The sequence below is a fragment of the Elephas maximus genome, chromosome 16 (assembly GCF_024166365.1).
Source record: "Elephas maximus indicus isolate mEleMax1 chromosome 16, mEleMax1 primary haplotype, whole genome shotgun sequence".
Taxonomy (NCBI): Eukaryota; Metazoa; Chordata; class Mammalia; order Proboscidea; family Elephantidae; genus Elephas; species Elephas maximus.
The window spans coordinates 78,205,363-78,277,451 of NC_064834.1; the positions used below are offsets into that span (position 1 = coordinate 78,205,363).

General features: G+C 44.2%; 1 long non-coding RNA gene across 1 annotated transcript; it reads left to right on the forward strand.

Annotated features, from left to right (window-relative positions):
• Positions 1-30,971: 30,971 nt before the first annotated feature.
• On the forward strand, positions 30,972-59,200 carry LOC126059572 (uncharacterized). The gene is made up of 3 exons (XR_007513453.1): positions 30,972-31,276; positions 45,057-45,241; positions 59,156-59,200. It is a non-coding gene; the product is annotated as an uncharacterized LOC126059572 (long non-coding RNA).
• The last annotated feature ends 12,889 nt before the right edge of the window (positions 59,201-72,089 follow it).

A 72,089-nucleotide genomic window follows, 5' to 3' on the forward strand; every position in this document is an offset into this window, starting at 1 on the left:
TCAAATTTTAACAGAACTGAAAAGCGAGATAGATACCTCCACAATTATAGTAGGAGACTTCAACACACCCCTTTCGGAGAAGGACAGGACATCCAGTAAGAAGCTCAACAGAGACACGGAAGATCTAATTACAACAATCAACCAACTTGACCTCATTGACTTATACAGAACTCTCCACCCAACTGCTGCAAAATATACTTTTTTTTCTAGCGCACATGGAACATTCTCTAGAATAGACCACATATTAGGTCATAAAACAAACCTTTGCAGAGTCCAAAACATCGAAATATTACAAAGCATCTTCTCAGACCACAAGGCAATAAAACTAGAGATCAATAACAGAAGAACGAGGGAAAAGAAATCAAATACTTGGAAAATGAACAATACCCTCCTGAAAAAAGACTGGGTTATAGAAGACATCAAGGAGGGAATAAGGAAATTCATAGAAAGCAACGAGAATGAAAATACTTCCTATCAAAACCTCTGGGACACAGCAAAAGCAGTGCTCAGAGGCCAATTTATATCAATAAATGCACACATACAAAAAGAAGAAAGAGCCAAAATCAGAGAACTGTCCCTACAACTTGAACAAATAGAAAGTGAGCAACAAAAGAATCCATCAGGCACCAGAAGAAAACAAATAATCAAAATTAGAGCTGAACTAAATGAATTAGAGAACAGAAAAACAATTGAAAGAATTAACAAAGCCAAAAGCTGGTTCTTTGAAAAAATTAACAAAATTGATAAACCATTGGCTAGACTGACTAAAGAAATACAGGAAAGGAAACAAATAACCCGAATAAGAAATGAGAAGGACCACATCACAACAGAACCAAATGAAATTAAAAGAATCATTTCAGATTATTATGAAAAATTGTACTCTAACAAATTTGAAAACCTAGAAGAAATGGATGAATTCCTTGAAAAACACTACCTACCTAAACTAACACATTCAGAAGCAGAACAACTAAATAGACCCATAACAAAAAAAGAGATTGAAACGGTAATCAAAAAACTCCCAACAAAAAAAAGTCCTGGCCCGGACGGCTTCACTGCAGAGTTCTACCAAATTTTCAGAGAAGAGTTAACACCACTACTACTAAAGGTATTCCAAAGCATAGAAAATGACGGAATACTACCCAACTCATTCTATGAAGCCACCATCTCCCTGATACCAAAACCAGGTAAAGACATTACAAAAAAAGAAAATTATAGACCTATATCCCTCATGAACATTGATGCAAAAATCCTCAACAAAATTCTAGCCAATAGAATCCAACAACACATCAAAAAAATAATTCACCCTGATCAAGTGGGATTTATACCAGGTATGCAAGGCTGGTTTAATATCAGAAAAACCATTAATGTAATCCATCACATAAATAAAATAAAAGACAAAAACCACATGATCTTATCAATTGATGCAGAAAAGGCATTTGACAAAGTCCAACACCCATTTATGATAAAAACTCTTACCAAAATAGGAATTGAAGGAAAATTCCTCAACATAATAAAGGGCATCTATGCAAAGCCAACGGCCAATATCACTCTAAATGGAGAGAACCTGAAAGCATTTCCCTTGAGAACGGGAACCAGACAAGGATGCCCTTTATCACCGCTCTTATTCAACATCGTGTTGGAAGTCTTAGCCAGGGCAATCAGGCTAGACAAAGAAATAAAAGGTATCCGGATTGGCAAGGAAGAAGTAAAGTTATCACTATTTGCAGATGACATGATTATATACACAGAAAACCCTAAGGAATCCTCCAGAAAACTACTGAAACTAATAGAAGAGTTTGGCAGAGTCTCAGGTTATAAAATAAACATACAAAAATCACTTGGATTCCTCTACATCAACAAAAAGAACACCGAAGAGGAAATAACCAAATCAATACCATTCACAGTAGCCCCCAAGAAGATAAGATACTTAGGAATAAATCTTACCAAGGATGTAAAAGACCTATACAAAGAAAACTACAAAGCTCTACTACAAGAAATTCAAAAGGACATACTTAAGTGGAAAAACATACCTTGCTCATGGATAGGAAGACTTAACATAGTAAAAATGTCTATTCTACCAAAAGCCATCTATACATTTAACGCACTTCCGATCCAAATTCCAATGTCATATTTTAAGGGGATAGAGAAACAAATCACCAATTTCATATGGAAGGGAAAGAAGCCCCGGATAAGCAAAGCACTACTGAAAAAGAAGAAGAAAGTGGGAGGCCTCACCTTACCTGACTTCAGAACCTATTATACAGCCACAGTAGTCAAAACAGCCTGGTATTGGTACAACAACAGACACATAGACCAATGGAACAGAATTGAGAACCCAGACATAGATCCATCCACGTATGAGCAGCTGATATTTGACAAAGGACCAGTGTCAATTAACTGGGGAAAAGACAGCCTTTTTAACAAATGGTGCTGGCATAACTGGATATCCATTTGCAAAAAACTGAAACAGGACCCATACCTCACACCATGCACAAAAACTAACTCCAAGTGGATCAAAGACCTAAACATAAAGACTAAAACGATAAAGATCATGGAAGAAAAAATTGGGACAACCCTAGGAGCCCTAATACAAGGTATAAACAGAATACAAAACATTACCAAAAATGATGAAGAGAAACCCGATAACTGGGAGCTCCTAAAAATCAAACACCTATGCTCATCTAAAGACTTCACCAAAAGAGTAAAAAGACCACCTACAGATTGGGAAAGAATTTTCAGCTATGACATCTCCGACCAGCGCCTGATCTCTAAAATCTACATGATTCTGTCAAAACTCAACCACAAAAAGACAAACAACCCAATCAAGAAGTGGGCAAAGGATATGAACACACATTTCTCTAAAGAAGATATTCAGGCAGCCAACAGATACATGAGAAAATGCTCTCGATCATTAGCCATTAGAGAAATGCAAATTAAAACTACGATGAGATTCCATCTCACACCAGCAAGGCTGGCATTAATCCAAAAAACACAAAATAATAAATGTTGGAGAGGCTGCGGAGAGATTGGAACTCTCATACACTGCTGGTGGGAATGTAAAATGGTACAACCGCTTTGGAAATCTATCTGGCGTTATCTTAAACAGTTAGAAATAGAACTACCATACAACCCAGAAATCCCACTCCTCGGAATATACCCTAGAGATACAAGAGCCTTCATACAAACAGATATATGCACACCCATGTTTATTGCAGCTCTGTTTACAATAGCAAAAAGTTGGAAGCAACCAAGGTGTCCATCAACGGATGAATGGATAAATAAATTGTGGTATATTCACACAATGGAATACTACGCATCGATAAAGAACAGTGACGAATCTCTGAAACATTTCATAACATGGAGGAACCTGGAAGGCATTATGCTGAGCGAAATGAGTCAGAGGCAAAAGGACAAATATTGTATAAGACCACTATTATAAGATCTTGAGAAATAGTAAACCTGAGAAGAACACATACTTTTGTGGTTACGAGGGGGGGAGGGAGGGAGGGTGGGAGAGGGTTTTTTTATTGATTAATCAGTAGATAAGAACTGCTTTAGGTGAAGGGAAAGACAACACTCAATACATGGAAGGTCAGCTCAATTGGACTGGACCAAAAGCAAAGAAGTTTCCGGGATAAAATGAATGCTTCAAAGCTCAGCGGAGCAAGCGCGGGGGTCTGGGGAACATGGTTTGCGGGGACTTCTAAGTCAATTGGCAAAATAATTCTATTATGAAATCATTCTGCATCCCACTTTGAAATGTGGCATCTGGGGTCTTAAATGCTAACAAGCAGCCATCTAAGATGCAGCAATTGGTCTCAACCCACCTGGAGCAAAGGAAAATGAAGAACACCAAGCCCACATGACAACTAAGAGCCCAAGAGACAGAAAGGGCCACATGAACCAGAGACCTACATCATCCTGAGACCAGAAGAACTAGTTGGTGCCCGGCCACAATCGATGACTGCCCTGACAGGGAGCTCAGCAGAGGACCCCTGAGGGAGCAGGAGAGCAGTGGGATGCAGACCCCAAATTCTCATAAGAAGACCAAACTTAATGGTCTGACTGAGACTGGAGGAATCCCGGCGGTCATGCTCTCCAGACCTTCTGTTGACACAGGACAGGAACCATCCCTGAAGACAACTCATCAGACATGAAAGGGACTGGTCAGCGGGTGGGAGAGAGACGCTGATGAAGAGTGAGCTAATTATATCAGGTGGACACTTGAGATTGTGTTGGCAACTCTTGTCTGGAGGGGGGATGGGAGGATAGAGAGAGAGGGAAGCCGGCAAAATTGTCAAGAAAGGAGAGACTGAAAGGGCTGACTCAAGACGGGGAGAGTAAGTGGGAGTAGGGAGTGAGATGTATGTAAACTTATATGTGACAGACTGATTGGATTTGTAAACGTTCACTTGAAGCTTAATAAAAGTTATTATAAAAAAAAAAAAAAAAAGGAGATTCACTGAGTTTCTGATGGACAATGATACTGATAAAAAGTTAAGAAAGGTGGGATATTAAGCTATGTGCACTGTGACCTCCAGACATGTATGTGTAGTCTGTCTTAGTCTGGAAGCTCCACTGAAACCTGTCCTCCGTGGGTGACCCTGCTGGTATTTGAAATACCAATGGCATAGCTTCCCGCATCATAGCAATAAGCAAGCCACATGTGAGCTGGCAGAGGAGTGGAGGGAAACGGTAAATTGTGTTCTAACTGCTATTGTAATCTAATATCAGCCTTTGGAATATAAACAGCACTGGCCCAAACACACCTCCATTCCATTCCACGCCCATGGAAGCCTAAACCCTAAACTCTACAATCCCAGCTGGGGCTCGGAGCTTCAGCTCTGTGGCTACCTCAACCCAGTTCCGGCTTCCGCCTTCTCTGAATGATTTCAGTTTTGATCCTGTGGCTGCCCTGCTCCTAGCTGTCTCCATTCTGCACCCTCTTTCTCATCTCCATCTCTCTCCCCTTATTCTCCTCAGAGCCCCCTGACCCATTCCCTTGGAGTCTCCCCTTCCCCCGCCGCGGGACTTAGTTTGTTTTCCCAAGCAAAGGCAGTGCCCTCACTAACCTGTTGCTAATTGTTAAGACAATACAGTTTCACCTGGCAGATTACTGTTAGCAAGCAATCACTTGTGACACATCACCCCGACAGTGACACTGAGTGGACTGGGGACTTGCTACTCCACGGGCTTGGCCCTCTGACCTGTGGCTGTCCGCTGACCAGGGCAGGAGTGTGGGGGCTGGGACCTGTGCGCTGTGGAACTCGCCTGTCGGCTGTGCACCAAAGCACGCAGCTGCCCACCTCTCCATCTGGCCTGGAGCTGACCAGGTTGTGCCTGTGGCCAAGTCTGAGCCAGAACGTTACTAGGCTTTCATGTGGGTGAACAAATGGATCTGCGATCAAGCCGGCTGTGTGTTGTATTTTGCCAGATCTGGGGAAGCCAGATCCTGCGTGGATGTGACTTCGGCATCTCGACCTCTGTTTTCCGAGGACAAAGCCTGCGGTTTCTTCGGCATCCTAGGCTGATAATTGAAGCTGCCCGTAACCTTTCCCACACACTCAGGCTCCTGTGTGGGAGACACACCTCCTCCCTCCGTGTCTCTGTCACAGAGAATAATGTCACACGCATGCAGCACACTGCCCAGGGCTGAGACAGGCCTAGGAGCCCGCCTGCAGGTGCAGCTGCAGCTGGCTCGCAGAGGACATGTGATTGCCCAAGCTCATCACCCAGCATTCCAGAGCAACCTTCTCACTGTTTCCATCCCTTCACTCTGGGCACTCAGCCCTTTCCCTGGTGCTCAGGGCAACACAGGGCACTGACAACCTGTGACTTGAGCCCTGCACTCCCTGACACTGAATTCTAGGAGTCAAATGTCCTGAGGCTTCTGCCATGGAGCATACAACCCATCTCGAACGTGTGTTAACAGGTGGTCTTGCCAAGGGCCCACCTTGTTTGGGAATTCAGACTGATTCAGCAAGTGGCTGTTGCATCCCCAGCCTCGTGCAAGGTCCCAGGGATAAAATGAGAGAGACATACAAACAAACACCTAGTGCACAATTCATAAATCTATATACCAGACATTCTGGAAAGAGAAAAACAAAAAAATCCATTGCCCTTGAGTCGATTCCTGCTCCTAGTGACCCCATAGAACAGAGTAGAACTGCCCCATAGGGTTTCCAAGGCTGTAATCTTGAAGGAAGCAAACTGTCACATCTTTCTCTTGAGGAGCGGCTGGTGGGTTCGAACCACCGACATTTTATTTAGCAGCCGAGTATTTAACCACTTTGTAACCTGTGCTCCCTTCTGGGGAGAAATGAGGGAGAGAATCAAGTCTACTTGGCTGGGTCAGAGTTGGGGAGCTGAGTAAGCAAGTACTGAAGGTAGGAATTGAGGCTGGATGGGCTACACTGTGCAGCAGTGACAAAAATTCCCCAGAGCAAACCAGTCGTCATCAAGTGGACTCTAGCACATGGTGACTGCACGTGTGTCTTGAGTAGAACTGTGCTCTAAAGGGGTTTCAATGGCTGATTTTTCAGAAGTACATCTCCAGGCCTTTCTTCCAAGGTGCTTCTGGGTGGACTCAAACCTTCAACCTTTCGGTTAGCAGCCGAGTGCCTTCATCATTTGCACCGCCCAGGAGGCTGTAGTAATAGCTTGCCCCCAAGTCTCAGTCGCTTGAAATGCAAAGGTTATTTCTCCCTCTCAGGATGAGGTCTGGTGAGGGTTGGGGGGAACTCTGCTGCACACAGGGACCTGGGCTGATGGCACCCCTCCTACTGGTCCTGGGCTGGGAAAGGTAAGGAGCCGAATACTACTCTGACTCTTGTCGGCTGCCTCCTGGAGGCACACACATACCACTCCCACCCACGTGTCATTGGCCAAAGCAAGTCAGGCGGCCAAGGCCACGTCCAGAGTGTAGGTGAGTGCCATCTCCCCAGGTGTCCAGAATGCAGGCAGCATTCCACCAGCACTCACAGCTCATGCCAGTCCCGGGGTGGGGGCTCAGCTCCTAGCCTCGTGAGAAGCATCACTATCTGGGCTCAGGGAGGAGGCTTGCCCTGCTAGGTATGTTGGGTTCCAGGGAATCTCTTGAGGAAGGATTGATGTATCATTTCACAGGATGTCTTTGACTGCAGCAGCATTGGTGAGTGCCTTTGGGGTGCTGTAAGCTGAGAAGATGCATAAAAAAATTAAAGACAGAGCTTACATTGGGCAGGAAAAAATGACGTCCCAAACCACAATGCACGGTGAACTGAATCTCCTCCAGGGTTAGGACTGGCCCTTGTAAGTCCTTTTGTCCTCAGCCCTGTGGGGCTCTAATGGGTTCTCGGGGCTTGACCCAACAGTCAGTGTGACTTCTGAGATCGGGTGCTGAGGGCAGGCAGCAGGGATGGAGGCCTTTGAACTGCCCCTGCCCAGTGATGCATTTAATCAGCAATTTGAGCTTGTTAATCTCGTCCTTGATTGAAAGAAGCTGTGCTAGTTACAGTGGCCTGGTCTGGAGTAACGAAGAGCCAACTTTTCAGTAGCTCATGGTGACAGAAGTTTATTTCTTGTTCATGTAACAGTTGATGTATGGCTGTAGCCATTTTTGAATTATCTAAGAAGTACAGCCAGAATGTTCCTTAGAAGCAAGGATGGCGAGACTTTGTCTCACGTACTTTGGACATGTTATCAGGAGGGTCCAGTCCCTGGAGAAGGACATCATGCTTGGTAGAGTAGACGGTTAGCGAAAAAGAGGAAGACCCTCAATGAGATGGATTGATGCAGCAGCTGCAACAATGGGCTCAAATGGGCAAACTATCCAATAGGCAAGGTAAGCACCTTGCTTACCAGATCGTCTGTAGTGAACAAGTTCACATTTTTTCACCACTTCAAAGATTCTGCTGCTGGTATGGCTGGCATCTGTCTCTCTCCCAACCCTATAACACCTTCCTACAGAATCAAAGCCTCTTTTCAAATTTATAATCCTTGACAGGGACGCATTACCAGTTACCAAAGTAAGCACGGGCTTATCTGTGCTTACTTACTAATCTGTAGTGAACAACTTCACATGTTTTTAACCACATGATGTTCACTACAGATTAGTAAGTGAGCACAAGAAATCCCATGTTTACTTTGCTAACTGGGTAATCGCCCTGGCTCAAACATACCTACTATTGTGAGGATGGCACAGGACTGGGCAGTGTTTCGTTCTGTTATACATGGGGTTGCTGTGAGTAGGAACCCATTTGATGGCACCTAACAACAACAACATATGTAACAGTCTTTAGAGAATGTCCTGGTTAGAGTGTGACTTCCTGTGTGTGGCTGCTCCAAGGTTGGGCACTGGTGTCCCAGTTAACGGGAAGATCCTGGCACAGAGGAGCACATACTTATGAGCCAAACCCAGATGATGCTCACAACACATCTACCCACGTTCCATGGGAGAGAATGTGGTCACATTGTCATGTGGCCATACCTTAGTGAAAGGGAAGCTGGGAATGTAGTTGGGGAGTGACCAGTGGAAGGGCAGAGTGCTTTGAGCCTTTGAAAGTGCTTTAGAATCTGGAAACACTTGGATTGTGAGGGCTTAATTACACAGGCTCTTTTGGACCTGGCTGCTTCCTTCCCTGCTTGTCTAGGGAATAGGGAACTGGACCCTCACTCCTGAGGACATCTATTGATATCGAGTCGATTCTGACTCACAGCTACTCTACAGGACTGAGTAGAACTGCCCTGTAGGGTTTCCAAGGTGGTAATCTTTATGGAAGCAGGCTGTTACATCTTTCTCCTACAGAGTGTCGAGTGGGTTTGAATCACTGATCTTCCATTTAGCAACCAAGCACTTAACCAGTGTGCCACCCGCATTCCTGGGAATGGGACATAGGACCATGGGGGAATGTTGCCAAGATTAAGATGAGCGCTGTTCCCTGGAAGCCAAACCGTGTCCTCGCTCCTGAATGTCATGCTCCACAGGAAGGACTTATCGGTTCTCAAGGGCAAACTCATCCACTGAGAATGGAAGCCCTCCTCGCCACCTGGAGTGACTCACCATGGTCTGAGCAAGTCCCAGAGCAGCACTTCTTTGCCTGTGTTGACCATCCCTGCCAATTCCGGGGTTCAGGGCTGGGGCAGTTTTCCCAGAAGCCACGGTGTCACACCCCACTTCATCAATGGTGACTTTGGCCATTTCCCATGGTCCACACCAGAGTCAGTCTAGCTTCTGAAAAAATCCACACTAGCATTCACCCACTCCCATCAAGTACAAATCCATTGCCATCCTAGCTGGGAATCCAAACTTGGCCTTCTGTCCAGTGCTTCAGAGCATAGGTGTCTTCCTAGAGCAACAGGGCTTACTGTATTTGTTGAGTCTACTTGGGTTTGTTTTCACTTATTTGTTGTAGGTGTTGGGGAGCAACCAAGCTTGGGAACTTGCTGCTCGTGGCTTGCCCCTGGAGTCATGACATGGACCGTCTATCTGGCTACAGTAGAGACTGTAAGAGTGATAACACTTCCTGATTTTATGTATGTTCTCACTTGTCTGACATCTTCAGAATTTCACTGAATATAATCACATTCAGTTAAAATGTGTTTAAACTGCTAATGGACTGGGTCATTGACTTTAACGATGTTCTCAATACCATGTTTAATTATTGCACAAGCTCTTCTTTAAGATCACCTTTCCTGGGATCTGCTGGAGTTAATGTTAGTATGCCTTGGCAGATCATAATGAGTGAAACAACTCTTTAATAATCTGGGAGATGTAAACAGTGCTCTTTATGGTGAATGGGAGGAGGCAGAGGGCTGACGGCCACATGTAGGGCACACGGCCGTGCTGGCAGTCGCCCCGTGCTGATGGAAGTGCCCTGTAACTCTTCTCGAGGAGATGGAGAAGCCCCAGCAGCAGCAGCCATGCTGGGTGGTGCCTGGGGAGAGAGCATCGCAGCAGGCAGAGCTCCCAGCAGCAACCGGATTCCTCCGGGAAGTGTCTGCCCTTTCTGGAGCAGCACTGAGGAACCCAAGCTATCTCCCAGAAGCACATCCTGAGCCCAGGCCAGCATGGTCCCTGTGTCAGTCAGGGGCTGGTGGGAAGCAAAGGCACAATCGGTCTGGGCGGTGTGAGAATAGTTTAACAAAGGGACCGTTCACCAGGGTGGGCAGGATGTGGAGACCCTCAGGCAGAGTGCAGTGTTCCTGGCTGGTCACACTGGGGTATCGGCACGCCCAGGGCTGCAATGGCAGGGACACCAGGAGGTGGGGTCATGGGCCATCTTGGAGTCCAGCCACCACAGATCCTAAGACATGCATGCCAAGTTATGTCATTTTTTTAAAAAAACTAAATACCCACTGTAAGCTTTTTTACTTCTGGAAATGTTCTCTCTTTTTTCTTAAGAAAAAACAAACCAAACAAACAGGTACATAAGTATTTCACTTGAGTGAGGGGCCTGTTGATTAAAAGTGCGTAAGTTTAAGTTGTGGCTTCGGAATCCAATAGTGTTTCCACAGAAAAAAAGGGCCATGGAGAAATCCCCAAAGTGTGTTTGAAACCCTCTGGGGACTCCACAGGCCCATAAGAGAAACAGAAGTCTTGTTCCATGGAAATGGTTTTTGATGGGAAGTTATTACGATAAGAGAGAGGTTTGGTCTTTATAACAAAAATAATTTTGTAGATTTTTAACCAAGGGACAATAGAATAAAAAAATTCTCAAGTAACTTAAAAATCTCCCCAGAATATGCTAAACCCTGCAAATCCCTGGCCTTGGAAGCTATCATGAGAAATATTATTTCAAACCATAAATTTCATTGTACCCAATTCTAATGATGTCAGATTTATAGAGATGACAGCATTTGTGATTCAGCCTATGTGAAAAGAACCGTGTGAGTTGATTGTTGGTTCAACATCCTTCAGATCAGATAGACTATATAATAAATGCTGCTGAGATTGCCCCAGGAAGACGGGGAGAGAGAAGTTTGATAGTGACTAGATATTTTGCCAGATATTTAAAAACTAAATTTGAAGCATCTGTCTACCTGCTTTTATGTAACCAGATACCGTAGTGATTAAGTAACCCTCTGATGTTGTCAGCTTCATCTGAACTTTTTAATAAAACATACTCATTATTTTCTCAGCTATTTGTTTCCTGCATCTGCATGTTGCATGAGTTAAACATATTAATTATGATAAATAAAAGATAAGAGAAGCACCAGGTATTCCCTCCTGTGCTCCACACATTATTTCATTCTTTACATTTTACCAGTTTGTGTGGTTCACGCAGGGCTTGGCTAAGGGCTCTGCACTGGGGCATTTCCTAGGCTGGTCCCTGGTGGCGTGGCCCCTGGATGTTCTCCCAGGCATGGCAGAAGCTGGGGAGATGGGCTGTCCCTGGTAGCCCACCCATACTATGGCCCGATGGGACCTACACAGATTTCCACGTAACTTTGAGGTCTAGGGAACTGGTCCTGTTTGCAAAGAGAGTATGCTTTCTGGAAGGGAGACGGAACCCTGACTGTCCAGCCCCTTGGAAGACGGAGAGGCGGGCGAAGGCAAGGAGTTGGGCTGGTCTCTGGCCTCGGTGCTCACTTGATGCCCTGGCAGCCTCCTTGGGACCCTCACTGTTCTGTTCCATCAGGAGCCCCAGGTGGAGAGCGTTTCATGTTCCTGTCCCCCATGTTCCCTGGTGTCGGGACAAGCCTGGTATCTTTCCTTCTACAAACTCTGCATTTCGTATTGAAGAAACAAAGATAATGAAGGGAGAATGTCTAACTGAAAGCATTTAAATTATGTGTTTGCCTTTAGGAGAGCCCATCATGAGAGGCCACTGGAGGGAAGGCCAAAACCACATACATACAGCTTGATGTGTTGAAGACCCTGCTGAGAAAATCACTCTGGGAAAGTTGACGGTATGACGGCTTAAATTATTGTGCCCGGATATTTTTAAGAATGGGGACGCTCTCGTGATTGACTGCTTCAAGTCACTCAGGTCATTGTGCACAGCAGTGCAGTCTGTGTCCTGTGATGTGAGGGGCACCTCCTGGAGGTGAGCAATAGGGTGAACTTCAAGGTCTGAGGTAGGAAAAGTAGGAACACCCTGCTTGGACTTTGGTAATGGGTGGAAGGGAAGGAGAAGTACAGGGGCCAGGGAGGCTGGAGAGGCGCTGTAGCTTGCTCAGAGCTGGAGAGCAGAATGAATTTGTCTGGAAGTGGCTGGGGTCCCCTTGACTTCCTTCTTCAGCTCCTCTAGGTGCTGGACTTGTAAATACGGCAGTGTGGCTCCTGCCTGCATGGAGCTCCTATTACGGTAAGAAGAAACACATAACAATGACTAACTGTTGTTGTTAGGTGCCGTCTGGTCGGTTCTGACTCATAGTGACCCTATGTACAACAGAACGAAACACTGCCTGGTCCTGCGCCATCCTCACAATTGTTGTTATGCTTAAACTCATTGTTATAGTCACTATGCCAATCCTTCTCCTTGAGGGTTTCCTCTTTTTTTACTGACCCTCTACTTTACCAAGCATGATGTCCTTCTCCAGGTACTGGTCCCTCCTGGTAACATGTCCAAAGTACATGAGATGAAGTCTCACCATCCTCACTTCTATGGAGCATTCTGGCTGTACTTCTTTCAAGACAGATTTGTTCTTTCTTCTGGCAGTCCATGGTATATTCACTGACAGATGAGTGGTCCCTTATGCATCTGTCAGTTCGTCATACTGTAAAGGCTTGCAAGTTGCTGTGATGGTGGAAGCTATGCCACCGGTACTCAAGTACCAGCAGGGTCACCCGTGGTGGACAGGTTTCAGCTGAGCTTCCAGACTAAGGCAGACTAGGAAGAAGGACTTGACAGTCTGTTTCTGAAAACACTTAGCTAGTGAAAACCTTATGAATAGCAGTGGAACATTGTCTAGTATAGTGCCAGAAGATGAGACACTCAAAATACAACTGGGGAAGAGCTGCCTCCTCAAAGTAGTGTCAACCTTAATGATGCGGATGGGGTCAAACTTTTGGGACCTTCATTTGCTGATGTGGCTCGACTCAAAATGAGAAGAAACAGCTGCAAGCATCCATTAATAATCAGAACATGGAATGTACAAAATATGAATCTAGGAAAATTGGAAATCTTAAAAATTAAATGGAACACATAAACATTCATATCCTAGACATTAGTGAGCTGAAATGGACTGGCATTGGCCATTTTGAATCGGACAATCATATGGTCATCTATGCCATGAATGACAAATTGAAGAGAAATGACGTTGCAATCATTGTCAGAAAGAACATTTCAAGATCTATCTTGAAGTACGATGCTGTCAGTGATAGGATAATATCCATACTCCTACAAGGAAGATGAGTTAATATGACTGCTATTCAAATTAACATACCCACCACTAAGGCCAAAGATGAAGAAACTGAAGATTTCTACCAACTTCTGCAGTCTGAAATTGATTGAACATACAATCAGGATGCATTGATAATTACTGGTGATTGGAATGTGAAAGTTGGAAACACAGAAGAAGGGTCAGTAGTTGGAGAATATGACCTTGGTGATAGAAATGATGCTGGATAAGGCATGGTGGAATTTTGCAAGACCAATGACTTCTTCATTGCAAATACCTTTTTTCAACACCATAAATGGCAGCTATGCACATGGACCTTGCCAGATGGAATACACAGGGCTTAAATTGACTACATCTGTGGAAAAAGACGATGGAAAAACTCAATATCATCAGTCAGAACAAGGCTAGGGGCCGACTGTGGGACAGACTATCAATTACTCATATGCAAGTTCAAGTGGAGACTGAAGAAACTCAGAGCAAGTCCATGAGAGCCAAAGTACGACCTTGAGTATCCTACCTGAATTTAGAGAGACTGTCTCAAGAATAGATATGGCACATTGAACACTAATGACTGAAGACCAGACGAGTTGTGGAATGGCATCAAGGGCATCATACATGAAGAAAGTAAGAGGTCATTACAAAGACAGGAAAAAAGAAAAGACCAAAATGGATGTCAGAAGTGACTCTGAAATTTGCTCTTGAACATAGAAGAAGACCCTCAATGAGATGGATTGACACAGTGGCCCAACTATGGGCCCAAGCATAACAAGGATCATGAGGATGGCGCAGGACCGGGCAGTGTTTCCTTCTGTTGTACACAAGGTCGCTCTGAGTTGGAACTGATTTAATAGCACCTAACAACAACAACAGATGAGTGGTGGAATGACTAATTACACCATTTGATTCTTTAGTCAGGTCAGCAGCTGCCATCCCACAGCCTTTGCTACCCAGCTCTGCTCTGCTGTCCCCCCTGCTCCTGGAACAAGGTTCCCTGGTGTAAACACAATCCTTCAGTTGTAACTTTGAGCGACTTAGGTTCTTCCTGTAGCTTCAGGTAGGAGCACTGTCCGATGGTGGACTTTTGTCTAGTGAAGCTGTTGAATGAACCTCAGGTACTTTGAGTGGAGAGTGTTTTCAAAATGTTGATCCCAGGGATGGGGAATGGATCATGGAATGTTCCCTGTGCGTGCTCCATGTCACCCAGCTTTAGCCTACACCAGGCCAGTGCAGGGGCATTGGAGGGTTACGCACACACATTTTCTTCACTAGGTTTAGTTTCCTTTTGTCCTTTCTGTGGGCCTGGTGCACTGAGCCCATTCAGCACCCAGGCCAATCTCTGCCTTCCCCTCCCGCAACTAACAACAATGAGAAACACAAACCCACCAGCTCCCTTCCCTGCCTGAAATCTTCTCAAGTCAAGTGAGGAAGAGAGGGTTAGAGGAGATGGCAGGTAGGGGTAAGGGGAGGGGCAGAGATTAGCCAGGGTTCCCTGGGTGGCGCAAGCAGTTTGTTCTCAGCTGCTAACCAGAAAGTTGGTAGCTTGAACTCATCCAGGGACACCGTGAAATAAAGCCTTGGTGATCTGCTTCCTTAAGGATTACCAAACCCAAATCCACTGCCATTGAGTCAATTCTGACTCATAGCGACCCTATAGGACAGAGTAGAACTGCCCCATAGAGTTTCCAAGGAGCGCCTGGTGGATTCGAACTGCTGACCCTTTGGTTAGCAGCTGTAGCACTTAACCACTCGCCCACCAGGGTTTCCTCCTTAAGGATTACAGCCATGAAAACCTTATAGAGCTCAGTTCTAGTGTTTAACAGAAGGGGTCACCAAGGGTTGGGGCCGACTCGATGGCAACGTGCTTTTTTTTTTTTTGGCTTCGTGAGATAAGCAGGTAGACGCCTGTGCTGAAGTCATCGTTTTCCTGAAAAGCTTTGCTTTTTTTTTTTTTTTAAAGCTTAGGGGCATGTACCCTCCTTCTGCATTGTCCCCAAAAGACAGTAATCCACTGCTTGAAAGAGTCCTAACTAGAACTAATTATGGCAGAACTAACTCTGGCTGGAGGTTGGGAGACCAGTTCCACAGCCAGCTTTATAATCTTGGCTGGGTCTCTTCTCCCTGGGTCTCAATTTGCTCATTTGTTAAAGGAGGGCAGCGATACAGGTATCAGCACCAGAAAGGGTCTTAAATATTCTGTGATTTATATGAGAAAGATCCTCTAGCAGAGTGAGGGTCTCATGCTGGGAGGGCCAAGAAAAGAGGCAGGATAACCAGAAGAGGCAGAAGAGTGAGGGGGGACCAGGGGAGAGATGAGAAGTTGAACGGTGCCACCTGGAAGGGTAAGGAGGGGTGGAACAGCGGTGGTGGGCACCACGTGGAGGGATCCCGGTGGAAACTGCATTCACGTCAACCAACACATCGTGCTAGTTCTGCAAGGAGCTTTATCAAACGAGGACCCCTGTTCTACTGTCCTAAAGGTAGGGTTTCTCGCACCATCAGCTCTTGTTTCTGGCATGAATGTCACATGCACGACACTAACAATACCAATGCAAGTGGTGGTTTTTTTTTCCTCCCTTGCTGTCTTTTGGCAACGTGTTGCTCTGGGACAAGGAGGATATATTTTTCACTTAGAAGCTTTACATTTGGCAGTCCAGTGAGGCTTCCCCTGGCCCTTGCAGATGTTCATGTTCATGCTTTGCAAATTACACATTTTGAATCAACATTCCTTTTCACCAACGATCACCGCTTGCAGGATGTGGGTATTCATAGCAGTTCTTTTTGTTTGCTAAGAATGTTTGGAAAATTGTAGTCCTAATGTTTATCCACTGAACCACGCTGTTCCTGGTACTCCTTGTGCCCGTGATTGCAGGCTTTATACCCAGAGCTCCAGGATAAACCTGGGGAAGGGGATGATGCATTTGATTGAAACCACATTAGGGGTGTCTCTCTTCAAGGCAGACATCATTTGACACAATGGGGTCAGGGAGGGTTGTTTTGGGTTTTGGTCTTTGAAGACTTCTAAAGTCTCAGTGCTCCCCAAACATGTCCCTCATAATCACTTTGATTTGTGAGAAATACGTAGGACCTGTGGGTGGCACAGTTAAGTGCTCGACTACTAGCCAAAAGGACGGTGGTTCAAGTCTACCCAGAGGTACCTCAGAAGCAACACCTGTCAATCTGCTTCCAAAAGGTCACAGCCTTGAAAACCCTATGGAGGAGTTCTATTCTGCGCACGCGGGGTCTCCGTGAGTTGGAATTGACTCAATGGCAACTGACAGAAACAACGAGAAACACATACCTACCAGCTCCCTCCCCTGCCTGGAGTTGTCTTAAATCAAGTGAGGAAGGGGACGTCAGCGGAGATGGCAAGTAGGGACAGGAGGGGAGGGCAGAGATTGCCCAGGGCATAAGCTGCTCAGGGTAGAACGGACAAGACTTCAAGTCCGAGTGGCCATGGTGGCCAGCTGTGTTTTTAAACATTGCCATTAGCTGTGTTTTGCAATGATTATGTGGATGGACGGGGTGGGGATAGTGCAGGTTAATATTGTCAGGGGCCAGGTAGCCTGGGCGGCCTCTCCAGTTATGCCATGTTGCTCAGATGGCCTCATGATGTAGTTTGGGGAGCAATGAGCTGATGTGTAATGTTCATGGCACCACGGTGGCAGAGGTCTGTACCCCAGTGGTCAGTTAGGTTTGTTCTCTTCCATGCAGCAGCACTTTCTTCCTTGGCTGAGTGCTTTCTCCAAGGTGCATGGATAAATGAAGCCCACCCTTCCTCAGCCTTTTACCCAATGGCTCTAGATTGCAAGTCAGCAGGTGTAGGGATGAGTCCAAGCTCTGACACTCCACAGCGCTTGGTCTCATTTTCTTCACTTATAACAACGAGGCAGGTGGTAGAGTAATTTTTAAAGTTTTTACCTTTAAAAATGTCTGGGATATGCCTTCTCTCTACTTTTTGCCTAGAAGGGCATCATTTACTCTGTTAAATTTCTATCACTATTTCTTCATGAAGAAGGAGGCTGAGATATATTTTTGGCAAGTTCAGGATTTTGGCAAGGCTGACTGGAGGGCCAACCTGCTGACAAAGTCCACACAAATCTACATCTGTGCGGCCCAGGTGGGGAGAGCTAGTGCATAATGTTGAGGCATCCCATAATGTTAAGGCATCTTAGAGAGATTTGATTCCTAACAAAAGCACAAGAGAGCCGAGAATTAAAAATGTGGGAAATAGAAAGGGCTGTTTAGAGAGAAAAATCAATGAAAGTCCAACCAGAGTGATATACAACTTACCTGATCCCTAGGTGATGGACTTTCTCAGTTTTAGGGAAATTTGTATGCAACCAGCTCACATCAGAAGCTTTAAAAAGCCATTAATTTTGGCATTATTTTTCTGATTCAAAACCAAAGTGAGGATTATAAACAGTTTAAAGAGCTTTAAAATGCTTGTGCCGTTCATCAGAGACCCTTGTGAATCCCCAGAAGAGTATGGAAATGGACAAGGTTCTGTTTCACTTCTGAAAGCTCCCTGAACCTACTCCTCTCTTCACGCCTTGATGTGCGGTGCCTGTGAGAGCCGACAGTCTCCGGGGGCTTCCGTGAGGGGCTTCCTGGGAAGTAAAGCAGTTTGGGTGAAGGAACAACTCTGTCTGTGTTTCTGAAGGTAGGAAACTGACTTCTAGATTATCTCACAAACACGTAGAAAACATAAAAAGAGCCAAAATTATGCAGAAGCACATAAATTATGTAGATGATGGAAAGCCTATGCAAAACATGATATGTGCACATAATAGCATATTTCCCCAGGGGCTAATTGCATCCGTTGGGTACCTTTTGAAGCATCTGAATATTCAGAAGAAAGAAAATTTATTGTAATTTGAAAAATACCACAACAAATAAGGCTGAAAGAATAATGCATATTGTTTTGGAAACTGGAAATTCACAATCTGGCCATTTCCCCCAGTTTGACCAAAGCCCAGAGATACCAAATGCAATCAGACTTTAATAACATGATTCATGGCAGAGCTTTCATTTTCTTCAATAGTTTCCTCTCCGAGTTATGCAAGTTGTGCAAAGCGCATTCATTTATTCAAGAAATAGTTACGTGTTGTCATGACAGCTTTCATTCTTTTTTCAACATCCAAAAGATATTTGCTGAGACCTATAATGTGCCTGGCACTGAGCTCTGCCCTCATGGACAGACTAATCACCAATGGTTTCTGTGTAGAAGTTCAGGCCATGAGAGCACAGGAGAGGGGCCCCCACACAAGCACAGAGGGCAGAGTAAACATTGTGTGCCAAGCCGTAGCCATGACAAGGGGTAGCTTGTTCAAAGACTGGAAGGAAGTTCCCTCTACATGGAGCCAATGTTCAAAGGGAAGATGGGCCTGAGGGGCAGGCAGGCTGGGCCTTGGGGCTCCCCTCTCCTCCGTATGTGGCTTAGGGCCAGCAGACCCACATTACCTGAGAGGTGGTAGGACACACCAGATCTCTGGCTACCCCAGACCTACTGTCTCAGTTTCTTGGGGCTTCTGTAACAAAATGCCACCAAGTGGGAGGTTTTAAAGAACAGAGAACTATTCAATCACAGTTCTGAAAGCAAGAAGTCCAAATCAGGGTGTTAGCCATGTTGATTCCTCCTGAGGGGTCTGAGTGAGGAACTGCTTCATGCCTCTCTCCTAGTTTCCGGTGGCTTCTGGCAATCCTTGGTGTTCGATGGCTTGCATCTCCCCCTGTAGTCACAGGCCATTCTTCTTCCATCTGACTCAGTGTCTGTTCTCTCCATGTATAAGACACCAGTCAGGTGGGATTAGGAGCCACCCTACTTGGTAGTGACCTCATGTTAATGGATAACATCATCAAAGACCCTATTTCCAAAGAAGATCATGTTCACCAGCACCAGGGGTTAGGAATTCAACATATCTTTTTGGGTGATTCAGTTCAGTCCTTAAAGCCTAGTCAACCAGAATCCTAGTGATTTGTCTACATACACTATTCACTAAGCGTTGATGGAGATTGGTGAAGGAATTTGGGAAAACCATAAAAACATTTTAAGCAGGGCCTGGGTTTGCATTTGAAAAAAAAAAAAAAAACCAGTTCTTGGACCTAGCATTATAAAATACAGTTTGTGTCTCGCTTCTTCACGGGACCTACAGAGAGCAAGCAAACACAGCAAGTGGGGATTTTCAATCTTGCTTCCCATTTCAGGAAACCAGGCTTTGTAACTGAACGAGAGGCAATCCTAGCTTTAAAACTACCCCATGAATTTTACCCAAGGAATGGGAGGAACTTGCCTTGCCAGTTGGATTTTAGAGGAGATTTTAAAAGAAGCCGAGAGCTGAGGAGGAAGCCACCTTCTGTCAGAACTGCCCATGCTCTCATCCTGGAAAGGCTAGATAATTCCAGTCAGAGGGAGTCCAGGCAAAGACCACCAGGCCAGTTAGAGCTGCCATCAACCAGCACACATGCCCACGCACACATACACACATACCTGGGCACACAGTGTCTGCTGATTTAAACTTGAATCAGGAGTTTAAGAGAAATAATCAGAAATTCTGGGCAACACACAGTTTACCAGTATTTCCAGAATCTTAGGTCTGTGGGCAATGTTTTCTCTGCACAGGTGAGTGATGTCTCCTCTTCTCACCTGGTGGGATGGCTGGGAGCAGGGACATTCCTGGTATTCTCCGTGGACAATAGGGATGATTGCCCTTGTGACTGCTGGCCACACACACTGGCCATGGGTTTACCTAACCATTTGAACATGATGCTATTTTATTCTGAGCAACGAGCCCTCAAAACCAAACCAAATCCATTGCCATCAAGTTGATTCTGACTCATAGTAACCCTATAGGACAGAGTAGAACTGCCCCATAGAGTTTCCAAGGAGCGCCTGGTGGATTCAAACTGCCTACCTTTTGGTTAGCAGGCGTAGGTCTTAACCACTACACCACCAGGGTTTCAGCTGCAACTGAAGAAAATTAGAACAAGTCCACAATTGTCAAAGTACGACTTTGGTATATCCCACCTGAATTTAGAGACCATCTCAAGAATAGACTTGACGTATTGAACGCTAATGACCAAAGATCAGACCAGTTGTGGAATGACATCAAGGACATCATACATGAAGAAAGCAAGAGATCATTAAAAAGACAGGAGAGAAAGAAGAGACTTAATGTCAGTAGAGACGCTGAAACTTGCTCTTGAACGTCGAATAGCTAAAGCAGAAGGAAAAAATGATGAAGAAAAGAGCTGAACAGAAGATTTGAAAGGGCAGCTAGAGAAGACAAAGTATTATGATGACATGTGCAAAGACCCGGATAGAGATAACCAAGAGAGAGAAACATACTCAGCATTTCTCAAGCTGAAAGAACTGAAGAAAAAATTCAAGGCTCGAGTTGCAATATTGAAGGACTCTATGGGGGAAAATATTAAATGACACAGGAAGCATCAAAAGAAGATGGAAGGAATACACAGAGTCACTATACCAAAAAGAATTGGTCGATGTTCAACCATTTCAGGAGGTAACATATGATCAGGAACCGATGGTACTGAAGGAGTCCAAGCTGCACTGAAAAGGCATTGGAAAAACAAGGCTCCAGGAACTGGTGGAATACCAATTGAGATGTTTCAGCAAACGTATGCAGCACTGGACATGCTCACTCATCTATGCCAAGAAATTTAGAAGACAGCTACCTGGCTAACTGACTAGAAGAAATCCATATTTATGCCTATTCCCAAGAAAGGCGATCCAACCGAATGTGGAAATTATCGAACAATATCATTAATATCACATGCAAGCAAAATTTTGCTAAAGATCTTTCAAAAGCAGTTGAAGCAGTATATTGACAGGGAACTGCCAGAAATTCAAGCCAGATTCAGAAGAGGACATGGAACCAGGGATATCATTGCTGATGTCCGATGGATCCTGGCTGAAAGCAGAGAACACCAGAAAGTGTTTATTGACTATGCTAAGGCATTCAACTGTGTGGATCATAACAAATTATGGATAACATTGTAGAGAATGGGAATTCTGGAACACCTAATTGTGCTCATGAGGGATCTGTACATGGACCCAGAGACACTCGTTCGAAAAGAACAAGGGGCTACTGTATGGTTTAAAGTCAGGAAAGGTGTGCGTCAGGGTTGTATCCTTTCACCGTACCTATTCAGTCTGTATGTTGAGCAAATAATCTGAGAAGCTGGACTATATGAAGAAGAAAAGGGCATCAGGATTAGAGGAAGACTCATTAACAACCTGCAATATGCTGACATCACTTTACTTGCTGAAAGTAAAGAGGACTTGAAGCACCTAATAGTGAATATCAAAGACCACAGCCTTTGGTAAGGATTACACCTGAACATAAAGAAAACAAAAATCCTCACAACTGGACCAATAAACAACATCATGATAAATGGAGAAAAGATTGAAGTTATCAAGAATTTCACTTTGCTTGGATCCGTAATCACCACCTGTGGAAGCAGCAGTCAAGAAATCAAAAGATGCATTGCATTGGGCAAATTGGCTGCAAGAGATCTCTTTAAAGTGTTAAAAAGCGAAGATGTCACCCTGAGGACTAAGGTGTGCCTGACCCAAGCCATGGTATTTTCTATTGCCTCATATGCACGTGAATGCTGAACAATGAATAAAGAACACTGAAGAAGAATTGACGCCTTTGAATTGTGGTGTTGACGAAGAATATTGAATATACCATGGACTGCCAAAAGAACGAACAAATCTGTCTTGGAAGAAGTACAACCAGGATGCTCCTTGGAAGCAATGACGGTGATACTGTATCTCACATGCTTTGGACATGCCAAGAGGGATCAGTCCCTGGAGAAGGACATCATGCTTGTTAAAGTAGATAGTCAGCAAAAAGGAGGAAGACCCTCAATGAGATGTATTGACACAGTGGCTGCAACAGTGGGCTCAAGCATAACAACAATTGTGAGGCTGGCACAGGAAGGGGCAGTGTTTCTTTCTGTTGTGTGTAGTAGGGTCGCTATGAGTCGGAACCGACTCGATGGCACCTAACAACAACAATGACAACGTTAGCCCTCAGCTGAAGTATCTCAGGTTTTCCACACCTTGGAGAAAATGTCTGCCTGCTGAAGCCGAGACGGTAACTTCTGGCGTCTTGAGGTTAATGCCTTTGGTCACTGGTTCACGTGGGCTTTTACACTTGGGGAGCAGGGATGGTGTGCCCGGGAATGCAGGCAGCCTTAACTCCACTCCTTCCCTGATGGGAACCGGGAGCCGGTGTCAGTCTGAAATTATTGATGACACACTTTACAAAAAGGCTGAAGCCATTGCTTTCCTCCCCTCTGAGAAACTCCTATGTCCCCAAAGTAAAGAGCTTGGCTCCTTCTTTCTTCCCAGTTGTGATGAAAGTAGGGATTAGTGGGATGTTAGAAGCAAAACCTCATCTAGGACGTTATGAATGAGTAATTCTAATTTCTTTCCGAGTGGTGAGAAATCAGTTTGTTTTACATAGAAATGCAATATGTTCTTGATCTCTGTGTATGTGATTAGAATTTCTCCCTCTGCTTGTTGTTTGTTTCATTACAGAATGAAGTTTTGAGCTTATATTTTCGGATGTATTTCACCTCATGCATTTCAATGTCTACCGCCCCCAAATCTCTGCTTCTATGGAACGCGCCCTCCCAATCTGGTTTTCGTATTAGCTTTAGAATGTGAGGAAGTAGGTGGGGATGCTTTCTTAAAAATTCTGACTCTCATTTAAGTAGACACCCAACCATCTCATGAATGTATTTGGAGGAATGTGCCAATTTTTAAGATAAATGATGATTGCTTGATGCTGCTAAGAAAAATGGGATTGCCATGCCAGCCTGGGCCTTGCCTTGTTGATCACTGTGTAGGTGAGGATCACAGAGTGAGGATGCAACCGTGCTGAAAATATCCACTCCAAGAAGGGCGATCAAGGTTACAAGTTCAAAACTAATAAGGGCTTCAGAAGGGAGTAGGTTGTCTGGTTTGGGAGGGTACTCAGATGCCCCAGGGTTGGAGGGATGAGGCAGAGGGGCAATGGGAACAGAGGGGAGGGCTGCAGGATGGTCAGCTGGGTCTGCTGTGGCAGGAGCTGGGGTGAGCTGTGCAGACTTTCGCAGGCTCAGGGCACTGGCAGAGCTGGGGCCCACGAATAAAGTCTAGCTGGAATGAGCTTGTCCATTACTTTACAGTGAGGAAATCTGGAAGCAAAGCAATTTTAATTTCAGCATGTTGTTGCTGTTAGCTGCCCTCGAGTTGCCCCTGACTCGTGGCGACCCCATGCGCGATGGAACAAAATGCTGCCTGGTCCTGTGCCATCCCCATGATCAGTTGTAGATTGGACCGTTGTGATCCACTGGGTTTTCATTGGCTGATTTTAGGAAGTAGATGGCTAGGCCTTTCTTCCTAGTCCCTCTTAGTCTGAAAGCTCTGCTGAAACCTGTTCAGCATCACAGCAACAGGCACACCTCCACTGAGGGATGGGTGTGGCTGTGCATGAGGTGCCCTGGCTGGGAATGGAACCTGGGTCTCTCCTGCATGGAAGGTGAGAATTCTCTCACTCAACCACCAGTGGCCTCTAATTTCAGCATACCTGTACTTTATTTTTGTCTTTTTTAAATCAACAAGGGTGTCAGGGCTTGGTGGGGCGCCATCTTTATTTCAGTTCTTGGGGCCTGTAAGGAGGGTGACTGTGGGTTGTATGGTAGGGGTGGGAGTGATGGAGAGACTGAGAGCCTGGACACGCAGACAGAGTGGACACGCAGACAGGTGGACATGCAGACAGCATGGGTCAGAGGGGCCGATAGTGGGCGTGTGTTGCATGGTATGAGCCATGACCCCCCTCGCCATTGTCCAGAGGTAGATTATCCAGTTTGTCGCTTCCCCAAATCTATTGCTTCTTTCCCCACACTCTTTGGCCACTGCCCTGTTCATTAGCTCCTCGGCCAGAGGAATGGGGAATTGGGAGACGCAGGTGATTTATATTTCAGCAGCCTCGTTGGCTCAGGGTGCAAAAGCACTGTGCTAATGAAGCCGAGGTCAAAGATAGGAGCCCCAGATGGGCCTGTTAGCCGGGCTGCCTGGTCCAGCCGCAAACTGGAGCGCCGGCCTGGCCCACTGGCCTGTGCGTGCATTTCTGCTGGTTGAGAGTGGTGGGGTGGCATCGCATAAATCCATTACCAACATGAGAAAAAATAGCCAGAGTGCCATCCTGGTGGCTGGTGGTCCTCAGTTGCCACTCTTGGTCCCCAGGGTACTGCCCTTGGCAGCTTCTGGTGAGCAGTTTGGGTGTGGTTGAGCGTGATTTGTAGAACTGATGTACCCCCAATCATCTGATTGAGCACTCTGTGGTAAGTCGACGTTCCTAAAGAGTTTCAATATTTAATAAGCTGTGTGCCTTGTGTATCAACCAGAACAGCAGCATTTGTCTCTCTCTCTGCCATTAACTTATTTCTCAGTGACCCTGCCCTTTGTGCTGGGGTGGCAGAGATTTCATTTTGGGGAAGAAGTCCCTATTTTTATATTTATATGTCTTTTTGCAGAAGAGATGTACTTGTTAAGCACTTATTATGCGCCAGGCATTCCCCATATGTTAAAGCCTTACGTATTGAGAACTGATCAATTCTGAGAAATAGCAACCTTGGGAACCTTTCCAGTGTTTAAATGTGCTGGCTGTAGTCAGGAAAATATAGAGATTTGGATGACAGTCACAGGCTGGTGATGAACACGTGGAAGGCCCATTATTTCTGAGTGTGAGTGAGCATCACTGTAGAAATCTTTGGCAGTTTCAGGCTAGATACATACAAGTTTTCCCACAGCTCAGTTGCCAGGCCTCAGGTGCGCAGGCTGCGTTTGCACACGCGGGGAGATTTGGCAGGAACACAATGAGGGACAGGTTGTATGTGGTCCTATAGCTGAATGTTTAAAACATGATCAGTGAGTCTTTCACTCCAACCTGCTATGTCTGGAGAGACACTTAAAAGGTGAGCTGCTTTGTGAAAACACCTTTTTCTTTCCAGTTGGATGATGCAACAATTACTTCTTGATTTCTCCAACTGCAAATCAACCAGACATGTTTCTTTTTTTTTTCTGCTTTTGTATGTGTGTGTGTGTGCTTTAGGTGAAAGTTTACAGCTCAAGTTAATTTCTTCTACAAAAGTTTATACACATATTGTTAGGCGACATAAGTTGCTATCCCTATAATGTGACAGCACACTCCCCATTTCTACCCCAGGTTTGCTATGTCCTTCCAACCAGTGCCTATCCCTTTCTGCCTTCTCATCCCACCTCCAGACAGGAGCCACCCAATTTAGCCTCGTGTATGTGGATCTGCTTGAACTAAGAAGCACACTCTTCACGAATATCGTTTTATAGTCAGTCTAATTTTTGCCTGAAGAGTTGGCTTCAGGAATGGTTTTAGTTCTGGGCTAACAGAGTCCTGGGGCCATGTCTTCTGGGGTTCCTCCAGCCTCAGTCAGACCTTCAAGTCTGGTCTTTTTACTAGAATTTGAGTTCTGCCCCCGACTTTTCTCCTGCTCTATTAGGGGCTCTCTGTTTTGTTCTCCGTCAGGACAGTCATTGGTGGTAGCTGCGCACGGGTTTCAGGATGATGGAGTCTCTGGTTTATGTGGCCCTTTCTGTCTCTTGGGCTCATATTTCCTTTATGTCTTTGGTGTTCTTCATTCTCCTTTGCTCCAGGTGGGTTGGGACCAATTGATGCATCTTAGATGGGTGAACGCTAGTTTTTAAGACACCAGATGCCATTCACCAAAGTGGGATGCAGAACTTTTTTTTAATAAACTTATGCCAATTGACCTGGATGTCCCCAGAAACCACAGTCCCCAGGCCCCTGGCCCTGCTACTCTGACCCTCAAAGTGTTTGATTGTATTCAGGAAACTTCTTAGCTTTTGGTTTAGTCCAGTTGTACTGACTTCCTCTGTACTCTGTGTTGTCTTTCTCTTCACTTAAGATAATTCTTGCCTACAAATTCCCCTCTCACTCCCACCCCACCCTCATAACTATCAAAGAATGTTTTCTTCTGTGTTTAGACCTTTTCTTGAATCCTTATAATAGTGGTCTCATATGATATTTGTCCTTTTGTGACTGACTAATTTCACTCAGCTTAATGCCTTCCAGATTCCTCCATGTTGTGAGATGTTTCACAGATTCGTCACTGTTCTTTATCGATGCGTAGTATTCCATTGTGTGAATATACCATGATTTATTTAACCATTCATCCATTGATGGGCACCTTGGTTGCTTCCAGTTTTTGCTATTGTAAACAGTGCTGCAGAGAATATGGGTGTGCATGTATCTATTTGTGTGATGGCTCTTATTTCTCTAGAACATATTCCAAGAAGTAGGATTGCTGGATAGTATGGTACTTCTATTTCTAGCTTTTTAAAAAGGAAGCTCCAAATAGATTTCCGAAGTGGCTGTACCATTTTACATTCCCACCAACAGTATATACGTGTTCCAGTCTCTCTACAACCTCTCCAACATTTATTATTTTGTGCTTTTTGGATTAGTGCTAGCTTTGTTGGAGTGAGATGGTATCTCATTGTAGTTTTGATTTGTATTTCTCTAATGGCTAATGGGAGGCCCTGGTGGCTTAGTGCTTAAGAGCTACGGCTGCTAACCAAAAGGTCAGCAGTTTGAATCCACCAGGCACTCCTTGGAAACCCCATGGGGCAGTTCTATCCTGTCCTGTAGAGTCACTGTGAGTCAGAATCGGGGTTTTAATGGCTAATGTTCGTGAGCATTTCCTCATGTATCTGTTAGCAGCCTGAATGTCTTCTTTGGCGAAATGTCTGTTCATATCCTTTGCCCATTTTTAACTGGCTAATTTGTCTTTTTGTTGTTAAAGTTTTGCAGTATCTTGTAGATTTTAGAGATTAAACCCTAATCAGATATGTCATAGCGAAAACTTTTTTCCTGGTCTTTAGGTTGTCTTCTTACTCTTTTGGTGAAGTCTTTGGATGAGTATAAGTGTTTGATTTTTAGGAACTCCCTGTTATCTCGTTTCTCTTCTGGTGCTAGTTATGGTTTGTATTCCATTTATGCCAGAGCTGTTGCTATTGTTGAGAGTTTTTTAATTACCTCTTCAATTTCTTCCTTTGCTATAGGTTTAGTTTTTCTACCTTGGTTTTTGTTAGTTTAAGTGGATAGTGTGTTTCTAGAAATTTGTCCTTTTCCTCTAGGTTTTCAAATTTGTTGGAGTACAATTTTTCATAGTGTTCTGTTATGATTCTTTAATTTCAGTTGGGTCTGTTGTGACATCACTCACTCATTTCTTATTTGCTTCCTCTCTTTTTTTCTTTTGTCAGTTTGGAAAATGGTTTATTGATTTTGTTGATCTTTTCAAAGAACCAGCTTTTGGTCTTGTTAACTCTTTCAGTTGTTTTTCTAGTTTCAATTTCTGCTCTAATTTTTATTATTATTTCCTTTTTCTGGTGCCTGAGGGCTTCTTTTGCTGCACTCTTTCTATTTGTTTGAGTTGTAGGGTTAATGTTTTGATTTTGGCCATTTCTTCTTTTTGATGGGTGCATTTATTGCTATAAATTGACCTCTGGGCACTGCTTTTGCTGTATCCCAAAGGTTCTGGTAGAATGTGTTTTCATTCTCATTTGAGTCTATGAATTTATTTATTCTGTCCTTAATTTCTTCTATAACCCAGTGGTTTTTGAGCAAGGTGTTGTTCAGTTTCTATGTATTTGATTTTTTTTTTCCTTACTTTTTCTGTTATTGATTTCTCCTTTTATGGCTTTATGGTCAGAAGAGATGCTTTGTAATATTTCAATGTTTTGGATTCCGTTAAGTTTTGCTTTGTGGCCGAATATGTGGTCTATTCTAGAGAATGTTACATGTGTGTTGGAAAAGAAAGTATGCTTGGCTGCTGTTGGGTGGAGTTTTCTGTATATGTCTATGAGATCAGGTTGGTTGATTGTGGCATTTAGATCTTCTGTGTCTTTATTGAGCTTATTTCTGGATGTTCTCTCCTTCACCTAAAGTGGTGTGTTGAAGTCTCCTACTATTATTGTGGAGCTGTCTATTTCTCTTTTCATTGCTGTTAGAGTTTGTTTTATATATGCTGGAGCCCTGTCGTTGAGTGGTTGTGGTTATGTCCCCCTGGTGTATTGGCTCTTTAATCATTAGATAGTGTCCTTCCTTATTCTTTGTGATGAATTTTGCTTTAAAGTCTATTCTGTCGAGATTAGTATTGCCACTTCTACTCCTTTTTGATTGTTGTTTGCTTGATGTATTTTTCTCCATCCTTTGAGTTTTAGTTTGTGTGTTTGAGTCTAAGGTGTGTCTCTTTTAGGCAGCATATAGACAGATGGTATTTTTTTTAATCCATTCTACCACTGTCTCTTTACTGATGCATTTAGTCCATTTACATTCCCCATGTAATTATGGATAGGTAGGAATTTAGTACTGTCATTTTGACATCTTAGTGTGTGTGTGTGTGCGTGTGTGTGTTGACAGTTTCTTTGTTCTGCTTAATTTTCTGTGCTGAGTCGCTTTTCGTTATGTATTCTCTTCATCTTTTTCATTGTTGTTGATTTTGCATTTGCTAAGCGTTTATGTTTTTCTTCTTTTTTATTTTGATGTGTAGAATTGTTAGTTTCCTTTGTGGTTACCTTAAAATTTACCTCTATTTTTCTAAGTTTCAACCAATCTCTTATTTCCTGATATAACCTTAACTTCCTCTTCATGTGAAAGTTCTATGACTACATTATTTAGTCCCCCTTCTTTGTTTTAACATTGTTGTCTTTTACATATTAACATCTGTTTCCCTATTTTCAGTGTTTTAACTTTGACTTATTTTTGTGACTTCCCTATCTGAGTTGATACCTGGTTGTTCTGTCCTGTGTTCTAGTCTCGGGTTGTTGTCTGATATTATTGATTCTCTAACTGGAGGACCCCTTTTAGTATTTCTTGTAATTTTGGTTTGCTTTTTACAAATTCCCTTAACTTCTGTTTATCTGGAAATGCCCTAATTTTGCCATCATATTTGGGAGACGGGTTTGCTGGATATGTAATTCTTGGCTGGCAGTTTTTTCCCTTGGAGGCTGTCTATATGTCATCCCATTGCCTTCTTTGTCTCCATGGTTTCTATTGAGTACTCAGAGCTTAGTCTTATTCACTCTCTTTTGTAGATGGCTTTTCATTTATCCCTAGTTGCTCTCAAAATTCTCTCTTTATCTTTGTTTTTGGAAAGTGTGATTATAATATGTCTTAGTGACTTTTTTTGGGATCTAGCCTGTGTGGGGTCCAATGAACTTCTTGGATAGATATCTTCTCGTCTTTTGTGATATTGGGGAAGTTTTCTGCCAAGAAATCTTCAACAATTCTCTCTATATTTTCTGTTATCCACCCCCCCAACCCCGTTCTGGTACTCCAGTCACTCGTAGGTTATTCTTCTTGATAGAGTCCCACATAATTCTTAGGGTTTCTTCTTTTTTAAAAAATTCTTTTATCTGATTTTTCCTCAAATAAATTGGTGTCAAGTGTTTTATCTTCAATCTCACTAATTCTAACTTCCATTGCCTCAAGTCTGCTCCTATGACTTTCTATTGAGTTGTCTAATTCTGAAATTTTATTGTTAATCTTTTGGATTTCTATTTGCTGTATCTCTGTGGATTCTTGCAGCCTGTTAAATTTGTCATTTTGCTCTTGTGTAACCTTCCTAAATTACTCTGTTGCTTTGTCTGTATGTTCCTTGGCTTAATCTGCATTCTGCCTGATCTCCATCCTGATCTCTTGAAAAGCTCTGTATACTAATCTTTTAAATTCTACCTCTGATAATTCCAAGATATTCTCTTTCTCCAGGAGGTTTCCTGGTTCTTTGTTTTGGTCACTTGCTGAAGCCATCATGGTCTGTCTCTTTATGTGATTTGATATTGACTGTTGTCTTTGAGCCATCATTAAGTTATTATAATTTATTTTATGTTTGCTTACTGTGTCCCAGCTTCTTGTTTTGTTTTGTTTTAATATCCAAAAATAGGCTGGTCGTGTAAGCTATTTTGATTATTGGCATCTTTGAAGCTCTTACATCCTGTTGCCAGGTGGTTAGAGCTGTTACTAGGCATGTGAGCCAGTAGCCCATTTACTTTTCTTGTGTGGATTCAGCTCAAGTGTCCAGGTTGTCGGTCGTCGTGTGTGTGGTGCAGGCTCTCACCTACAGCCCTAGACAGCCAGGGCTACCTAGGGGTGATTGGAACAAGCTCAGGTATCTGGCTGCAGTAAGGGGTTATGTGATGAGCAAGTTAGGTGGCTAACAGCTGCCCCTGAGTGCCTGGGTGGAAGGTGTGTCCCTGTTCTCTAGAGTGCATAGGTGGGTAGGTATTTTGCAGCTGAACTTTGGGCACCCAATGCTGTTGGCTGTAAGGACTGGGAGGCACCACTTATTCTTAGACCCCTGTCCCGTGTGGCTCAGTGGAGTGGGTAGAGCCACAAGTCCTCAGGCCCCTGATGTTGGTAGGTAAGGACCCTGTTTAATGGGCAGCATGTGTCAAATGTTACAAATCTGGCACTCCCCCTTAGCTGTTGCAGTTGAAAATAGGCTTCAGGTGTATACCCTGTTGCACTATGCTAACGAGGGCCTACGCTGTTGAAAGGGCCCACACTGGTATAGGCAGGGGTGAAAGACATTCAAAGTCCATGGACTCCTTATGCCTGTGCCTAGGCAAAGGGTCTGTGCCTGCCCTGAGGTCCTGGCTCAGGGGAGCTGGCAGATTATTTTTTCTTGTTTGTTATTTATTTGTTAATTTATTCCCTCTCCAAAGCCAGGAGAATGGCTTGGGGTGTGTGACGGGTCCCACTTCTGGCTGAGGGGGTGCAGCAATCACTGAAGCTGGACCATGACTGGAACAGAGCGGGAAGGGGGCGCGTGAAGAGGAGAGAGGTACTTCCCAGATGCAGAAGGATTATTTTGATCCTGCAAGGTAGGTTAGATGTTTGCACATAACTTTCACAGACACAGCGCTGCTTCCCCTTGGCTTTGGAGGTTTGTGCAGACTCTGTGCTTCTCGGTTTCTGCTGATGTGGAAAACACGTCCTGAGTGCTACTGCTTGCCTTAGCCCATGCACACCCGCTGATCCAGCCTGCAGGTTGCCGGCCAGGTTAGGTCTGGCAAGTCCTCACTGCCTCTGAACTGTCTCTCTCTCCCCCTGCCACTCAGTGCGACCCTCAACGTTATCTTTGATGTTCAGGGCTCCTAGATTGCCGTATATAATCAATTCGCTTGCTTTTTTTTGGGTCTTTGTTGTAAGAGGAACCATAGGAAGCATCTGACTATTTTTGCGTCTTGGCCCCGCCTCCCCAACATGTTTCTTAAGCCACAGCCACATTGCATATGACTGGTCCTTAGCAGTTTGCGCTCAACTACTAACCTAAAGGTTGATGGTTCAAACCTGCCCAGTGGTACCACGGAAGAAAGGCCTGGTGATAAACTTCCATAAAGATTGTAGCTGACAAACCCTAGGGAACAGTTCTACTTGGTAGCACATGGGGTTGCCGTGAGTCAGAATGGACTCAGCAGCAATTGTGGTTTGGTTTGGGTTTGGCATCTGTAAGGATGGCGTTGTGGTTAATTGCCATCCAGTTGGTTCTGACTCATGGTGATCCCTTGTGTGCAGTGTAGAACTGCTCCATAGGGTTTATTTATTTTTTCATAATATTTTATTGTGTTTACACAGCAGTTTACGTTCCCATTCAACAATTTCTACACAAGATGTTCAGTGACATTGGTCACTGCCTTTACAATGCCTGAGCATTCTCATTCCTGTTCTGGTGGTTCCATTTCCATTAATCGAGGTTCCCTGCCCCCTTTCATTCTCATCTTTGTTTTAAAGTAATTGTTGATGCTTTGGTCTCATATAGGTTATTTCTTAAAGGAGCACAGTACCTAAGGGTGATACTCAGTATTTTTTGAGTTATGTTGTTATTTAGATACAAAGTGACCTCAGGGGTTAATTTCGGTACAAAGTGTGAAGAGTATCTCAGGGTAATAGTCTTGGGGAGTCCTCCAATCTCAACAAGTCCAGGAGGTCTGTTTTTGTTTTTGTTTTCTTTTTTTAGGAATTTGAGGTTCTATTCCACGTTTTTCTCCCATTCTATCAGGGTCTCTCTGTTGTGGCCCTGATAGTAGTGGTAGCTGGGCACCACCTAGTTCTTCTGGTCTCAGTTTGGATGAGCACTTTGTTCATGTAGACTATTTGTCCTGCAAGCTAGTTTCTTCTTTGAGTCTTTGGTTGCTGTCTTTCTCTTTTGCTCCAGATGAGTAGAGACTGATAATTGAATCCATAGAGTTTTTAAGGCTGTGACCTTTTGGAAGCAGATCACCACATTCCTCTTCCGAGGTGCCTGTGGGTGGATTCTAACAGTCAGTCTTTCAGCTAGTAGTCGAATGCTTAACCATTCGCACCACCCAGGAACTCCCTCCGTAATGATAATAAGTGTTAGTGGGACGTCCAAGGACCAGGTAGCCGTGATTTCAATCATATGCACAAGTTTTAAGGCTCTGTCCTTTCAAGGCCTAGAAGTGAGAATTTAAAAGCTTTGTCTGTACCTGAAGAGTGATTAACCAGAACTGGGCTGAAGAGAAACAGCATTATTAGCCAAAGGAAGAAGAATCTACTCCATTTTTTCTAAGTCAGGACTCCTATTGCCCTGAGCTTGGAGAGTGGTGCTCATTGTTTGGAGCTATTGGATGAGATGACAGCTCAGGAAAGAAAGAGGAGCGTGAATGGCCTTGGAGGATGCTGCAGTGGATGGAGTGTAAGCTGTCTGAGTAGGTGAAGAGGATGGGCCATCAATGCAATTTAAAAATTCAGTGCACCTTAAGGATGCTGAGTTGCTGACCCTGCCCTGTGGCCCAGAAAGTGGCTCCCATCATGGTTTACAGGATCAGCTGGTCTGCATCCATCTGCCTGCAGACAGCCTCCCTCCTGTTCATTGCCAAGGTCAGTTTGGGTCTGGCATAGTGACCTCAAATCTTGGTCGAAATGAAAGGGACTTCGTTGGAAAGCTGGCCAGGGAGAGGCACCCAAGGGTTCCTCATCCAACAAGTACGCCTCTTCATGCATGGCGCTTGTCCCCCCAGAGGCTGAAAGGGGTGATATTTCCTTCCAGAAAACCCGCGAAGCACCTGGGGACCAGGCAGTGACTGATAAACAAAAAATCAGAATCCACCATCATCCCTCCCCTCTCTATGAACTCTGGATCACGGATCAAGCCTGCAGCACCCGAGGGTCAGGTGAGGGGCTGGAGTCTGTCTTTCTTCCAGAAAGCCTACAGTTCAGAGGCTCATAAAGGCACGTGGTACATGGACCACACCAAGAAAATGAAGGAAGTCTGGACATTTCTGCCTCCTGAAGCAGTGAGGGGAAAGGCAACAGGGCCTCCAGCAGAATTTTCATTTTTCTTCTGCAGACGTTTTGTTTTTTTCATTAATTTTTTCCTCTGGGGAGTGGCAGCACAAGTGGGTAAAGGAAAATAAGTAGGGGAAATCGCCTTGCTGAGATTAAACAAATCTCTGTCGCCGTGTGTCCATCTGCCCGTCCATCTGTGAATAACCTGTAGTTATTAATAACATGAGTGATGTCAGGAACATTCTGGCAAGAGCGCAGAGCCCCAGAGACCACTCTGGAGCCAGCCAGAGCAGGACAAAGCTGGGCGCTGATGACCGTGTTTGCACTGGTGCTGGGATGGATCTGGCTTGCGGGTGAGGGCCGAGACTGCCAAAGCCCCTCGGCAGTAGGACCGAGGATATTGGGTTTTCTCATAAACTTCCAGTGAGTTCAGGTTGGCAGCATCTCAAAGGAACACCTCTTATGTAAAAAAAGATTGAGTACACAGCCCAGCAAAAAATGTCACTGAAAGGACATGTGGCACTGAGTGGAACACCCTTGAATTTGCTGAAAATGGAGTGTTTAAAGGAGCAGGAGACAGAGACAGCAGGGAGATGAGAACCCAGACCAAACCCACTGCTCTCCAGTCGGTTCCGACTCATAGCAACCCTACAGGACAGAGTAGAACTGCCCCACAGGGTTACCAAGACTGTCATCTTTATGGAAGCAGACTACCACATCTTTCTCCTGCAGAGCGTCTTGTGGGTTCAAACCGCCAACCTTCCAGTTAGCAGCTGAGTACTTTAACCACTGTGCCACCAGGGCTCCTGGAAGATGACAAAGGGGATGAAAATATTAGAGACATTCCCCCAGTTTCTGTTTTCCGTTAAAATACTCATGAAGTCATCTGGGGGTGGGTGGTGTTAGGAAAATTAAAAAAGACATTCTCAGTAAGAGCCACCCTCTTAAAATGCTAGAATTCCTGTGTATTCCAGAAAGAGCTTCTATGATAGTGCACACCAGTGGGCTGAACTGAAGAAGTGGTACCTGTGCAAACCACGCTCCAGCCTTTGCCTTGGGAAGTCTCTGGCTGGGGTGGGTATGGGGTGCAACTGCCCTGGTTGGGGGCAAACTGCCAAGCACTGGCCAGGTGGAAGCTCCTGCCAGCAGTGGTGCCCAAGCCACGTATCCCAGTGTGGCTTCAACATGGGCCTCCAGCCCTCTGAATGCAGCTCCACAAAGGCGGGGACTTTGCCAGTGTTGTTCATGGATGATATCCCCAGCTTCTAGTAGGTGGTCAATAAAAAGTTAACAAATTAATTACTCCAAGAAAAGTCTGGGGCAGGTGCCCGAGAGCATATCTGCCCCTGGTCCAGGTGTCCAGTCCTGGTCTGGAGGCTGAGCGGTGGCAGTGGCAGTAGGGAAAGAGAGACATCACCTCCAGGTGATGTGAACATCAGGCTGTAGGACACCCTGAGACTGTCTCTTCAACAGTGTCACTGCCCAAACACACCGTGGTGCCAACCTTTGGAGGTTCACCATGCTATTAACTGAGTAATAGGAGGCTTCACAGTACGATCCCAGAACACCCGGTCCCTGATGTATTGGAAAGAACAGCTGATCCATTGCAAATGTATCCTTGTTTCAAAATAAAAGAAAAAAGCAGTAAAAGTACAAAGGCAGATAGTGGTGATGGTTGCACAATATGACAAATGTAGTTAAAGTCACCGAATTGTACATGTGAAAAATACTGAAATAGCAAATGCTTTGCTGTGTATGTACTTACCATAATAATAATAATAATAATAATAATAATAATAATAATAATAATAATAATAATAATGATAAAGACATGAAGGTGAACCTCACTCCTACGATTCATCTCCCGTGGGAAAACTAAGAAATTTTCAAAAAGGCTCTGATCCACTCTCAGGAACACAGGAGAGCAATGTGGCAACTATAAAGAAAAGAGAACACGCTGCATTCTTCCAGTGAACTCAAACTATTCTTGGAAACATGAAAGCTAGAACTGATGCTGTAAAACAGCAGAAATTCCAAAATACACTCCTTATCACAATGATAAAGTGAATATAACAAAAACAAAATAGAAAAAAAGAAGATCTAATTTTAAGCAGCTCCTATTTGCCAGGCAGTTTATATACATTATTTCATTTAACCTTCATGACTAAGGTTATGTGTCACCTTGGCTGGGCCATAATTCTCAGTGGTTTGGCAGTTAAGTAATGATGTAATTTGGCAGTTATATAATGATGTAGTTATTCTCCATTTTGTGATATAATGTAATTATGTCCATGATGTGATCAGCCAATCAGTTTGGAAGGGGAGTTTCCTTGGGAGTGTGGCCTGCATCAGATATATATGTACATTCTGGCAGAGCTCACTGGCTTTTGCTCACTCTGGATCCTGCATTCAGTTCTTGGAACTTGAGCTAGTGGTCTGCTCTGTTGCCTGCTGATCTTGAGATTCATCAGCCTCTGCAGCCTGGGAGTCAGCAGCCTGGCATCTTACTGGTGGTCTTAGGATTCATTGGCCTTCACAGCCTGTGAGCCAGCATCCTGCCTTCTGACCTGCCAGTCTTGAATTTGTCAGCCCGTGCAGCTAGGTGAATCAGGAAAAGCCTCCAGCCTGACACCTGACCCACGGACTTGGGACTTGTCAGTCTCTGTGTCCATGTGAGCCATTTCTTGAGATGAATCTTTCTCTCTCTATGTATATATGCATACACTTCACTGATTTTGCTTCTCTAGAGGACTCAGCCTAAGACTCCATCCTACAAGGTAAGTGCCATTATCTTCCCAGTTTTATAGACAAGGAAGCTGAGATTTAGAGAGATTAAAATTCCAGTCTCACAAAGCTAAGAAGTGGTGGAGCTAAGACTTGAAAGTATAACATTCTGAAATGTACAGCTTCTGCTTTCAGGCAGTGCCTCTAGAAAGTAGAAGAAATTAATAAGATAAAAATGTGAGAAAACTTGATAGATCTGGAGAATAGAATGCTGCGGTACAACCTACCTATAATTGGAGACCTGAGGAAGCTGCAAAAGGAAAGGATTCATAATTACAGACACTGTTTAAGTTCTAGGACTTAAAATAAAGCCAATATTAGAAAACAAAAGGGTAATGGTCCAGGTAGATTAAATGGAAACAACACCAGACCCTGAGACATAAGCTTCAATCCTGTTGATTCTGTATCTTTTACATTCTCGTGTCTGATTTCTTTCTACCCCTACTGCTTCTGCCTCCATCTAGGTCTTTGCCTTCTCTTGGCAGAACTTCTCCACAGGCTCCTGGTGTTTTCACTGGCCCTGTAGCCTCTGTCCCCTCCTTCTGTGCAGGTATGAAACTTCTCAGGTCTCAGAGGAGGCTGCCTCCACTTCTGGCCCCAAGGGCAGCCTTGGGTGACTCCAGGCAGTGATTCCTCTTTCCTAGTGCCACCACCACTACACACTCCACTTCCAGGTTACGGTCATGGGTCAGGTGTGGCCAGAAGACCAAAGAGCCCTCCAGGTGAACCTCGGACCCTCACTCACAGAGACAGGTGCACTTTCCTCCTAGCAGGCCGTTGTGCCAGAATGTGAGGCCCACAGCTCCTGTGACTGAGTCATGAGGCCAGCCTGCAGAGAAGGGGGCAGTTAAGAGACTGACAGGTAATTAGGTAGAGGAAATCCCCGAGAAGCCCACCCTACTCCTGTACCCACTGCTGCTGGAGCCAATAGGTTTCTTTATTGTTTAAGCCAGATGAGTTTGGGTTGCTGAAGAGCAAAACATCCTGATTGAGTTCTCTCTGCCGCCATGGTTTTGCAGTGTGGAGTATTTGTTTCTGAAGTATAAATTTTACCACTGTCCTCCCCTAGCTTCCAACACAGTGTGGCCTTCTAGCCAGGCCCATCACTGGGGACTTTCCATGATCCTGCTATACCAAACTGGTGGTTTTATTTAACACCTTCGCAAACATTCCCTCTTCTTGGAATGCTGTCTCTCTTACTCATGCCTCCCTCTAGGATACACCAGGCAACTTTTTCTTGTATGTCCGGATAAAGAACAAGATCTCTTCCTTGCCAGGGTCCCTGAGGTCTCACCTCCTTCAGCCTAGACACCTGGTTCCTTCTTTGTACCACCTGTGTACTTGGAACCTTCCTTTTCTATGGGAATAGTTACAGTCTACCGTGCTTCCACACCTGAGCCCTGTCAGACCATGAGCCTGTTAGAGACAAGAGTTTGTATTTCTTTGTATCAGGAACATTTTTAAGAGCTCCTGGCATAGGGAAAAAAGGGCATGTGAAATATGTGTTGGGTTACACTGGATTATGGTAACCGGATTATGGTACAATTCTTAAATTGCCAGGGAAAAAACAGAATTCTCCAAGCCCCCTCCACTCTGCAAAAAACAAACAAACAAACAAACAAACAAAACACACGTTCACAAGAACTAAAATCAGAATAGCTTCAAACTTCTCAACTGTAGCACGAGATGATAGAAATGTTGTAGACGTCGACGGTTTTAAGAATATATGTATGATGTCTTAAAATAATAGTTTTAAAAATCTAAAACCCATCTGTCAGTTTGTCATACTGTTAGACAGTATTTCAAACACTAGTAAGGTCATCCGTGTTGGACAGGTTTCAGCAGAGCTTCCAGACTAAGATAGACTAGGAAGAAAGGCCTGGTGATCTACCTCGAGTAAAATGAGCCAATGAAAACTCTATGAAGCACAACAGAACACTGTCTGACTCACTTGCTTTGGACATGTCATCAGGAGGAATCAATTTCTGCAAGAGGACATCATATTTGATCAAGTAGAGGGCCTGCAAGGGCCTGAAAGGAGACCCTCAGTGAGATGGACTGGCACAATAACTGCAAGGATGAACTCGAACATACCAGCGACCATGAGGATGGTGCTGCAGGGCCAGGTTGTATTTTGTTCTGTTGTACATGGGGTTGCCATGAGGCAGAGTCGACTTGATGGTGTCTATCTATCAAGTGTTAAGAATGGAATATGTACCATTAAATAATTCTAAGTGTTGAACCCAAATGATGGGTAACACATCAAAAAACGTAAGTGATGAAACAAGAAAGCTTCTCTAAACACTGATAGGAACAGACAGTGTCGATGATTGTACCGGTGACTACAAGGGTTTCAGTTCACCCGCCAAAAAAAAAAAAAAAAAACAAGTCTCGGGTGGATAAAAAAATAAAATCTATCAAGACTTTGCTTACTAGACATCCATCTAAATAAAACAAAAAATGGTTAAGAATAGAGAGGGAAAACAGATAAAGCATGTTTAATTAAAAAAAACTTAAAGGTCAGTTTATTTTGATGAAAAATATACAAAATAATGAATGCCTGACATTAATTAAACTTCTTGGATAGGGTTGAGTAATACGGCATCAAGTTGCTTTAAAATAAAATCTACTAGAAAAATGGTAGTGGAGATGGCTGGATATTAACACGACACAGTTACAAGGAAAGAGAGTACTTCACTATGAGCAGAAAACACAGATGGGATGGGGCTGTTGTGAAAGGTGGTAATACAAATATTAAGAGCAAACAGACATACACAGGACTGTCTTGCCATCGGCAGGAATTACCCATCTCCATGAAAAAATTTTCTGCAACAAGGGAGGATACAAATAAAAATTATAAACCCTTCCAATTAAAAGATCACTCTTTGATCCGGGCGTAAAAGTAAATGGACACTCCACAAGCCCCAGAGAAAATAGAAAGAAACTTCAAAGAACAGAAACTTTTATGGGCTTCTTTCTCTATTAGGTAGAGGTTTTAAAAAAAAAAAAAAGACAAAACAAAAACAGAAATTAGAGAAATGATAAATACATCCAAGAACTAGTTCCTTGAAAATAAAAGCAAAACAATGAAATTGACGAATCTCTGGTAATCCTAACTAAAGTAAAAGGGGAAGTCCATATTGGCCAAATTAGAGACAAAAGGGAATAAATACACACACCACACATACTAGCTGCCATCAGGTTGACCCCAACTCTTGGCGACCTTGTGTGTGTCAGAGGAGAACATCACTCTGTAGGGTTTTCAGTGGCCGATTTTTCAGAAGTAGATGTCCATGTCTTTCTTCCAAGTTGCCTCTGGGTGGACTCAAACGTCCCGACTTTTGGTTAGCAGTCAAACCTGTTAACCATTTGCACCACCCAGGGACTTCAGCGGGAATAAGTAAGAATAAAATAAATGTAGAGACTTTTCTGCTCGGTGGTCTCTCTTGGGTTTGGAAATTCCAAACTCTTCATGGAATACTGGGCTCTGCCTCCTTGGAGTGGTGGTCCTTGAATGTGGAAAGAAAGGCCCCTGGCGGGAGGGCATGTGTGGGGGTTCTAGCTATTGTGGCGTTCCAAGTTATGGGGGTTGGATGTTAACTTCAGGTTCCATCCCTTTGTATGTAGGTTTGCTGGGGTCAGTGCCGCCTTGTACCAGGAGAGGAAGGGGTGTGGCTGGGCTCTTCCTTGTGCCGTCTCAAAGGAGACCGTAATCAAGGCGTCATTCAAGACGATCTGTGTCTCTTATCCACCACCAGAGCGGGGTCAACCTGCCTAACTTTGTTGGCCTGTAATCTTATATTTTACAAGGGGCCAATTCTAGTTTTTACTCTCTACGGTATGTTCTGCCATTTTAGATACCTTAAGCTGTATTCTTTAAAAGGGTTTTGGCAGTTCAAGCTCATTTATATAACACACAAAAATAATTCAGATATCAACAGTGAAAGTGGAGAAGCCAAAAAGCAGTTATTTGCAGATGACGGGGTCATTTATCTAGAAAATCCAATGTAATCAGATTTTAAAAGTGCTAGAATTAATAAAATAGCTAATTACAAGATGGTCAAATGGAATAATGGATTCCTGTCCTCCCACAGCAACTGGGTGGACCCCTAGCCCCAAAGGCATCCCATTCACAGTAGCAAAGGGAACATCAATTGAAATATGTGAAGTAAGTGCTAAGTGGGGTTGAAAACCCAGCACCACATCACTGGAATGAAGTTGTTTGGGGTGGATCAGTGCTCTTGGTAGGAAGGGACTGCAGGTGGGAACTTGCCCCTTTGGGGCATCTGCTGTGAGCTGAGAACTGATCTGGGTATTTGATGCGTGTGCCCTTCTGTGTTCTTCATAGCGGTTCTTGGGGTTTAGAACTGTTCATTTAACATCACCTCCAAAGGGGTTAGAAATAGAGATGCCCAGGCTCCCACCCAGAGCTTCAGCAGGCTGGAGTCCCAGGAGAACCCGGGGCAGGTGTCCAGAGACACCCACGTGAAGTGCACCCTCTTGCATGCCTGAGTGCCCCCACCTCCGATTTTCGGACAAGGACAGGCAAGGCTGAGTTAGATGGAGAAGACCTACTGAGGGTTCTGCTGTCTTGGCTTGACTTTGGCATCTGCAGGCAGGAGGGGTGATGGGATATGTGTGCATGTTTTTGTGTGTGTGACTGCATGTGTCTTTATGTTATGCATGTGTGTGGTATGCACACATGTGATGCGCATGTGTGTATGCATGTGTGTGAGCCTGCATGTGTCCATGTATGTGATTTGTGCAGTGTGTAGTGTGTGTTCACATGCATGTGTGTGGCATGTGCACATGTATGGTTGCATGTGTGTCACATGTGTGCATATGCACTATGTGTATGCATGTATGAGGTTGCATGTGTGTGGCATGTGCACATGTGCAGTGTGTGCACGTGTGCATATGTAATTGTGAGTGTGTGCTTGCATGTGTGTTGTATGTGCACATGTGGTACATGCAGACACATACATGTGCGTGTGCATACATGTGCCATGCATGATGGGCTTGTCTTCACCACTGAACACAGCGGGAACTGCTGGCTTTGGAACATGCCAGGTGAACCCCAGCTCATCTCTGGGAGCTGAGTGGACACTGGCCTCCATGAAAAGACCCAGGTGCCCCATGGAGCCCACAGGCTGCACTCCCATTCCTGCAAGGGAAGGTGGCTCCCTGCCCGAGGCCTGGGTTCCTGTTGCTAGGAAACCACCCCCTTTGATGATGTATGTTGAGCATGCCTGTGTTTGTCTTCTGCTCTCAGAAGGACAAAATTCACCATGTGGCAACGGTGAAATAATGTTGAAAACTACTTAGAAAATGAAAGCAGTGCCAAACGGTGTCTGGATCGCAGATGCCACCCTTGCTGCCAGTGCTGGTGCTCATAAAGCCGGGTCATTTCCTGCTGACCTGGCATGGCCTCCACTTGGGAACAGACTGCCTGCTGAGGGCACCCCTGCTGCCTACCCAGTCTGGGGGCCTGTGGCCACCCTGGGTCCCCGTCACCACTCTGCAGAGCCCCGTTCCTGTGCGCCCTTGTTGCCTGTCCATGCCGGGGGACTGCAGCAGTTCTCAGTCCTTGTCACCACTCTGCAGAGCCCTGTCTCCATGTCCCACCTGCCCACTCCAGGGGACTGTGGCTGTCCTTGGTCCTTGTCACCTCTCTGAGGAGCCCAGTCCCTATGTCCCCTGTGGTCATCACCACTCTAAAGAGCCCTGTCCTGTGTCCCCCCCTGGTGCCCACTACAGGGGACTTTCGCTGTCTTCGGTCCTCATCACCACTCTGGAGAGCCCCATTCCATGTTCCCTCTGGCGTCCACTCCAGGGGACTGTGGCTATCCTCGGTCTTCATCACTACTCTGCAGAGCCCTGTCCCTGTGTTCCCTTGCCCACAGGTCATGGCGTCCAGATTTCCAGTGTGCAGCAGTGGGTTTCAGGTTCTCAGTCCCCTCCCACTTTTTTGACCCAGGTGTCAGGGCATAAAGGGCATCATCTCTTGGCACCTGGAGAAGCAGGTACTCATGTGGCTTTCTGCCCTTGGTGCCTAGTTCTGTACCTGTCACTGGGGTCTGAGATGAGGGGGAAGGGTGCTTGTCTAGGCAGAGCTTCCTGCCTCTGACTGAGCCAGCAGGGGTGAGGTGATGCTGAATCTCAGCTCTGGGGCCAGCGTGGTCAGCTCAGAGGATGGGGGCAGGGGGTCAGCAGGGAGAATTGGAGGGCTTTTATAGCTGGCCACAGTGAGGCACCTCACTTCTGCCCGGGGCCCCACCTCGGCCACATCCCACTGCTCTGGACCCATCCTGGCCCCTGGTGCTCAGCCCCCATCCATGCACCAGGTGCTGCATGGCTCTTGGCCCCCACCTTGGGCCGTTGTTACCACCGACAGTTCACTTGACCGAACTCCTTTCGAGTCACCGAGTTTATTGCTGTGCTGTGTGGGCATGCTCATTGTTCCGCTGCCGCCTCCCTCGTCTGTCTGCCGCTGCTCTGGGACACCTCCGGTGAGCCATTCTGAGCCTCTCTGTCATTGCAGAGGAAGCAGGGCCAGGAGAGGCCTGGGCAGACAGACACGGGCCCCCAAAGGTGAGCCGTGAGCTCAAACCTGCAGCTGGGGCATCTGGGCTGGCCCCCTGCGTGGCCCGCCCTGCCCACCGCTTCCCCAGGTGGGTGGAGGTGTCAGTGTTGAAGGCCTCTGAACTCCAGGAAGCCTCCTAAGGCATCACAATTACGGAAACACCTGTGCTAAATACCTATGTGCAGGAGGTTCCAGGGTTCATGGGTGTCCAATTGCCTCTGCGTTTGTACTTCTACACTGTCAACAAGCGGCAGGTGTGCCCTGTGTGAGCGCAGTGGAGCCAGGGTTTGGGGGGCTGTGCTGGCAGCTGGGCGCCAGTGGTGCATCATCCTCCAAGCACGTACCCCATAAATATTCTGGTTTTTTATAGGGTGCCCAAGGGGATCTGTAAAGCCAGCCCTGCTTAGGGCCTTTGGCATCCCGGGAAGGGTGGGGAGAGCCAAGGGTAAACGTGTGGAGGCAGGGAGTTCATTAGGTGCTCAGGTGGGCTTGGCACTGTCTTATGGGAAGATCAGAAATCTGAACTTGTTCCCAGGAAGCTTCTGGTCAAGAGAAACCATGGCAAAAGAGAGCTGGCCAGAGTCTGCAGTGGTGCCTCTGGCTACATTTGGCCTGTGAACGTGACTTGTGCTATTTTAAAGAATTTTGCAATCATTTGCAGCAGTGAATAAGGAAGACCAAAGAAGAGCTGATGCCTTTGAATTATAGCGTTGGCAAAGAATATTGCATATACCATGGACTGCTAGAAGAAAGGACAAATCTGTCTCAGAAGAACAGCCAGAATGCTCTTTAGAAGCAAGGATGACGAGACATCATCTCATGTGCTCTGGGCATCAGGAGAGACCAGTCCCTGGAGAAGGACATCATGCCTGGTAAAGTAAAGGGTCAGCAAAAGAGAGGAAGACCCTCAATGAGATGGATTGACACAGTGGCTGCAACAATGGGCTCAAGCCGAGCAACAATGGTGAGGATGGTGCAGGACCAGGCAGTGTTTCGTTCCGTTGTACACAGTGTTGCTATGAGTCGGAAGCGACTAGATGGCCCCTAACAACAACAGCAACATCGAATGTCTGGAATTTTCACTTATGAAACCTGGATTTTTTATTGCTTTTGGAGATGGGAAATTTGCCCCATAGAGTCCACACTTCCCTGTTTGTCTGTGAGCATGGACGCCCTGGGGGAGGAATGCCCGCCTCTGGCCTTCACTGCTGACCTCCCTCGCCTGGGCCTGCAGGCGCTTGAGCAAGCGGCACCGGCTGGAAAGCTGTCCCTTCCATGTGCAGACACACAGGGTGGCTGTGCTCACAGGAGTGGTACCGGCCTGGCAGCTGATAGGGCCCTCTTTTCTGGGTGGCCGCCCCCAAGATCGAGCTCAAGGAACGCTAAGACAGGCCCCACACCCACATTTTTTCTGATTCTGTGCAGAGCATTTTCCTGAGTATTTTCTAAGTTAGAGACCCAACATTGAGAATTTCCTGCTACAGGGTTACGGGTGGAGACCTGGACTTCTTCTGGTTGGTTAGGAGTTGAAACCTACGGGTTCTTTGTAACCTCTGAGCCCCCCGTAATTATCCCTGGCACCCACAGAAGTTTGCTGCCCATGGCCCATGGTCCTTTTGGGAAGGAGCATGAACACCTGCCAGGTCCCAGACCCTTGCGTTCCTCAGGAACCCATTCAACTCTCTGCTCCATATGGCCTGGGAAGGCGGGAGAAAGCCTAGGGTAGCCAGATAAAACCCAGGATTCCCAGTTAAATCGGAACTTAAGAAAAACGATGAATTTTTTTTTTTTTAAGTGTAAGTAGCTGAGTCTGAATTTGACTCAATAGCAATAGGTTTTGTTTTGTTTTTTGGAGGTTCCAAACACTGCATGGCACGTACTCACACTAAAAACCCTTATTGTTTGTCCGGAATTCAAGTTTAACTGGATGTCTTGTACTTTTTGTTGTTGTCCTTAAATCTGGTAACCCTGCTTGTGTCTCCAAGGGCGACACCCAAGTGGTCAGGCCAGCTCCACCTGTCATCCTTCTTGGGCTGCCATCCGACGTTGCTCACCCGGACAGCATTGAATATCTAGAAGGTGGCTTTCAGGGGCAGTAGCCTCCCCATAATTGGCTGTCAGCATTTCGCTCCAGGTGTCCATGAGCTCCCATCCACGGCTTCCTGAACAGGTAACAGCTGCCCTTAAGGAGTTTGCATTGGTCAGGAAGGGGTCTGCAGGCTTCTGGAAGGCATGGCGCACTCACACATCCTTAGCGCATTGCATCATTCGATCAGTAACAGATCCATGTTGAGATCCTCCTCGGTGTATTAGGTACAGGAAAGGGTATATATTTAAAAATATGACGTGGATTTATTGAGGCCTGGTGGTGTAGTGGTTAAAAGCTCGGGTGCTAACCAAAAGGTGGGCAGTTCGAATCCACCAGCTGCTCCTTGGAAACTATGGGGCAGTTCTACTCTGTCCTATAGGGTCGCTATGAGCCAGAACTGACTCGATGGCAATGGTTTTTTTTTTTTTTTTTTGACTTTTAACCCTGATGTCACAGTGGTTAAGAGCTTGGCTGCTAACCCAAAGGTTGGCAGTTTGAATCCACCAGCTGCTCCTTGGAAATCCCTATGGGGCAGTTCTATTCTGTCCTATAGGGTCGCTATGAGTTGGAATTGACTCAAAGGCAGCCAGTGTGGTTTTGAGTAGTGCAAATGGTTAATGCGCTCTGCTGATAACTGAAAGGCTGGAGGTTCAAGTCCACTCAGAGGTGCCTCGAGAGAAAGGCCTGGCGATCTACGTCCATTGAAAACCCTGTGGAGCATAGTCGTACTCTGACACGTGGGGTCATCATGAGTCAGAGCAGACTTGGCGGTGACTGGTTTTTACTACCCATCAGGAGCCGTGCTACACCTGGGCACAGGCAGAGACAAATCAGGCATGGGGACACCCCAGGGTGACATCGGTGCCCTCAGCCCAGCCACAGAGGTGGGTCAGAGGCATGCTATCCCACCACGCTCCTGAAAGGGGGCTGTTATGGCCAAGGCCTTCGGGAAGCGCTTGGCAGTGGTGGGGCATTTGAGGCCGGGCCTTGCAGGGGAGGCCTGCCATTCTAGGCAGTTATGGTGGAGACAGAACAAGTGGAGGCAGGGTGGGGCGAGTCCACCCATGCCTGAAGGGAGGGTGGGTGAAACTCATCCGGGTGTGTTCCCTCTTGTCCCTCTCCTCTCTCCTGAGGGCATTTCCTTTTTCTAAAATTTGTTTTATTTTTTGTTATTATTGTTGAGACATACACAGCAGAATGTACACCAATTCAACAGTTTCTATCTGTACAATTAAGCAACATTGATTACGTTCTTCGAGTTGTACAACCATTTGCACCCTCCTTTTCCAGGTAGTTCCTCCCCCATTAACATAAACTCGCCACCCCCTAAGGTTCTTCTCTGGTCTTTCTAGTTGCTGTTGTCAATTTGTAGACCTTAAAAGAGCACAATGCTCAAGGCAGATATTCTTTACTAGTTAAGTTAAACTGTTGTTTAGTTTTAAGAAGACTTAAATATATACATATATTTAATTTTTTTTATTGTACTTTAGATGATTTACAGGGCAAGCTAGTTTCTCGTTAAACAATTAATACACGTTTTGTGACATTGGTTGCCAACCCCACAACATGTCAACACTCTCCCCTTCTCAACCTCGGGTTCCCTATTACCAGCTTTCCTGTCCCCTCCTGCCTTCTAGTCCTTGCCCCTGGGCTGGTGTGCCCCTTTAGTCTTGTTTTGTTTTATAGGCCTGTCTAACCTTTGGCTGAAGGGTGAACCTCAGGAGTGACCTCATTACTGGCTGTAAGGATGTCCAGGGGCCATAATCTAGGGGTTTCTCCAGTCTCTGTCAGACTAGTAATCTGTTTTTTTTTTGTGTGAGTTAGAATTTTGTTCTACATTTTTCTCCAGCTCTATCCGGGAGCCTCTATTGTGATCCCTGTCAGAGCAGTCAGTGATGGTAGCTGGGCACCATCTAGTTGTGCTGGACTCAGTCTGGTGGAGGCCGTGGTATTTGTGTTCCGTTAGTCCTTTGGACTAATCTTTCCCTTGTGTCTTTGGTTTTCTTCATTCTCTTCAGGTGATAGTTTTGGTTTAAGGTTTAAAGATGATATGAGGGGGCAGTGGTTTCAGGGATGGAGGGCATTTTGCTTTTTTAATAATTTTTATTGAGCTTTAAGTGAACGTTTACAAATCAAGTTAGTTTGTCACATATAAGCTTATATACACCTTACTCCATACTCCCACTTACTCTGTCTCTAATGAGTCAGCCCGCTCCCTCCTTCCAGTCTCTCCTTTCGTGACAATTTTGCCAGTTTCTAACCCTCTCTACCCTCCTATCTCCCCTCCAGACAGAAGATGCCAACACAGTCTCAAGTGTCCACCTGATACAAGTAGCTTACTCTTCGTCAGCATCTCTCTCCCACCCATTGTCCAGTCCCTTCCATGTCTGATGAGTTGTCTTCGGGAATGGTTCCTGCCCTGGGCCAACAGAATGTTTGGGGATCATGACTGCCAGGATTCCTCTAGTCTCAGTCAGACCATTAAATCTGGTCTTTTTATAAGAATTTGGGGTCTGCATCCCACTGATCTCCTGCTCCCTCAGGGGTCCTCTGCTGTGCTCCCTGTCAGGGCAGTCATCGGTTGTGGCCGGGCACCATCTAGTTCTTCTGGTCTCAGGATGATTTAAGTCTCTGATTCATGTGGCCCTTTCTGTCTCTTGGGCTCATAGTTATCATGTGTCCTTGATGTTCTTCATTCTCCTTTGATTCAGGTGGGTTGAGACCAATTGATGCATCTTAGATGGCCGCTTGTTAGCATTTAAGACCCCCAGACGCCACACTTCAAAGTGGGATGCAGAATGTTTTCATAATAGAATTATTTTGCCAATTGACTTAGAAGTCCCCTTAAGCCATAGTCCCCAAATCCCCGCCCTTGCTCTGCTGACCTTTGAAGCATTCAGTTTATCCCAGAAACTTCTTTGCTTTTGGTCCAGTCCAGTTGAGCTGACCTTCCGTGTATTGAGTATTGTCCTTCCCTTCACCTAAAGTAGTTCTTATCTACTAACTAATCAGTAAATAACCCTCTCCCACCCTCCCTCCCTCCCCCTCTCGTAACCACAAAAGTATGTGTTCTTCTCAGTTTATACTGTTTCTCAAGATCTTATAATAGTGGTCTTATACAATATTTGTCCTTTTACCTCTGACTAATTTCACTCAGCATAATGCCTTCCAGGTTCCTCCATGTTATGAAATGTTTCACAGATTCGTCACTGTTCTTTATCGATGCGTAGTATTCCATTGTGTGAATATACCACAATTTATTTACCCATTCATCCGTTGATGGACACCTTGGTTGCTTCCAGCTTTTTGCTATTGTAAACAGAGCTGCAATAAACATGGGTGTGCATATATCTGTTCGTGTGAAGGCTCTTATTTCTCTAGGGTATATTCCGAGGAGTGGGATTTCTGGGTTGTATTTCTAACTGTTTAAGATAACTCCAGATAGATTTCCAAAGTGGTTGTACCATTTGACATTCCCACCAGCAGTGTATAAGAGTTCCAATCTCTCCGCAGCCTCTCCAACATTTATTCTTTTGTGTTTTTTGGATTAATGCCAGCCTTGTTGGAGTGAGATGGAATCTCATCGTAGTTTTAATTTGCATTTCTCTAATGGCTAATGATCGGGAGCATTTTCTCATGTATCTGTTGGCTGCCTGAATATCTTCTTTAGTGAAGTGTGTGTTCATATCCTTTGCCCACTTCTTGATGGGGTTGTTTGTGTTTTTGTGGTTGAGTTTTAACAGAATCATATAGATTTTAGAGATCAGGCTCTGGTCGGAGATGTCATAGCTGAAAATTCTTTCCCAGTCTGTAGGTGGTCTTTTTACTCTTTTGGTGAAGCCTTTAGATGAGCATAGGTGTTTGATTTTTAGGAGCTCCCAGTTATCTGGTTTCTCTTCGTCATTTTTGGTAATGTTTCGTATTCTGTTTATGCCTTGTATTAGGGCTCCTCACGTTGTCCCTATTTTTTTCTTCCATGATCTTTATTGTTTTAGTCTTTATGTTTAGGTCTTTGATCCACTTGGAGTTAGTTTTTGTGCGTGGTGTGAAGTATGAGTCCTGTTTCGTTTTTTCGCAAATGGATATCCAGTTATGCCAGCATCATTTGTTAAAAAGACTATCTTTTCCCCAATTAACTGACACTGGGCCTTTGTCAAATATCAGCTGCTCATATGTGGATGGATTTATATCTGGGTTCTCAATTCTGTTCCTTCGGTCTATGTGCCTGTTGTTATACCAGTACCAGGCTGTTTTGACTACTGTGGCTGTATAATATGTTCTAAAATCAGGTAGAGTGAGGCCTCCCACTTTCTTCTGCTTTTTCAGTAATGATTTACTTCTCCGAGGCTTCTTTCCCTTCCATATGAAGTTGGTGATTTGTTTCTCCATCACATTAAAAAATGTCATTGGAATTTGGATGGGAAGTGCATTGTATGTATAGATGGCTTTTGGCAGAAGAGACATTTTTACGATGTTAAGTCTTCCTATCCGTGAGCAAGGTATGTTTTCCCACTCAAGTAGGTCCTTTTTAGTTTCTTGCAGTAGTACTTTGTAGTTTTCTTTGTATAGGTCTTTTACATCTTTGGTAAGATTTATTCCGAAGTATTTTATCTTCTTGGGGGCTACTGTGAATGGTATTGATTTGGTGATTTCCTGTTCGATGTTCTTTTTGTTGATGTAGAGGAATCCAAGTGATTTTTGTATGTTTATCTTATAACCTGAGACTCCGCCAAACTCTTCTATTAGTTTCAGTAGTTTTCTGGAGGATTCCTTAGGGTTTTCTGTACATAAGATCATGTCATCTGCAAATAGAGATAATTTTACTTGGAAGGCATTTTTTTTTGATGGAAGCTCTCCAACTAACCCACTCACCTTATCACCCCCTTGTTCATTCTCTCCCCATCCTACCAGCAAGACTTAACTCCAACCTGGGTTAACCCTTCTCGCTCCATGCCTGCACTGAGGAGCTGGGTGTTGCTGGTGAAAATCCACATCCTGCTGCCTGGCCTCAGCTTAGCATCAGGACCACCGGCATCACAGGACCTTCAGCCGGCAGGTCAACCCACCTGCCCTTTCCTTGTATGTGTCCTTTCCCACTCTTCAACATACTTATTTCAAACTATCTTCCCCTCCTTGACTTGTCAAACTCCCCATGTAGCTGTCTTGACCAGTCTCCCAGTGGTGACCATGCTTCATCCTTCACTGAGCAACTAGAAACAACAGTATGGGACCCCGACCCCCCAGCACTCCATCTCCTGGCACCTGCACGTGACCCTCCCTTCCTGCTAGAACAAAGACCCCTGCCCCCACTAGGGACCACCTCTCCTCTGCTCGGGAACCCTCTGCTCTGGCCCTCACTGCTGGGCCCCTGTTCTGGCACCACCCATTTCTGTCTTCCTATTAGACTATGGCCTTCACACGCAAGGAACATGTGTGGAGGAGTCACATGTCAAGATGTCCCTCTAGGACCCCACGTCCCCCTCAGCTCCTGCTGTGTTTCCCCAGAGCCATGAAGGCCCCTGTGTGGACCAGGCGTGAGCCCTTGAGTGGATACCAGTGTCTTCTGATTGGTGGAGGAGCGATGTATTTCCTCTGCTGTGAGGTGACCACATGGCCGTGTCTGGTTCCCCTGGGTCCCGTGTGGGGACCATGACCCCCAGCCGCAGACCTATTCACTCTTGTCTTGCTCCTCATCTGTTGACCACCCAGCAGGCGTGCCAAGCTTGGCTCCAGAGACACTTCTTCAGGGAGCCTCTTTCCTTGGCTGCCCATAAAAAAAAAAAAAACCAAAACCCAATGCCGTTGAGCTGCCCATATCCGTCCCAAGTAGACTTCCTAAGCTCCTTGGCATAGCCTGTCACTGTAAAGTTTCATGTTTGGGGGCGTGCTTTTCAAATACTGAAGGACCTGCTAGAAGTGCAGGACTTGCTCATGGTCTCATGGTCTCACCACTCCTGCGATGGAGCCGGGACCAAACCTCCTGACTGGCCTTGTGCTGACCACAGCACAGGGCCTGTTGTGTTATTTATGGTAACAGCTGCCGCCAGGCACTTTCATGAGAGTGCAGAGAGGAGGGGGCTGCAAGTGGGCAGGCAGTCACTCTCCACATGCTTCCAAGTCTCCATCACCTTCACAGAGGGTCAGTTTACCATTGAGGGAAGTGAGGGGGAAACATCAATAAAAAGGGAAGGAATGCGGAGAAAGCACAACACTGGTATGTCGCTGGCGGGGTTGTAAATGCTACAGCTGCCGTGGAAAACAGTGTGATGATTTCTCAAAAAGTTAAACAGAATTACCGTCTTACCCAACACTTCCAGCTCCCGGAAGAACTGAAAGCAGGGACACAATCAGACACTTGTACAACAATATTCATTGCAGCATTATTCACGTTAGCCAGAAGGTGGAAACAACCCAGTGTTTGTCAGCAGATGAATGGATAAACAAAATGTGGTCCATCCATACTATGGAATATTAAAAAAATATTACTCAGCCACAAAAAGAAATCAAGTCCTAATACATACTACCACATGGCTGAACCTTGAAAATATTACACTGAGTGAAATCAGTCACAAAAGGACAAATGTTGTTTTTTTAATTTTAACTATTTTTTATAATTTTTTATTGTGCTTTAAGTGAAAGCTTACAAATCATGTCAGTCTCTCACACAAAAACTTATATACACCTTGCTACGTACTCCCAGTTGCTCTCCTCCTAATGAGACAGCCCGCTCCCTCCCTCCATTCTCTCTTTTCCTGTCCATTTCGCGAGCTTCTACCCCCCTCTACCCTCTCATCTTCTTTCCAGGCAAGAGATGCCAACATAGTCTCAAGTGTCCACCTGATCCAAGAAGCTCACTCCTCGACAGCATCCCTCTCCATCCCATTGTCCAGTCCCATCCCTGTCTGAAGAGTTGGCTTTGGGAATGGCTCCTGTCCTGGGCCAACAGAAGGTCTGGGGGCCATGACCACTGGGGTCCTTCTAGCCTCAGTCAGGCCATTAAGTCTGGTCTTTTTATGAGAATTTGGGGTCTGCATCCCATTGTTCTCCTGCTCCCTCAGGGGTTCTCTGTTGTGTTCCCTGTCAGGGCAGTCATTGGTTGTAGCCAGGCACCAACTAGCTCTTCTGGTCTCAGACTGATGTAGTCTCTGGTTTATGTGGCCCTTTCTGTCTCTTGGGCTTGTAATTACCTTGTGTCCTTGGTGTTCTTCATTCTCCTTTGATCCATGTGGATTGAGACCAATTGATGCATCTTAGATGGCCACTTGCTAATGTTTAAGACCCCAGATGCCTCTTTCCAAGGTGGAATGCAGAATGTTTTCTTAATAGATTTTATTATGCCAATTGACTTAGATGTCCCCTGAAACCATGGTCCCCAGACTCCTGCCCATGCTACGCTGGCCTTTGAAGCATTCAGTTTATTCAGGAAACTTCTTTGCTTTTGGTTTAGTCCAGTTGTGCTGACCTCAGCTGTATTGTGTGTAATCTTTCCCGTCACCTAAGGTAGTTCTTATCTACTGTCTAATCAGTGAATACCCCTCTCCCAACTCCCTCCCTGCTCTCGTAACCACCAAAGAATATTTTCTTTGTTTAAACTGTTTTCTTGAGTTCTTATAATAGTGGTCTTATACAATATTTGTCCTTTTGCAACTGACTAATTTCAGTCACCACAATGCCTTCCAGATTCCTCCATGTTATGAAATGTTTCACAGATTCATCACTGTTCTTTATCAATCTGTAGTATTCCATTGTGTGACCAAAAAAAAAAAAAAAAAAAAACCCTAACGCAGTGCCGTTGAGTTGATTCTGCTCATAGCGACCCTATAGGACAGAGTAGAACTGCCCCATAGAGTTACCAAGGAGTGCCTGGAAGATTCGAACTGCCGACCCTTTGGTTAGCAGCTGTAGCACTTAACCACTATGCCACCAGGGTTTCCCATTGTGTGACTATACCATAATTTATTTATCCATTCATCTGTTGATGGGCACCTTGGTTGCTTCAATCTTTTTTGCTATTGTAAACAGTGCTGCAATGAACATAGGTGTGCATATATCTGTTCATGTAAAGGCTCTTATTTCTCTGGGATATATTCCAAGGAGTGGGTGGGTTATGGTAGTTCTATTTCTAGCTTTTTAAGGAAGCGCCAAATCGATTTCCAAAGTGGTTGTACCATTTTACATTCCCACCAGCAGTTTATAAGTGTTCCAATCTCTCCACAGCCTCTTCAAGATTTATTGTTTTGTGTTTTTTGGATTAATGCCAGCCTTGTTGGAGTGAGATGAAACCTCATTGTAGTTTTGATTTGCATTTCTCTAATGGCTAATGATCGTGAGCATTTCCTCATGTATCTGTTAGCTGCCTGAATGTCTTCTTTAGTGAAGTGTCTGCTCATATCTTCTGCCCATTTTTTTAATTGGGTTATTTGTCTTTTTGCAGTTGAGTTTTTGCAGTATCATGTAGATTTTAGAGATCAGGCGCTGACTGGAAATGTCATAGCTAACAACCTTTTCCCAGTGTGTAGGTAATCTTTTTACTGTTTTGGTGAAGTCTTTGGATGAGCATAAGTGTTTGATTTTTAGTAGCTCCCAGTTATCTAGTTTTTCTTTTGTATTGTTAGTAATGTTTTGTATACTGTTTATGCCATGTATTAGGGCTCCTAACGTTGTCCCTATTTTTTCTTCCATGATATTTAGGTCTTTGATCCATTTTGAGTTAGTTTTTGTGCATGGAGTGAGGTATGGGTCTTGTTTCATTTTTCTGCAGATGGATATCCAGTTATGCCAGCACCATTTGTTAAAAAAGACTGTCTTTTCCCCATTTAACTGTCTTGGGACCTTTGTCAAATATCAACTGCTCATATGTGGATGGATTTATGTCTGGATTCTCAATTCTGTTCCACTGGTCCAAGTATCTGTTGTATCAGTACCAGGCTGTTTTGGCTACTGTGGCGGTATAATAGGTTCTAAAATCAGGTAGAGTAAGGCCTCCCACTTTGTTCTCCTTTTTCAGTAATGTTTTACTTCTCCGGGGCCTCTTTCCCTTCCATATGAAGTTGGTGATTTGTTTCTCCATCTCGTTAAACAATGCCATTGGAATTTGGATTGGAATTGCATTAAATATAAAGATCACTTTTGGTAGAATAGACATTTTTATAATGTTGAGACTTCTATCCATGAGCAAGGTATGTTTTTCCACTTATTTAGGCCTCTTTAGGTTTCTTGCAGAAGGATATTGTAGTTTTCTTTGTATAAGTCTTTTACATCTCTGGTAAGATTTATTCCTAAGTATTTTATCTTCTTGGGGGCTACTGTAAATGGCATTGATTTGGTGATTTCCTCTTTGATGTTCTTTTTGTTGGTGTAGAGGAATACAGCTGATTTTTGTATGTTTGTCTTGTATCCCAATACTCTGCTGAACTCTTCTATTAGTTTCAGTAGTTTTCAGGAGGATTCCTTAGGGTTTTCTGTGTGTAAGATCATGTCATCTGCAAATAGAGATAATTTTACTTCTTCCTTGCCAATCTGGATGTCGTTTATTTCTTTTATCTAGCCTAGTTGCCCTGGCTAGGACCTCCAGCACAATGCTGAATGAGAGTGGTGATAAAGGGCATCCTTGTCTGGCTCCTGATCTCAGTGGGAATGTTTTCAGGCTCTCTCCATTTAGGATGATGTTGGCTGTTGGCTTTGTATAAATGCTGTTCATCATGCTGAAGAATTTTCCTTCTATTCCTATTGTGCTGGGAGTTTTTATCATGAATGGGTGTTGAACTTTGTCAAATGTCTTTTCTGCATCAGTTGATAAAATCATGTGATTCTTGTCTTTTGATTTATTTATGTGATGGTTTACATTAATTGTTTTTCTAATGTTGAACCATCCCTGCATACCTGGTATGAATCCCACTTGGTCATGGTGAATTATTTTTTTGATATGTTGTTGAATTCTATTGGCTAGAATTTGTTGAGAATTTTTGTACCTACATTCATGAGGGATATAGGTCTGTAATTTTCTATTTTTGTGGTGTCTTTACCTGGTTTTGGTATCAGGGATATGGTGGCTTCATAGAATGAGTTTGGTAGTATTCCGTCTTCTTCTGTGGTCTGAAATACCTTTAGTAGTAGTGGTGTTAACTCTTCTCTGAAAGTTTAGCAGAACTCTGCAGTGAAGCTGTCCAGGCCAAGGCTTTTTTTGTTGGGAGTTTTTTGATTACCTTTTCAATCTCTTCTTTTGTTGTGGGTCTATTTAGTTGTTCAACCTCTGATTGTGTTTGTTTAGGTAGGTGGTGTGTTTCTAGGAATTCATCCATTTCTTCTAGGTTTTCAAATTTGTTAGAGTACAATTTTTCATAGTAATCTAATATGATTCTTTTAATTTCAGTTAGGTCTGTTGTAATATTGCCCATCTAATTTCTTATTCTGGTTATTTGCTTTTTCTCCTGTTTTTCTTTTGTCAGTTTGGCCAGTGGTTTATCAATTTTGTTGATTTTTTCAAAGAACCAGCTTTTGGTCTTGTTAATTCTTTCAATTGTTTTTCTGTTTTCTATTTCATTTAGTTCAGCGCTAATTTTTATTATTTGTTTTCTTCTGGTGCCTGAGGGTTTCCTTTGTTGCTCTCTTTCTATTTGTTCAAATTGTAGGGATAATTCTTTGATTTTGGCCCTTTCTTCTTTTTGGATGTGTGCACTGACTGATATAAATTGACCTCTGAGCACCACTTTTGCTGTGCCCCAAAGGTTCTGATGGGAAGTGTTTTCATTCCATTGGATTCTCTGAATTTCTTTATTCCATCCTTAATGTCTTCTATAATCCAGTCTTTTTTGAGCAGGGCATTGTTCAGTTTCCAAGTGTTTGATTTCTTTTCTCTGCTTTTCTGTTATTGATTTCCACTTTAATGGCCTTATGGTCAGAGAAGATGCTTTGTAATATTTCAATGTTTTGGATTCTGCTAAGGCTTGCTTTGTGACCTAATATGTGGTCTATTCTAGAGAAGATTCCATGTGCACTAGAAAAAAATGTAAACTTGGTTGCTGTTGGGTGGAGAGTTCTGTATATGTCTATGAGGTCATGTTGGTTGATAGTGGGATTTAGAACTTCTGTGTCTTTATTGAGCTTCTTTCTGGATGTCCTGTCCTTCACCGAAAGTGGTGTGTTGAAGTCTCCTACTATTATTGTGGAGCTGTCTATCTCACTTTTCAATGCTGTTAGAGTTTGTTTTATGTATCTTGCAGCCCCGTCATTGGGTGCATAAATATTTAATATGGTTATATCTTCTTGGTATATTGTCCCTTTAATCATTATATAGTGTCCTTCCTTATCCTTTCTGATGGGTTTAACTTTAAAGTCCATTTTGTCAGAAATTAATATTGCCACTCCTGCTCTTTTTTGATTGTTGTTTGCTGGATATATTTTTTTTCCATCCTTTGAATTTTAGTTTGTTTGTGTCTCTAAGTCTAAGGTGTGTCTCTTATAGGCAGCATATAAACGGATCTTGTTTTTTAATCCATTCTGCCACTCTCTGTCTCCTTATTGGTGCATTTAGTCCATTTACATTCAGGGTAATTATGGATAGGTATGAATTTAGTGCTATCATTTTGATATCTTTTTTTTTTTGTATATTGTTGACAGTTTCTTTTTCTCTCTTAATTTTATGTGCTGAGTAGATTATCTTTATATATTGTCCTTTCCTCATGTTGATTGTTGTTGATTTTGTTTCTGCTGAGTCTCTATTTTTTTCTTTTCTTTTGATGAGTAGGATAGTTTGTCTCCTTTGTGGTTACCTTATTATTTACCCCTATTTTTCTAAATTTAAACCTAACTTTTATTTCTTTCTATCGCCGTATCTTCCTCTCCGTATGAAAGATCTATGATTACATTTCTTAGTCCCTCTTTATTGTTTTAATGTTGTCTTCTTTTATATAATAACATCACTGTTTTCCTGTTTTGAGCTTTTTTTTTCTTTTTGATTTCCCTGTCTGGGTTGACTTCTCATTGCTGTGTCTAGCATTCTAGTCTTGGGTTGATAAAAAGATACCTGATATTATTGTTTTTCTAACCAAAGAACTCCCTTTAGTATTTCTTGTAGTTTTGGTTTGGTTTTTACAAATTCCGTAAACTTCTGTTTATCTGGAAATGTCCTAATTTCACCTTCATATTTAAGAGACAGTTTTGCTGGATATATGATTCTTGGCTAGCAATTTTTTTCCTTCAATTTTTGAAATATGTCATCCCATTGCCTTCTTGCCTGCGTGGTTTTTGCCAAGTAGTCCGAGTTTATTCTTATTGGCTCTCCTTTGTAGCTGACTTTTCGTTTATCTCTTGCTGTTCTTAAAATTCTCTATCTTTGTTTTGGCAAGTTTGATTATAATATGTCTTGGTGTCTTTCTTTTAACATCTACATTATGTGGAGTTCGATGAGCGTCTTGGATAAATATCTTCTCATCTTTCACGATATCAGGTAAGTTTTCTGGCAACAGTTATTCAACATTTTTTTCTGTATTTTCTGTTATCCCTCCCTGTTCTGGTACTCCAGTCACTCGTAGATTACTTCTCTTGATGGAGTCCCAGATGATTCTTAAGGTTTCTTCATGTTTTTAAATTCTTTTATCTGATTTTTCTTCAAATATGTTAGTGCCAAGTGATTTATCGTCAAGTTCAGAAATTCTGGCTTCTACTTGCTCAATTCTGCTCCTCTGACTTTCTATTGAGTTGTCTAATTCTGTAATTTTATTGTTAACCTGAATTTCTGATTGCTGTTTGCCTATGGATTTTTCCAGCTTATTACACTTTTCATTATGTTCCTGAATAATCTTTCTAATTTCTTCAATTGCTTTATCTGTGTGTTCCTTGGCTTGTTCTGGGTATTGCCTTATATCTTTCTTGATGTCTTGAAGGGCTCTGTATATTGATCTTTTGTATAATGCCTCTGGTAATTCCAGGAAGGCACTTTCATCTAGAAGATCCCTGGATTCTTTGTTTCGAGAGCTTGTTGAGGTGATCATGGTCAGTTTCTTTATGTGACTTGATATTGACTGTTGTCTCCAAGCCATCTATAAGTTATTGTATTAGTTTATGCTTGCTTACTGTGTTGTAGCTTCTTGCTTTGTTTTGTTTTGATATGCCCAAATGGGTTGCTTGAGTGAGTTAGCTTGATTATTTTTGCCTTTGGAGATCTGAAGTCCTGTCCCCAGATGGTTAGAGCTGTTATCAGGTATATCAGTCTAGGAGTCCATTCAGTTTTCTTGTATGAATTCAGCTCAGGTGTCCAGGTCGTTGATCATCAAATGTGTCGTACAGGCTCTGTCCTACAGTCTTAGAGGGGCAGGGGTGATTGGTGTATGTACCGGTATCTGATTGTAGCAGGGGGTCACACTTTGAACGAGGCATGGGGCTGAGAACCAGCCCCTGAGTGTCTCTGAGGAAAGTGTGTCCCTGTTCCCTAGAGCATGCAGGTGGGTGGTTTCTGCATATGGACCATGGGCACCCAATGTTTTTGGTTGTAAGGACTGGGAGGTACCAGTTATCCTTGGACCCCTCTCACAGGTGGCTGGGTGACCTGAGTGGAGCTACTAGTCCTTAGGCCCCTGGTGTGGGTAGGTGAGGACACTGTTTAATAGGCAAAGCAATGTCAAACATCAAACACCCACCTTTCCACCGCAGAGTTGAAATGGCTGGAGTCTGCCTGCAAGGGCCTATTCTCCTGAAATAGGCCCACACAGCTGCATGCAGAGGGGAAAGGTGCTCAAAATCGACGTACTGTTTATGCCTGGACAGGAGCTGCTTCTGTCCTGAGCTCCCCTGGTTAGTGGAGCTGGCAAATTATCTTTTCCCCGAATTGCAATTTTTTTCCTTCTCCAAAGGCAGGAGGATGGCTCTAGGTGCTCAAAAGTGCCTATCTCAGGCCCAGGGAATTCAGCCGCTGAAGCCAGCTTGGGGGTGGGGGGGGGGGGCGTGGTAAAATATACACAAGTACTTAGCTTTTGCCAAGAGCGCTGTTCTTCTCAGGTTCCAGAGGTGTGAGTAGGCTGCTTCTCCCTGAGGAAACTGCGGCCCAACGCTAGTACCAGCCCACTGCTGCGGCTCCGGGAATGGTGCCTGAGGGCTCCCAGAGATTCAGGTCCGGTAACTCCTCTCCGCTTCTGAACCGTCTGTTCCTCCCGCTACCCCTCAATTCTTTTTCTAAGCTTCCCTTTGATGCTCAGGGTTCCTAGCTTGTTATAAACATACTCATTTCACTTGTTTTTTTCGGGTCTTTGTTGTAAAGAGGGCTCGCCAGAAGCGTCTATCTATCCCACCATCTTGGCTCCACCTACAGGACAAATATTGTTTGATCCCACTTATACAAAAAGTCTAGAATAGGCAAAGTCCAAGGTCTGTCAGTGGTTACCAGGGGCGGGCAGGAGGGAGGAGGAAAGGGGGGGACAACATTTAGGGCACACTGGGTTCTGATAAAGGTGATGGTATAATTTGAGAACTGCTAAGGGCAGTGGCTAAACAAGATGGACGTAATGCCTGTCACTGAACTATACACATGAAGATTGTTGAAATGCCAAATGTTTTGTTGCCTATCTATTTACCACAATAAAAAAATAATAATAATTTAAATAAAATAAAAATAATTTAGGTAGGAGAAGGAGACTGTGATGCAGATTACAAGATAAACCAAGGGGGGCTCGCTGGAGATGGGGCAGGACCATCCACCTGGGATTGAGCATTTCTAAGTGTTTCCACTTTCCTAGTGACTGGAAGCTGAGGGATAGTTATTTTGCAGGTTTCATCCCTGAATCATTTTCACAAACTCTGTTTTGGGTAAAAGACAGAAATCTATCAAACAGCACACAGATTAACTTATCACCGAGTTAAATGGGCTGTCAGTGTGGGGAGCCGTGCTTGGCCCGGAGAATTCAAATGCATGTAAATTTCCCTGGTGGCGAGGGGAGGATGGTGGAGCTGTCAGACAGTGACGTGTGGAAATACCTTAACAGTGTTTAAAATATATTTGAAGGGGCTGGCTCATATTTTGATAACATGCTCACAGACAAATGATTTGTGGGAAATTGGAAATTCTGACCTCATCATCTATTCCAGAGGAATCTTTGTCATGAGCCCTCTCCCAGAATGCTGGGCATTTTGGAGAAGTTCTAAGACAATTAGCCATGCCTGCACAAACTGGCAGAGGTCCCCTGTGCCACTGATGTATGGGGCCAGGATTCTGATATCCTTGTTCACCAGCCTTCCTCCATCTTACACAAAAAGGATGAAAAACTTCAAAAGAATCAGTTACATTGTGTTATAAACTTAGGACCTCGGCCCCCACGACCCCAGCAAAAGGCAGTAGCTCCTTCCAGTTCTGTGCCTCATTGGCCCTTGTGTGTTTACTCTTGGGTATTTATTTGGAAAGGACATTTCTTTTACTTAATTATTCTCAACGTTTAAGGAAAAGAGAGTTCTGAAGAGTTGCCCTGCATTCGTGTAAAGAAATGGGGCTATGAGTGATTGAGGGTGTGAGTTGGTTTTAGGTTTTACAGGATTTACTAGCTCTTTCCCCAATTTTCAAGTGAGGGCATAATGCTATGTGATTTTTGACTGGTCATTGGGGGCTTCCTGTAACTCCAGCTTTCCTGAATCAATGGATCAAGTCCTTCTACACATGACATGAGTCTTCTGTACCCTCCCAGGTCCCCTCATGCTCTCACAGTCACATGGAGTCTTGATTTCACCCTGGCTTCAAGCTCCCCAGTTCCCCTTTCAAAACTGATTCTTATGTACTGGCCATACCTTACAAAAAAGAGATGTGATGTAGCTAGCTGTCCGCCCTTGAGCTAGAAATAAATGTACTAATATCCACTAAAAAAAAAAAAAAGACCCACTAGCTGAACAAATAGAAGCTGAATTCTCTTTCTTGATATATTCTTTGGAAATCATACATATTCATATCTGCATTGATTTGACAGGATAATGAAATCAGTCTGGGTCCCCATCGTGCTCAGTACACAAACACAAATGATTCCAATACGACAAGACAAGGACAACATGGCGCCCTTCAGGAAGCTCTGGGCACACAAAGGAGTGCCACCTGGAGCATGTTAAGGGAGGGAGAATGATCAGGGCAGGCTCATGGAGGAAGAGAGGGAGGAAGAAAGGAAAAGAGGGAGGGAGGAAGAAAGGGAGAAAGGGAGGGAGGAAGGAAGGAGATAGGGAGGGAGGGAGGGAAGGATAAAGAAGAAAAGGAAGGAAGGAAGGGAAGGAAGAAAGAAAGGAAGAGAGGGAGAAGATACATGTGTCACTCTCATGTTTTCCATTCAACTTTGCAACTGGCACAATAAAATAAGAAGGTACGAGTCAAGTAGTTCTAATGATTGGAAAGGAGAAAGAAAAGTGTCATTATTTGCAGATGATATGATTGCAGACAGAGAAAACCCAAGAGACTCTACACACAACTAATTAGAACTAATAAAGACTTGGCAAGCTTACTAGATACAAGATCAATATACATAAATCAGTTCCTTTCCTATACACCAGCAATAAGTAACCAATAAAGCAGTTTTCAAAATATCATTTATAATAGCACAAAAACTATGCTGAAGCCAACAGCAGATAAATGTTAATAAAAAACATATTGACTAAATATGTTTTCTCAGTTAAATGAACCAGTTTGTTTTTGGAGGCATTGTTGATTCTCAGCCCGGGTGATGGGAGAGGAGTTACTATGGATGGAATTGTGTCCCCCCCAAAAAAACTTTTGTATTGAAGTCCTGGCCCCTATACCTGTGGATGTGATCCTGTTTGGAAATAGGGTTTTCTTTGTTATATTAATAAGGTCATACCAGAGTAGGGTGGATCCAGTAGGGTGACTCCTGAATTACACAAAGAACAGAATAGACATACATACAGGGGAAAGAGGGAGACAGGTGATGGAGACAGATGTATCCAAAGGCACACCAAGGATCACTGGCTGCTACTAAAAGCTGAAATAGACAAGGAAGGAACTCTCCCCTACAGCCTGTCCTGAATGCGGACTTCTAGCCTCCTGAATTGTGAGGAAGTACATTTCTGTTCTTTAAAGCCACTCACTTGTGGCATTTCTGTTACGGCAGCACTAGATGTCTAAGACTGAAGGGGAGGGAAAGTACAAGAAGAGCCGAGAATATGTTGTCAGAAATAAAAAATGTGCTGAGAAATGATGGGACAGGTCAAAAGGATACAGGAGGGAGCTTAAATTTAAAATTGTTCAAATTTGGGTTAGCTTGAAGATCAAAAGAGTAAAGTTGGTGCTGAAATGGATTATAACATGAATTATAATATTTAGGGGGAAAAAAACCTCATAAATCCATAGTGGTACTCCATGAAGAAAAAGAGGGAGGGTTGCAGGGGTAGGGGATAGGAACCTCTTCTCTACAGATGGTGGCCAATTAACAAATGCAGAAAGAATTTTAAGCTTAGAAAATACCATTTGCAACTACAATGAAATTGATTCAAGCAAGGATCAGCAATGAATGCCAAAACCATTGGATGGAAAGCAGCATCACTAGAGAGCAGGGACACGCAAATGAAAACAGTGAGGTACCACTCTCATCCAATAGAAAGCCAACACTTCATACATCTTATCATGGCAAGTTGGTGAGGAAGGGAGTAAAGGAGGTTTTCATACGTTGCTTGGGGTGGTGTAAACTGTTACAACCATGGCGAAGAGAAATCTCTTTAACAAGGAAGCCGTGTTGAAGAGGCACATAGGCTACCACCCAGCAGATACACTTCTGTACAGGGTTCCAGGAAAGCCCCTCACACAGTCTATGCAGCACGATATGTAACTACACAAACTTGGAAAGAATAATACAACAAATGGAAAAAACAGCTGTTAAAATACATTTTCTAAATATAAATATATATATATAGTATATTTATTAACCATTATATATATAAAAATACAAAAAGACTATTTGAGCAAAACATTCAATTTGCAGCAGACTATATGTAGCATAGCCAGAATGCTCCTTGGAAGTAAGGATGGTGAGACTCATTGGTTTAGCAGTTATGTAATGATACAGTCATCCTCTATGATGTGATCTGATGTGATCAGCCAATCAATTGTAAGAGGATTTGCTTTGGGATGTGGCCTGCATCCTATATATTTATACACACACACACACACACACACACACACACACATATATATATGTATCTGGCAAAGCTAGCTTACTTGCTCTGGATCCTGCATCCAGCTTGTCATCATCTGACTTCCAGTTCTTGGGACTTGAGCCAGCAGCCTGCCACGTTGCCTGCTGATCTTGGGATTCATTAACCTCTGCAGCCTGTGAGCCAGCATCCTACTCTCTGACCTGCCGATCTTGGATTTGTCAGACCCTGAAGCTATGTGAGTCAGGAAAAATCTCCAGCCTGATGCCTAACTCACAGCTTTGGGACTTGCCAGCCTCTGCAACTACATGAGCCATTTCCTTCAGATAAATCTCTCTCTCTCTCACCACACATACACACACACACACACACACACACACAATCAGTTAAGTATATATATGTGTGTGTGTGTATATATGTGTATCTATATCTATTGGCCAAACTCAGAGCCTTATTTTAAGAGTGGCAGAATTACAACATCAGTTGAATTCCCGACCTTGAATGGTGTATGAAATTAACGTGAGGGCATTGATTGGGTAGAAATGGGATCCTGAAACTTGGGATAGTGCTGCCGTAACAGAAATACCACAAGTGGATGGCTTTAACAAACAGAAATTTATTCTCTCACTGTCTTGGAGGCTAGAAATCTGAGTTCAGGGTACCAGCTCCAGGGGAAGGCTTTCTCTCTGTGTTGGATCTGGGGAAATGTACTTGTCATCAATCTTCTCCTGGTCTAGGAACTTCTCAGCATAGGGATTCTGGGTCCAAAGGATGCGCTCTGCTCCTTTCTCTTGCTTGGAGGTCCCTACCCTCTCTGCTCGATTCTCTCTTTTGTATCTTAAAAGAGACTGACTCAAGGTAAACCTAATTCTGTAGATTGAGCCCTGTCTCATTAACATGGCTGCCCCTAATCCTGCCTCATTCACATCATAGAGGTTACAACAACCTCTGCAACACACAGGATAATCACATCGATCACAAAATGGTGGACAAACACACAGTACTGGGAATCATGGCCTAGTTAAGTTGACACACATTTTTGAGGTACACAAGTCAATCCTTAACAGGGACATATAGGCGGATAATCAGGAAGCTGGGGATGGTGAGCCCCTAAATTCCATTGATCACTCCTGCTAACAGAACCAGCCCTCTTAATCCCATTTGAAGTGGTTACTTCATCTTTGACTGCTAAGCGACCCTCACAAGTAAAACCATTAGCCCCTCCACCCCACCTGATGAGGTTAAACCTCTGTGTCGGTAGAGTCTTTGTCTGAGATATTGCCTGGGTTGGCATCTGAGTCATTGCCTGAGATAAATGCCTTACAAGACATTGCTGAATATTCCCAGGACCCACCCTGCCACCCAGTTTTGCTTCTAGACCTATAACTAGACTTAAGTTCCAGTGATCCCTAGAAGTTGAAGTACAAAGTGTGATCCAGAATGAGGTACATTACACTCAAAAAACGGCTTGACTTTTCTAAAATGTACAAAGAGAAACCTGGGAACTATATGTGGGAATGGCTATTAAGGGCGTGGGATAATGGTGAAAGGAACGGAAAGATGGATCAGTCTGGGTTTATTGATATGGGCCCACTAAGCACGGATTCTTCATTCAGTATTTCAGCTTGAGAGGTTAGGAAAGGATCTAATAGCTTATTTGGTTGGTTTGATGAAGTATGGATTACATCGTGGCCTATACTAAACCAAGCTGAAGTACCAGACCTGCCTTGGTATGCTGTAGAAGAAGATATTCAAAGGCTTAGGGACATTGGCATGTTAGAATGGGTTTATCAGGTTAGACCTACAGACCCACATACGGAGTGCCAGAGGACACACCTTTTACCACAATGGTGAGGAACAAATTTGTGAAGGGAGCCCCAGCATCCTTGAATACTGCTGTGATTGCTATGTTATTTAAGTCAGATTTTAACAGTGGGAGCTGCCCTAATTGAATTAAGACACCTAACTACAATGGGGCTGATTGGACCCTGTGGTGGTAGAGGCCAAGTGGCGGGACTCAGTTGACAAAGACAAGGTGGGTGTGGTTACCATAATGGACAGCAGAGTCAAAGCAGTAATCATTTGACTTGTCTGGACTTGTGGCTTTGGCTACTTAAACGTGGTGTCCCTAGGTGTGAAATGATGGAAAATCTATTACATTTTTACTTGGTCTTTACAAGCAGAACTTTAGGTCAAGTGAATGGCAGTCTAACTCGAATCACCAGAATAGAGAATCATGGCCCATCAGTCAATTCCCAGACTTGAGCAATTTACAGGCCCACAACCCCTTGAATGAAAGGGAGGCCAAGCCCCCTTGATGAAGGACCTTACTGCACTGCCAAAATTTTATACTGTTAATCTTTCTTCCAGCCTTGCCCAAAGGAATCTATGGCCTTTCATGAGATTGACTGTTCATTGGGTTAAAGGAAATAATCAAAATATTGGAGAATTACTGGATACTGGCTCTGAACTGACACTAATTCCAGGAGACCTAAAATGTCACTGTGGCCCACCAGTCAGAGTGGGGGTATATAGAGGCCAGGTTATTAATGGAGTCTTAACTCAGGTTCTTCTCACAGTGGGTCCGGGGGGTCTCCAAGTCCATCCTATAGTGATTTCCCCAGTTTCAAAATGCATAATTCAAAAAGATATGCTCAGCAACTGGCAGAACCCTTGCACTGGATCCCTGACAAGTGGAGTAATGGTTATTATGGTAGGAAAAGTCAAGTGGAAGCCATTAGAACTACCTCTACCTAGGAAAATAGTAAACCAAAAGAAATACTGCATTCCTGGAAGGATTGCAGATATTACTGCCACCATCAAGGAGTTGAAGGATGTAGGGGTGATAATTCCCCCCACCTCATCCCCATTTGACTAACCTATGTGGCCTGTGCTAAAAATAGTATCTTGGAGAATGACAGTGGATTATCATAAACTTAACCAGGTGGTGACTCCAATTCCAGCTGTTGTTCCACACGTGGTTTCATTGCTTGAGCTAATGAATACATCTCCTGGTACCTGTTATCCAGCTATCGACCTGGCCAATGACTTTTTCTCGACTCCACTTTCTAAGGAACACCAGAAGCAGTTTGCCTCCAGCTGGCAAGCCCAGCAATTCACCTTCACTGTCCAACCTTGGGATGTATCAACATTCCAGCCCTGTCATAATTTAGTCTGCAGAAATCTCAATTTCGTTTCCCTTCCACAAAACACCACACTGGTCCATTACATTGATGACATTATGCTGATTGGACCTAGTAAGGAAGACATGTCAATGACTCTGGATTTATTGGTAAAACATTTGCATGCTGAAGGGTGGGGAATAAATCCAACAGAAATTCAGGTGCCTTCCACCTCAGTGAAATTTCTAGGGGTCCAGTGGTGTGGGACATGTTGATATATTCCTTCTAAAACGAAGAATAAGTTGTTCTATCTGGCCTCTCCTACAATAAATAAGAAGACACAATAGCTTGTGGATCTCTTTGGATTTTGGAGGCAACATATCCCTCATTTGGTTGTGCTATTCTGGCCTCTTTATCAACTGACTCCAAAAGCTGCTAGTTTTGAGTGGGGCCCAGAAGAAGAGAAGGCTCTGCAACAGGTTCAGGCTGCCACACAAGCCACTCTGCCACTTGGGCCATATGATCCAGCTGATCCAATGGTGCTTGAAGTGTCAATGACAGATAGAGGTGCTGTTTGGAGTTTTTGGCAGGCCTCTATTGGTGAAGCGCAGTGTATTGTCTCTCTGAATGTGCCAAAGAAGTAAAGATATTTGTGTCTTATGTGAATGCTCACCAAAGAGTGACTTCGGCAGAGGAGAATTTTAGCAATCAAGTGGATAGGGTGACGTGTACTGTGGAAACTGGTCATCCTCTTTCCCCAGCCACACCCGTCATTGCTGAATGGGCTCATGAACAAAGTGGCCATGGTGGCAGTGATGGAGATTATGCATGGGCTCAGCAACATGGACTTTTACTCACTAAGGCTGACTTGGCTATAGCTACTGTTGGGTGCCCAATCTGCCAGCAGGAGAAACTGACCCTGAGTCCCTGATATGGTACCATTCTTCAAGGTGATCAGCCAGCAACCTGGTGACAGGTTGATTATATTGGGCCACTTCTATCATGGAAAGGGCAGCATTTTGTTCTTACTGGAATAGACGCTCACCGTGGATACAGATTTGCCTTTCTTGTATGCAGTGTTTCTGCCAAAACTACCATCCATGGACTTACAGAATGCCTTTTCTACTGTCATGGTATCTCACACAGCATCACCTCAGATCAAGGGACCCACTTCATAGCAAATGAAGTACAGCAATGGGCCTGTGCTCATGGAATTCACTGGTTTTACCATCTTCTCCATAATCCTGAAGCAACTGGCTTACTGGAACAATGGAGTGGCCTTCTAAAGACACAATTACAGTGCCAGCTAAGTGGCAACACTTTGCAGGCTTGGGCCAGTGTTCTCCAGGAGGCTGTATATGCTCTAAACCAACAGCCAATATACAGTGTTGTTTCTCTCATAGCCAGGATCCATGGTTCCAGGAATCAAGGTGTGGACATGGGAGTGGCACCACTCACTATTGATCCTAGTGACCCACTTGCAAAATTTTTGTTTTTTGTCACTGTGACCATGTGCTCTGTGGGTCTAAAGGTCCTAGTTCCCAAGGGAGGAATGCTCTCAGCTGGAGATACAACACAGATTTCATTGACCTGGAAGTTAAGAATGCCACCCAGCCACTTTGGGTTCCCCATGCCTCTGGATCAACAGGCAAAGGGAGTCACCATATTGGCTGGTGTGATTGACCCTGACTACCAAAGGGAAATCAGACTGGTGTTTCATAATGGAGGTAATAAAGAATATGTTTGGAATACAGGAGATTCCTTAAGATGTCTCTTGGTACTACCGTGTCCTGTGATTAAAGTCAATGGAAAACTACAGCAACCCAATTCTGACATGCCTACTAATGGCCCAGACCCTTCAGCAATGAAGGTTTGGGTTACCCCCCGCCCAAGCAAAGAACCACAACTAGCTGAGGTGCTTGCTGAGTATACAGGGAATGCAGAATGGCAGATGGAGGAAGGTAGTCCCAAATACCAGTTATGACCACATGACCAGTTGCAGAAACACGGACTGTAATTGTTATGAGTATTTTTCCTTGTACGTGTGCATCAAATATTTTTGTTTTCTTCACTTGTAAAATATAAGATATAGACAGGGCTTGTGCATTTTTGGTTGTGTGTGTGTTAGTTGTATCATGTTAGGTGCACGTATGACTTTGTAATTGTCTTTATTTAGAGATTGTGTATGGTTTAAGGAGATATGGGCGGTGCCAAGTTGACAAGGGGTGGACTGTGATGGTTAAGATTGTATGTCAACTTGGCTGGGCCATGATTCTCAGTAGTTTGGCCATTATGTAATGATTTAGTTTGGCAGTTATGAAATGATATAGCCATCCTCCAAGATGTGATCTGATATAATCAGCTGATCAGTTGTAAGAGGAGTTTCTTTGGAGGTGTGACCTGCAGCCAGTATATATATGGGTGTTCCAGTAAATCTTGCTTGCTTGCTCTGGATCCTGCATCTGACTCATCATCATCTGACCTCCAATTCTTGCCTGCCAGTCTTGGGATTCATCAGCCTCTGCAGCCCGTGAGTCAAAGGCCTGCCATCTTACTTGCCTATCTTAGGATTCATTGGCCTCTACGGCCTGTGAGCCAGCAGCCTACTACCTTACCTGCTGATCTTGGATTCCTCGGCCTCAGCAGCCTGTGAGCCAGCATGGCCTACCATCTGACCTGCTGACCTTGGGTTTGTCATCCCCTGCACCTACATGAGTCAGGAGAAGCCTTGAGCCTGATGCATGACCCATGGACTTGGAACTTGCCAGCCTCTACAACCGCATGAGCCATTTCCTTGAGATAAATCTCTCTCTCTATATATGTGGAACACCTCGAAGCGTAGTGGTTAAGTGCAACGGCTGCTAACCAGAAGATCAGCAGTTCTAATCTGCCAGGCGCTCCTTGGAAACCCTGTGGGGCAGTTCTACTCTGTCCTGTAGGGTCGCTATGAGTCAGAATTGACTCGATGGCAGTGGGTTTGGGTTTTTTTTTTGATATATATATATGTATACTTTTTCCTGGTTTTGCTTCTCTAGAGACTCCAGCCTAAGACGCCTACTTTGAACACGTTACTGGGAGAGAGTAATCCCTGGAGAAGGACATCATATTTGGTAAAGTAGAGGGTCAGCAAAAAAAGTGGAAGAACTTCAATGAGATGAATTGACACAGTGGCTGCAGCAATGGGCTCAAACATAGCAATTATTATGAGGATGGTGCAGGACTGTGCAGTGTTTCATTCTGTTGTGCATAGCGTTGCTATGCATTGGAACTGACTTGACTACACCTAACAACAATAACAAAGCCTCTGTATACAGTTCAGTAGTATGCAGGTCCATGCACTGTATTGATTTTAGATCTGTGAACATGTCCTGGAGTGTGAAAACAATGGGATGCTCTCCCCAAGTTCAGGGAAGGGGTTGTCTCTGGAGAAAGAAGGAAGAGAATGGGAATCACTTCTATGATGTCTGTATTATATCATGTATTTTGTGATCAGGACTAATAAGACAAAATGTTATATTGAACAAATTTCTTGCTAAAAATTTCATAATTAAATAGAGTTAGTATTAAATGAGTTTCACCACCTATCTGTCAGTTTGCTGTACTGTGTTGGCTTTCGTGTTGCTATGATGATAGAAACTATGCCATGGGTATTTCAGATACCAGCAGGGTCACCCACGTTGGACAAGCTTCAGCGGAGCTTACAGACTAAGACAAAGAAGAAAGACCTGATGTTCTACTTCTGAAAATTAGCCAGTGAAGATCTTATGGCTCATGATAAAACATTGACCGACACATTGCTGGAAGACGAGCCCCCTAGGCTGAAAGGCACTCAGAATACACAGTGGCTGCAACACTGGACTGAAGCATACCTGCGATTATGAAGATGGCAGAGTGCTGAGTGACATTTCATTCTGTTGTACACGGGGTTGCCATGAGTTGGCGCTGACTTGACAGCAACTAACAACGACAAGTGAGTTAAAAGTAAATACAAGGTGACATGGCGATAGCACGTGGTCCCAACAACACCTGGACTGATGGTAGACTGCTTGCTGGGGCGTTATCAGGTGAGATCCTAGGGAACTCCAAGTCCTCCGATGGTTGGACACCACAGAATTTCCCACCCAGTGCCCAGTTGATATTAATGGCCTCAGGGTCTCACACAGCACTCCTGGGTGATGTCTGGTGTCTCCACAGCCTCATGCAAGAGTCCACTCATAAATGCCCCTTTTCCTAATAGACGACTAGGTGGCAGTGGCTACTGTGAGTCACATCTGTCACTGTGTTTTACATTCCAAGAGGAGGAAAAGGGGAATCATGTTAAAAAGCAGGTGCTAAAAGTCTCTAGTTTGAGCTCCCGGGAGTATTTTCCTTTTCTCTCCTGGTGCCCCTGAAGGCTTTGAAATCAACAGCTAAACCACGGTCTGTGGCAGAAATAAAACATAGTGCTGATTTTCATGTTTATTTGTAAAGATTTAAGCATGTTTTCCTGCAGCCCTGCTGCAAGCTCAGCTCTGCTCTCTAAAATTTGTTGGAAAATGACATTTTAATTTTTTTTTTAACTGGATTATGGATAACAAAACATGCCGTGATAGGAGCTGTTAAAATGCATATTGTAAAATTGAAACTTAAGTGTCAAGTTTTTATAGCAGTCTGTCAAATGCCTGACAATTAAAATAGCTATTTTTAAAATTTTAATGAGACACAATAAGGGTGAAATGTGTGGCGTGAGCACAGTTTCCAGGCTGCGTGCTTTTTGCCTAACGAGTCCGTCCTATATCATTATAGTAACGCCCCTTTGTAGAGTGCGCCATCTATTTTTAATTAAATTAGTGCATGTCATTTATTATGGGCATTATATTTATTAATCTTTAATATTTAATTTAAGATGACTTTTCTAAGTAAAAGACAACATAGCATAACCAAGTCGACACCCTGGTCACAATGGCTTTGCCTTTCTAACTGAAGTAAATGTGTGCTGTCCCTTAATTTTATGGCTAAAGCTTCAACAAGTTTAAATGTATCTTTTATCTTCTGTTGCAGGATATAGACAAATGTGTTTCATAATATTTCAGCTTCTGCTCTTTCGAGTCCTGCTGTTTGTAATCATGTTGGAAATAATCATAATCCCTCAGTCATATAACCAAAACCCCTTGCCGTCGAGGCGATTTCTACTCACAGCGACCCTATAGGATGGAGTAGAACTGTTGCATAGGGTTTCCAAGGCTGTAATCTTTACCGAAGCAGACTGCCACATCTTCTTCCTCCGGAGTGGCTGGTGGGTTTGAACCACTGACCTTTCAGTAAGCAGCTGCGTGCTTAACTACCATGCCAGCAGGGGTCCTTCTCTATCATAAACAAAACAAAACAAAACAAAACAAAACAAAACGTTGCCATCAAGTCGATTCTGACTCGTAGCAACCCTGTCATTGGCTAATTCCTAAGTGCCTTCATGACAGTCACCTCGTCTGACTGTAGTAAATGCACCTTTTCATTCCTCTTTTCTGTATCAGAGTAACACTTTGGTGTTTGATGGTTGCAGACGTTCACACAGTCTGTCACATCCTACCAGACTGAGCCCTTTTTGGCCACTAACATCGTGGCCTCTTGTCAGCGGAGCTCACGGAAGGAGACGACCCAGTTAACTGGCCCTTCCCACCCATGAGTAAAAACACGTGAGCACC